Source organism: Durio zibethinus, chromosome 17 (assembly GCF_047325235.1).
Source record: "Durio zibethinus cultivar Kanyao isolate XHJ-2024 chromosome 17, ASM4732523v1, whole genome shotgun sequence".
Lineage (NCBI taxonomy): Eukaryota > Viridiplantae > Streptophyta > Magnoliopsida > Malvales > Malvaceae > Durio > Durio zibethinus.
Genome location: NC_143178.1, coordinates 10,143,455 through 10,215,543, shown reverse-complemented (window position 1 = coordinate 10,215,543; position 72,089 = coordinate 10,143,455). Strand labels below are relative to the sequence as shown.

The following is a 72,089-nucleotide window of genomic DNA, read 5'->3' as shown; positions in this document are numbered from 1 at the left end:
CGCATAAACAAAGTAGTAAGATACGAAAGATTATAGATGGATGGAGGGATCAAACCTGATAGTAAATTTTCTGCAACATTAAGAATGTTTAAGCTTTTAAGCTGGCCTATTGATTGTGGAATTCTTCCCCATAGCTCATTTGATTGTACTGATAGCAACTTGAGTAATGAAATGTTTCCAAAAGAATCTGGGATAGCACCCTTTAAATTGTTTCTGTCAGCATAAAATTCAACAAGATGTTGTAAGGAACCAAGCTCAGCAGGAATATGACCAGTGAAGTTGTTTCCACTCAATTCGAGAATTCTTAAGTTGAAACAACTGGATAGATTAACTGGAATTTGTCCTCTTAACGAGTTGTTTGCCAAAACTACCCGTTGCAACCTGAACAGATGACTGATTTCTGGAGGAACTAACCCTTGGAAACTATTGTTTGAGAGATCAAGAATGCGAAGAAAACTAAGGTTACCAATTGAAGGAGATATTAATCCTGCCAAACCTTGTGAGTTTAAATTCAAGATGGTGACTCTTTGATGTCGAAGACTGCATGAAACTCCTTTCCACTGGCAAAAGTGGAGAGATTTATTCCATGACCTTGTGACCTGCATAGGATCCTTAGTTATCTTATCCTTGATGGCAAGCAACGCGACATGATCTGTCTCATTACCACTCAAGTTGGTCATGGTGCCACATATTACAGATGGCAGATTAAGGTACACGATACTCATGGTGCAGCATAAGAGAAAAGCAACGTGGGAAACAAATGGTTTCAATGCATTCATTTCAAATGAATATCTCGGCTTTGGCATCAGGCAGAAATGATTAATGCTGAATCAATCAATAACTAAGGGGCGGTTCAAGAACTTTTTAGAGGATGATCAGTTAGCCGCAGGATTTTGCCCGGCGTTGACTTATGCCGTGGTAGACGCCCAAAGATCTCACATCTAACATTTTCTAAAGTCATCACCGCCCATTACAAGTTTCAAAGGAGCAATGGGACCAGTTTATTTGAATTTTAATGTTATCAATCAATCTTTGCTCATTTGATTTACAATGTGACTTCAGAGTTATGGACGTCTGAGCCAGGAGGAATTTTGAGAACTCATAAAATGGAAATAGAAGCGTGGCAAAGCAGCCCTCAAAAGTCATAGTCAATGTCAAAGTCAATGTCAAAGTCAACGTCAAAGTCAATGAAAGAATGAGATTATTCACCATAATTCTTTTTATTATAATCTTATAATTATCTAATAATATTAAAATTTTATATAAAAATCCACTACTTATAAATGTGAACTCTATATAAAATTTTAATAAATCTCACATAATTTTAAATTTTGAATATTAATTAATTATAACGGAATAATTATAAATGATATATTCATGATAAATGCTAATTTTGTAAATGCCCAAGAAAATGAAAGTATGACAATTAAAAAAGCAGCCCTTCAAAAATTATAGTCCTAATTTTAAATCCGTGCTATGATCCACAGGCAAAAAAATCGAGCATAATTTTTGTTACATACATTATTACTTAAAAATGAAATGATTATTTATCTTAAAAAATCAATATTTTTTATTTTAAAAAATATTATATTCATAATTTTGATAAAAAATTATATTTCATAATAATAGATGCTGCTAGAAATCTCATTTTAATATGGGTGGTATATATGTGTAATGATATAGTACTTAGGAAAACTTAATATATATAAACTTAATAATTTAATAAGTACACTTGCGTAATCTTTATCATAAAATTATAATTTAATAAATAAAATTGAATTATCTTACTTTTTATCTATAAAAATACAATACATACATTTTCAAAAGAAATTAAAGGGAAAATAATTAATATGCATTAAAACAAATACATATTTATTTGATCAATGAACTTTTAATCAAATTAGAATTTTAATTACTTAATTAAGAAAATAATTTAATTGCTTTAAGTAAAAAATTATTGGATATGAAAATCAATATTTATTGTAAGGTTTAATTGTTTTCTTCGAAATTAGAAAGATTATCCAAAATATTTTTTTCAAATGCAATTGTTTTATAGAATTTTTTTTTTTTTTGAGAAATTATAACATGAACATTTAACAAATTTTATAGAATTTCACTGGCAAAGAAAAATGAATATTTTGAAACCTATTTGGTAATGTATGTTTAGTACATGTAATTGTATGAATTAAAATTTCAAAATTAGAATGTCTATGAAATTATCAAAATTAAAAAGTGATAATGATAAAGAGTTTAGCTATGTTAGATGGATTAAAATTGTGATAGGTTTAAATTCTAGAATATGAGGAGAAATCAATTTATACCAATATAAAACGCTTTAATTTTACATCTTTTTTGATAATTTATTTTAATAGATTTAAAATATAAGAGACATATATAAGCCCAAACTAGAAAAAAATAGTTTAATCACTATCTCTTAAATTTATTGAAATCAATGATTAAAAAAAAAATATAAAACTAAAAAACTTTTATATTAATATAAATGAATCCTTTCTTCTAAAACATTATCCAATCATTAATAAATTCAAATCATTCCTCTAATAACAAAAAAATATATATGATCATTCACTTATCTTATATAAATATATAAAAGATAAAATTTTTTATAAAAAAAAGAACATATCCAATATGGATGGTCTGTATTATTGATATGTAGATAATTTTAAAATATTATCATGTATTTTTTAATAAGTTAATTACATTTATGTTTTATTATTTATCTTAAATCACTCTCAATTAATTTCATATTAAAGGTAATAAAACTTTAATTGTCATTATTATAAAATAATTTTGTGACCTTCTTTTCCAATTGTAAATATTCAACTCTTAAAATATATTTGAGTACAAAAAATTCGATTGCCAACATTTTAACCTATGACCTATTTATTTACTTCACCATTTAAGTTATGTTATATATATATATATATATATATATACACACACATACACATTCAATATGTATATATATTATTTTAAAATAATTAATAAACAATTAAATCAATTAAAATTAATTTTGGTGTATATAATATCAAATGAATTTCATTACTATTATCACACTAATTTCAAAATCTTTCCTTTTTCATTTCTCCCAAATAAGTTAATACACATTATGTTTGATTATTATAATTGTAAAGCATAAATTACTCTTAATTTAAAATACTATTATTGATCTTAATTTGGTTCTTAAACTCATTTTAATCAATTAGTCATTCAAAAATTATAAATCATTTCATAATTATTTTCAAGACGCCATCTTATAAGTAAGTGTGTTTTGGGATGCTTAAGAAAAAGATTATATCATTTCAATATTTTTTCTTATAGTCTTGATATTCCTTTTGTCATGGAGTAAAAATAGCTTAGGTTTTTTTTTCTTTGTGATGTTATATACGCAAGTGGATTAGATGCACAAAATTTAATATAATTAATTATTTCTTAAAGTTTTTTATTACTATATGTTTGGTTTTGTATTATTTTAGTTATTGCTCTATTTTTTTTTCTTTGAGTGAAACTCTTCTAAATTCATGCTTCATCATAATCATATAATAAGTTATTTTTTTGAAAAAAAAAAATCATTTGGAAAATATATTTCCTTTAAAATAATCTATTTGGGTTCCAAGAAAATTAAGCAAAATTTCTTGAAAATTTAATGATTTGGATTTTTTTTTAATGTTTTGACTATTGCTATTAGTTCTATTGCAATTTAAATTATAAATATATTTGTACATATTATTTTATACTTTTTGTTAGTTTTTATTACAGTATTGATTTGTATACCAAATCCCCATTATTCTTTTCTTTTTTGGATTATGAAACAAGAGAGCAAGTTAGGTGGTAGATTAAAAGAAAGTGATTGCCTATCACCTATCCTATCATATGTACTAAGCATTTTCTTTTTGTTTTTTTTGTATGAAATGATTTTTTTTGTTTTAATTATTAGATATGTTTATTGCTTTTACATTATCGTTTTCATGATTTACCTAGAAGTGGAGCTTATTATTGTCCAACGTAATAATTAATGAAAATTGTTAAAAGTTGCTTTTAAATTTTATTTTTTGATATATAACAAGAATTAAAATTGTTAAAAGTAGCTTTTAATTTTCCTTTTTTTTAATATATAACAAGATAAATGCTATTAGGTTTATGGTAAGTGATAGCTATTGTCATAACGTTTAGGTTGGGAGAACCTATCCATTAGACACAAAAATTATGGAGTCACCACCAATCTTTTTTTTCTAAGTGTGATTGGCTACCTATATGAATCTATGCTTTTTAAGGTTGTCTTAAGCCTAAACTAAGGATCCCTAAAAAGAATAGGTTAGTCTACATCAACAGAACTAAGGTTCAAAAGTCAGTTACATGCTGAAAAAGTATTAGCACCGTTTTACACCCAAAATTAGTACCAAATTATGTGTTATTTTACCTAAACCTTAATAAAAAATGATTTTATCATACAAATAAATCAATTCCAATCCTTTTATTTATTTACAAAACATGGTGATATAAAAAGTCTATCAAAATATCAAACAATCATGCAATAAATATTAAATCATACCATGCAATAAATCATGCAATAATATAAAATTATATCATGCAATAAATCATATAATAAATAAAATCATATCATACAATAAATCGTGCAATAATATAAAATCATACCATGCAATAAATCATGTAATAAATAAAATTATATCATGCAATAAATCATGCAATAATATAAAATCATACCATGCAATAAATCATGCAATAATATAAAATCATATCATGCAAAAGTTATCATGCAAAAATATAATACCATAAAAATCATTCATGCAAATATACATAATCACACAATCAAATATAATCACACAAATGTCCTTTACCTCTTGGTTTAGTGGCTAAGATAAAGGTCCTGACTTCGAGTCAAGATCTCTTTCCCTTTCCCCTTTGTAAAGGCTATGCCCTCTCTTAAACCCAATATATATATATATATATATATATATAATCACACAAATAAATATATTAATAATCATGTAATTAAATATATTAATAATCATGTAATAAAATATAATCATACAAATAAACATATTAATAATCATGCAAATATATTAATAAATCACACAAATAAATATATTAATCATGCAAATAAATATATTAATAACATGCAATCACACACATAAATATATTTGGCAAATAAATTATCATTCAAATATAATATTAATCATGCAAATACAATATTAGTCATGCCAATTCATGCAAAAATAAATATTATGTAATAAATATAAAAATAAGAGTAAGCAATTAAATATTATAAAAGTTATGAAAAAATTACAAAAAAAACATTACTTTAATGGATCACGGGTTCCAACAACTTTTCACCTTTCAAAAACTAATGCTTCCTACTATAAATTTTAGCCTTCATTCCAAAAAATCCAATCGAATCTTCTTGCAATTTTTTGCTTGAGTATTTTTTCATTGTTGATTCAAAACTTAGTCCAAATTTTCTCTCTTTTCAATGACCTTTGTTTGGTTTTAAAGTGAATTACTATAAGGCCCTCCTTTGATAACAGATTTAAGGTCCTTATATAGGGATTGAATTCCTTTTGATTGGAAAAAATTAATTCAATCGAATTAAGGATTTCTCTCCAAATTTTATTCTCTATGTAATCTTTCCTTTTGCAATAGATTAAGCTCTAAGTCTTTTCAAAATTATTCAACTATTAAAATTAAAATTAAAATATGAAAAAGAATTTAATAGTTGAATTGAATCCAAGATTTTTCATGCAAAATCCCATATTTTTTTACCCATGTTTTTATTTTTCCTTTTACTAATTGACTTTGACTCTTTTAACTAAAAAAACAAAAACTAAACCAAAAATTAAACTAAAAAAATTAAAATACAAATAAAATTTAGGACTTTTGGGTCCAAAATTCACTTTTCCACTTAAGGCTCAATTGCACAATCAAAATTCAAGAAAATCAATCTTAAAAGCTTCCCCACAAATGAGGCATTGAAACTTTTGGAAAATAAAATGCTCTTTCACAACTGAAGCTTCAAACCTTTTGGAAAATAAAATGCTATACCACAACTAAGGTTTTGGAATTTTTGAAAAATAAAATGCTTTCCCATAACTGAGGTTTAAAACTTTAAATAAAAGTACTTATCCACCGAGGCTTCAACTCTGAAAAAATAAAATACTCTTCCATCGAGGTTGTAACTTTGAAAAATAAAGTATTCCTCCACTAAGGCCTTAACTTTGAGAAAATAAAGTACTCTTTCATCGAGACTTCAACTTTGAAAAATAGAAAACTCCTCTACTAAGGCTTCAACTGTGAAAAATAAAGAACTCCTCCATCAAGGCTTTAACTTTTGAAAAATAAAGAACTCCTTTACTGAGACTTCAACTTGGAAAAATAAAGAACTTTTCCACTGAGGCTTCAACTTTGGAAAAATAAAAAACTTCTCCATTGATACTTCAACTTTTGAAAAATAACAAATTTATCCATTGAGGCTTCAACTTTGAAAAAATAAAATTATATCCAGGAAAGCTCATCCTCAATAAAGGCTTAAAACTTTAAAATTCTCATTCAGGAAAGCTCTTTCTCAATAAAGGCTTGAAACTTTAAAATTCTTACCTCAAAATGGTTTCTTTCATCATTGATCATCTCTTACTATTTCTTTTTAAAATCATCTCTATCATTTATTTTCTTCTTTCTACTTTCCAAATATATGCAATGAAAAGATTTTTTAGAATTTTCATATTCAATTTCAAGGTTCAAATTTGATTTTTTATTTTTTCAAACATGCATGATGCATGGAATGAATGCAATGTATGCATACAATGAATGCAATGCATGAGATTCAAGATTTGTAAAAGATTTAAGATTTGTAAAGTTTCCAAGATTTGCGAAGGTTCTAAGATTAGCAAATGTTCCAAGATTCACAAAATTTTCAATATTTGCAAAAATCTGAAAAGTCCTAAATGTTTCAAGATTCGCATAGGTCCCAAGATTCGCAAAGGTCCCGAATAATTCTAAAAGCCCATAAATGAAGCTTCTTTTAAAAATTTTTTCAAGATTCACATCTAAAGGTTGACATTTAAAAATCTTAGAAGTTCACATTCAATATTGATATTGAAAAATCTTAAAAATTAACATTCAAGATTCATATTGAAAAATCTTAAAGATTTATATTTAAGATTCACATTCAAAATTCTTAGATATTCACATTAAAAAATCTTAGAGATTCACATTAAAAATTTACATTTCAAAATCTTAGAAATTCACAATCAAGATCACATTTGAAAAGTCCAAAAATTTAAAAATTTTAGATATTCTCATAAAAAATTCAAAGATTTGCATTTGAAAAGATTTCACATCCAAAATTCAAAGATTCACATTTGAAAACTTTGAATATAAAATTCAATGTATCAAGGATGCACCTCTTTTTGTGATGAAACTTTAACATTTTTCTTTTTATGTGCCAACATAGTTAAGCTTAAATTCTTAATTGGTACAATGGGCTTAAGATTCAACTAGTGCCAACTAATCAAATTTCTTTGTTTCTTTCTTCACCTTAAAGTTTTGTAAAAGTCCATGTTAATGTATCTTACCAAGATGCAAATGCTTTCCACAAAAAAGGCAAATGCAAATACCTATCCCAATAAATTAGATGCAAATGTCCTTTTTCATCACTTTCTTAACACATTCAAAAATGTCAAAAATTTATACACTCACCAAATGATGTAAATACATGGTTCTAACTGTGATGCAAATGCAATATTCAAACAATGATTTATATACTCACCAAATGATGCAAATGCACTATTTAAAATAATGATTTAAATATTTACCAAATAATGCAGATGTGTAATCTAATCAATTATGCAATTTACAAATTTCTCAAGTGATGCAAACATATATCTAAACAATTATGCATATGCGATTATCAAAACAAAAATTTATATATTTACCCAATAAAGCATTTTTATTGCCTTAGAAAAGCCACTATTGTCATATTGATTTAGAAATCAACTTTCTCCTATCCATTAAAATTCATATATGCAACAATCCAAATTCAAAGATTTTCAAAGACAACATGAATTGCCCAAAAAGAATAATAATAAAAAAAAATTACCCCATATAACAGTTTTTCATAACCAAAATGTACCAACATATGATATTTACTATTTAAGTCTCTTAAAAACTAGCGATTAGTACCTAAAATAAATTAGGTGAATAGCTTCGTGGTCTTTTCAAAAGGATGAAATGGTTTGGCAAATCAAGATTTCAGTTATTAAAAAATACTTTGTCATTGAAGGGAAAGTCCATGGTCTTTCATTTAGGCTCACCAATGAAAGTTTAAATTTATTGAAAAATTATTTGTTTCAAAACATAATTCATTTTGGCACCCTCTAGATTTTTAATATGTGGCATTTTAACAAATGTCAAGACTAATTATAACAAGTTCAAAATTTTTGAAAAAGAAAGAAAGGCTTAAAATTTTTGGGAAAGAAAGACTCAAATTTCAAAACGCATATTCAGATTGTGGTTCATTTTCTTAGATTTCTCAAAGGTCTTCATTGTTCATTGGTTCATTCAAAATTGCCTAAGTTGCTTTCAAAATTTTAATCTTGCTCTACACTACCCTTTCGGGTTTGAACCCTAGAGCTTCATTCAATCTTTTTTTTTTCTTTTTTCTTTTTGAATATAACATAATGGATTTGAAAACTCAAAATTCATCCAAAATAAAAAAAAAGTGATGGCTTAATAGATTAATGCAAACATATAAAAAAAAGGTGCATATTAAATTAAAATAATCTAATAAATCAATTTAAACTAATAAAAAATAAAATAACATATTTTACTATTGTTGTAAACTAATAAAAAAGAATAAAAAAACTTGATTTGACTGTCTACTATTCTTTTCAAAAGTTAAAAGAGTGCTTTAACTGCTCAACACTAATCGAGATGAAAAAATTATTTTTACTAAAGCAAAGAGATGGCCAGATTGAGAATTGGATGAAGAATTTAGAAAAAACTTATTTTGATAAAAACTGTAAAGAGATGATGGCTAGATATGTTAATAAGGCACATAGACATAACGATAAAATAGTTTACTTAGATTTCAATTAGGTTTAAATAGTAAACTAGGCTATAATTTAACTTGAATTTTAAAATTGGATTGAATAAATAAATAAATAAAAACTAATAAAAGAATAAAAACAATAAAATAATATACAAAAAATCAAATTTACACATTTTATATACTTTTAAAAGGCCATGGCTCTTGCCATCTCACATTCCAAGCTGCATTTGCCTTAAAGTAACCTTGCCAGCCTTATTCTTACATGTAAATATTTTATTATCCAATTTTTAGGGGGGGGCATGGCCCCTACCGACCCATTTTTAGCTTCGCCTTTGGTTGTAACCCATTATGGGTGGTTTTAAACCCTCATGATCTCGAGAACATTTCTTCCATTCTTTACATCAAATTCATATAAGGAAATAAGCCATCCGACCAGCATACTTCGAAAGCTTAGTTGCTATATGATTCTCAGGTGCATATAGTAGCTCATAATCAGATCTAGTCACTTATATAATTGTTAAGTATGTATAGTAACTCTCAAGTACAAGTAGAGTAAGTATGCAATACCCTAGACCCATTCAGTCACATTTCAAGTCTCTCACGATCTTTCTTTCATTATATTGTATGATATATTTGTGTATTCATAATTATGTTTAACGTTTCAAATATAATTGGTCGACCTATGAATAAATCAAATGTGACACTAAAATGATCTTCTTTTCTTCTATAATCTCTCTATTTTAAATCAATTGTTATCTAGATATGACCCATTAGATCAAATCATCTATGACCATTGGCAACAATCTAAGATAGTTAACATTTAACTAAAACTTTAAAAAATAGTCAAAGTCATTGAGGGTACTAACTATGAGATCCTCTATCTTAAGGTCTCACACAATAAGAAGTAGATATCTATTCTTTTGTTATCCTTTTTGGTTGAACAATGCACATGTGGTATGAAACATATACTATGGTATTACTCTTCTTTTCTCAGGGAACGTATGTCTTTTATCACTTATATATTAATACCATACAAATGATAGCTTAGATATTCTTAGTATCTAACTTGAGTCTACAACTCTACTTAATTTCATTTAATCAATAGGACTTCCACATGGCATATTAAGATAGACAAAATGAACTATGGGTTTATTCATTTTTGATCACAAATCTCAATATTGAGTGACCTCATCTTGATCCTTTATCAAGATAATTTTATTTTAAGCTTGGGCTTTCAATCCATAGCTTAAAACTAATCTTATCTCTATGGTGCCAAACTATTAAGGCGATTGCCTATATTAAAAGGCCAATCATCTATCCGACATACATTTTGAATTATATCATATATGTATATATACATATACATGTATACATGTATCTAAAAATAAAGTACTAAACTTTAATAGCATTAATATAAGTCAACTCAAATGAAAAAAATATCATACATTATTTATATAAAATTATTCAATTAGTATATGTGCTTCAACATCTATGCAATCTTAGAGATCTTATGTGGTTATTAAACAAATCTTTAGGTATGGGCTTAGTAAATGGATTTGTAATCATCTTATGTGTAAAAATGTACTGCATATTGACTTTTTTTATGTAACCATGTCTCTCACGTAGTTATACTAAGTATCTATATGTTTGATCTTAGAATGATATTTGGAATCCTTTATGAATATGATTGTAGATTGACTATCGCAATTCATCAATACTGAGTTAGACTCATCATTCTCAAATCTTAAATGATTTAAGAATCTCTTAAGCCAAACAACATCTTGTACTACTATTGAAAATGCTACAAATTTTGTTTCCATTATGGATAGTGCTATACAACTTTGTTTCTTACTATTCCATGAAATAGCCTCACTATTCAGCAAGAAAACGTAGCTAAAAGTAGATTTTCTTTTATCTAAATCTCTTTCTTAATTATCGTTTATATAGCCAACCAAATACAAATCACATCATTGATAGCACAATGACTAATCCACAGTATCTTTTAGATATCTCAATATCTTTTTAACAGCTTTCTAATGAGGTTGATCTGGATTTGATTGATATCTACTTATTATGCCTATGGCATAGCAGATGTTCGATCTTGTACACATTATAGCATATATAAGGTTTTTAATAGCACTAAAGTAAAAAATTCTTACCATTTGTTTATTTTTTTTGTGGAGTCTTAGGACATATTCTCTAACTAAGGCCTTCACCTTTCGCCATATGAGCATTCATCATCTTACAGTCTTGCATATTAAATCATTCTAGAACTTTCTTAATGTATTACTTTTGTAAAAGAACTAATAACTTCTTAGAACAATTTCTCATAATTTTTACACCAAGTATGTTAGCTGCTTCACAATGTCTTTCACTTTAAAATTTGAGGACAACTAGATTTTCACCTTAATGATATACTCATTGTCATTGTTAGCCAATAGTATGTCATCTACATAAAGTGATAAAATCATAAATTTATCTTTAACTCTTTCGACATACACACAATGATCCTCATCAATAATGATAAAATCATATGAAATTATCACTTGATGAAATCTAATATGCTACTGTTTGAAAGATTGTTTAAGATCGTAAATCAATTTAAATAACCTGCACACTTTATGCTATTGACCTTTGTCAATGAAACCTATAGGTTGTTCTATATAGATTTTTTTTTCTAATGTTATGTTTAGAAAGGTAATTTTCACATCCATTTGATGTAACTCCAAATCTAGACTGGTTACAATAGCTAGAATCAAATGTATTGAGGTAAATCTCATAACATAAGAGAAAGTTTCTTCATAATCAATTCCATCTTATTGAGTATACCTCTTTGCTATCAGTCAGGCTTTATATCTTTCAATTACCCCATTTGACTTATGCTTAATCTTAAGAACCCATTTTTTCCTAACTAGTTTACATTCTTTAAGAAGATCAACTAATTTCCAAAAACATTTTGATATCATAGACTCTATGTTTTTTTCCATTATTTTCATCCACTTTTCTTTTACAAAAGATTAAAAAGCATCTTTAACATTTCTTAGCTCTTTTTCATCTTGTGGGGTAATAAAAAATGTTTCTCCTTCTATGTCAAACAATGTCGGGGAATATTTTCATAATTACTTCCCTTGACTTGTGATTTTTGGGAAACTAATTCACCATATTCATCATTTTTAGTCATTCTCTCACTTGGATAAGATACTATTAATTCTTGATCATGAACATGCATTAATTGATTTGGAACTAACAAATTATTTGTTTCTCCAATCTCATAAAAAGACATGTCCTGATCTATCTCATATCTTTTTAAAAATTCACTTTCCAAAAAAATAGCATCCCGAGATTCAAATTTAGTTATACTTCTACTCGACTGTTCACCTATGAACATGTATTTCTTTGAATGCCCAGAATATTTTAAAATATATTCTTTTTACCATGAGGACCTAGTTTGCCATGTGGATGAATAGTCTCATGTTCATAGATAGCATAACCCCAAGGTCTCAAATTACTGAGATCAGGTTTTCTTCAAGTCCATAATCATAATGGGTGGACATAATCGATTTAAAAGGTACTCTATTGAGTATATAAATAATAGTTAACAATGCAATACCCTAAAAAGAGATTGGTAAATTTGCTTGGGCCATCATAGACCTTACCATTTCTAAAAGAGTCTTGTTTCTTCTCTCCACAACACCATTTTGTTGTGAAGTCCTAAAAATGGTCAACTACCTATTAATACCTTTTTCATCACATAATTGTCTGAATTGATCAGACAAATACTCATGTCATCGGTTCGTTCTTAACATTTTAATGTTTCTATCTAATTGATTTTTACCAATGTCACATACTTTTTAAAGCACACTAATGCTTCAAACACATGAGAAATAAAATAGACAAATTCGAAATGTGTAAAATCATTAATAAATGTGATGAAATGTTGACCTACTTTCTGTGATCTAACATTCATTGAGGTATAAATGTTGGAATGTATTAACTGCAATGAAACTTTAGCTTTAGTTCCTTTACCAAATGGTTTTCTTATCATTTTTCCTACTAGCAAACTTTCACATAATGGTAAATTAACTTTCTTAATAGAGTTTAGTAATCCCTCTTTTGCTAATCTATCCAATCTTTATTGACCTATATGGCCAAGTCTAGCATGCCAAATATTCATATCAATATTTGCATCATAATTAATCATAAGTGGAAAACTAAGATTATTGTATGAAATAATATATAATATAATAAAACCATCTAATAAATATATAGATCCATAATAAGTTGTATCAAAATACAAAATTAAACCAGTACTATTGAAATTCAAAGCAAATCTTAAAGTAAGAAGAATAGTGACATAAACCAAATTTTGTCGAATATCAGGAGTAAAAGTACATCATGTAGGATAAGAGTTTTTTCACCATACATGCATAGCGTACAGGTACCAGTTCCTCTTGCTTTAATCTGAGAATTATTTCCTACATAGATCTATTTTATTCCATGTAAAATTCGATGAAAATCCACAAATGCATCCCTATCTCATGCTATATAGTTTATGGCCCCTAAGTTATAATCCACAAAAGATGTGATTTAGTCATTATAATAGTACTAAAAGAAACACAATACTTTTAACATTACATAAAAATGCTTGAAGGATTTGTACCTTTTTTAGCTTGTTACATTCACGAGTAAAGTGACCACTTTTTACCATGGTTAAAGCATTTAACTCTTAGTTTATTCTTTTTAGTATAAACTTTGGCACCTTATTCTTTACTAGTTTGGCCATTCTTTATCCTCTTAAGAGTTTTCTCTTTGTTCCCACCATGTGACGACCCTTGAAGCTCGAAGCATCTTTTAACCTAGATAATGCTATATAAGCATCGACATTAGGCTTAGATGCTTCTATATAATCTTCCTCTAGTTGAAGATGATAGGAAACATCATTAAGAGTCCTTTATATTCTTGTTGTAAGTAAGGTGCACTTTTATGTGTTCCCAGTTGTGCGACAAAGAACGTATAATAATTTGAACATGCTATTCATCTGTTAGAGTGTGGCTAACCTCATTTAGCTCGCTTATCAAGTTTTACATCTCTTTTACATGCTGTCTCATATTATGATTAGGTCACTTCTTGTATGTGTCAAACTTAATAGTGAGCTATCTTAGTTTGGTAACCAAAGTTATACTAAACTTTGTTTTTAGGGCACTCCATATCTCTTTGGCTATTCCATGAGATCAAAACTTGTGCATAATATCATTTTTCATATTGTTAAGCAACGTAATATCAATCTCGATCTTTCTTGTGTTGGGACATATTTTCTTTTTCGAGCTCATCAAAGACATTATTCAGAATACCAAGAACATTTTATTTTTCAAGTATATACTGGATTTTCATACTCCAAATCCTATAATTGCCCTTATTTAATTTCTCACCCTTGTTTAACTCAACAACAATATTTTTAAAAGTAGAAGCCGTTTCAAAGTACAATTTTACACTCAAGAGATATATGCACTAATTAATACCTAGCATTGCACACTTCTAATTTTCACCATAATGTCACAAATAAAAGAGTAAAAATCATTCACATAAAAATGAAACAAAAGGTCACTATGTTCACAATCAAATTTTATTTTTTAAATGTATTTGATTATCACTAATTTATTTCATTGCCCAAAATCAATCATTTTAAGATAGAATAAATCATTTATCTTAGAACTCCCACTAATCATAAAATTACCAACATATAATCAATAACATATATATATTGATTTCAATTAAGCAAGTCTTACAAAAACATAATTCAAATCCACAAATATGTTTACAATAAAAAATATATACATACCAAATATTAATAAAACATGTTCTTAATCATTTCGAATAACTTGCCTAAGAATAGAGATAGATTTTAAAAATTTCTTTGATAGTTTTACATTCATATTGCTTATCCATGGAGATCCAAGAATTTTATGTTTCCCATTATAGAAACTTAGGCAAATTGAGAGGGTCGCATTCCTCTTTGCTCCTATTTCACGTATTCCTTTACAAAATTCTTAATTAATGTTTCATATTTAGGATCGCTCTTCAAAGATATCTAGATATCTTGAAGAAGATTCTTTTGCTTAGGAGTCAAAAGTGTACCAATTAGCATTTCATATTTGATTTGATCATTACTAATATTTGTGCAGCCACATCAGATCAATTCTTAGATCATGCCATTGACCTTAATGATATATTTTTCAATATCATCATTTGGATCCATTTGATATTGTGTCAATTCTACTACCAATCTTATGCTTTCAGAACTTATGTCAGTGTCCTTGGAACTATGGGAGTCCTCATAAAAATAGTCATAATTTTCTATAACAATATATGGCAAAAAAATCATAAATTCACGAGTTCAAAAAAATGATTAAGACTTATCTCAATCATTTTTATGTGATCTGACATCCCAAAGTCAATAAGGACAATTTTTTTTTTGAAATTTTACATAAAATCGAAAAAAAAGATCTGAAATGGCAAAACATCAATGGCTTTTTTCTTATTCTAAGAATTATCATAACAACATTAATTGTATCAAGAACACAAAAAATGTCATATCTCATGGATATTTGCAAGCATGCAAGAACATATCATGTTCTCGATTATGAAGAACATACGAATGAACAGAATAAAAGCCAACCTGGCTCTGATACTAATATAAGATAAACTCACATTTAAGATATATATATATATACATAATCATATATACTTATTAAATGGAAGCAAAAGCGAAAACGAGGCTTGAATTACTAGTCATTGAACAAGATAACAATATGAAAAATTTTCGTTTCCATAGCATAATTTTTTCACACAGAATGCAAGAATTCTTTATTGAGAGTTATTCAATGTTTGCCCAATTGGTCTCTCTACTTTGTTAAAACCCTTTCGTTTTTTATATTGTGAAGAAAAGCAATCTTTCTTAAAACTTTTCTTGTCAATGGCCGAATGTCATTATAAGAGATATAGGCTTGATGGTTTTAAAACCAACATTAACTGTCGTTGGTAGTTTTTGTATTTTACACCAAAAAACTACTTAAAGACAGTTTTTCTTTTCATGGGTTGTAACCCATTATGGGTGGTTATGCCTACACTTTATTTATAATAATAAAATCACATTGGGATGACAAACTAGTTCTAACTGAAACACGATAAATAGATAAATTGAGAAGTAGGTGATTTAAAAGTCATAAGGCATATTCATAGTTTTAAAAAAAATCTTTTTAGGATAGTTTTAAAAAGTTATAAATAATGACCATCCTCACGTATCATAATTATTTTCAAACTTAACCCTCAATTATGTTTAATGTCAAAGTTAATTTGGCTTTTGTAGATACCTAATTTTGTCCGAATAAAAATTTGGTTATTTGTAAAGCAATCAAAATTCAACTCAGTCCAAGTCCAATATGTTTTCAATTTTTGATAAGTTTCTATCAAAATTTAAACAAATTTGACCTAAATGTTTTAAAGTCAACTCTGATCAAATTTGGTTAAACAAAGTTAAAATTAGTCAAACTTGATCAAATAAAATCAAACTTAGTCAAACTTAATCAAAATTGATCATACATGATAAAAACAAATAAATATAGGGTCAATCCTTAAAATTCACAATCAAATTAGAATCAATGTAGTTTAAGATTGAAATTGGTAATTTTTAAAGCATTAAAAAGTTCGATTGCACTTCAGAAAGTGTAAAATTATCAAAACACCTTTTAGGGGTATTTTTGTAATTTAACTTTTTCAAAGTCAAATTTTTGTGAAAGCTTTCAGATCATAAATGAATATTTTTTTGATGATTTTGATGCACTAAAAACCCAGATTGCACCTTAGGATGTGTAAAATTACCAAAATGCCCCTTAAGGGTATTTTTGTAATTTGACCTTTCCAAGGTAATAATTCCACGAAATCCTCCAAATCGTGATTTTTTAATATTTGATGATTTTTAGAATTTTGACACCTTGATTGTACCTCCGAAGATGTGAAATTACCGAAATGCCCTTTATGAGTAATTTCGTAATTTGACCTTCCTGAGGTTGGTTTTTCGCAAAACTTTTCAAATCATAATTTTATAATATTTTATGATTTTTGGTGCATTTAGAATCACAATAGTCCTTGAAGGTGTAAAATTACTAAAATAACCCATTTAGGGGTATTTTTGTAATTTGACATTTCTGAGGTTGGATTTTCGCAAAAATTTTTAAATCTTAATTTCATAATATTTTATGATTTTTGGTGCTTGAATATCCTTAAAAATGAGCATGTAAACATTGATTTCTAAGAAAATAGTCTAAATACTAAAAACTTTGTATTAAGGCAAAGCAGTTTTTTTATTGGTTTAAGGGTTTTAAAAATCGCATCTTTGCCGTAAACAATGTGGACCATTAGATCTCATATGAAATCTTGATTCAATGGCTAAAGATTGCTTCTTGGATTAAAAATCGAGTAGAAATTTTGCCTTTTGGATGAGATTTGATTTTATGGCTTTGATTCAATCTTGGGAGATATTTTCTTGGCTTTTTCTTCATTTAAGGGGGAGCTCTTTTTGTATAAAAAAAACCAGAGAAGAAACATGAAAAACAGATGAGCTCATGGGAATGAAAATTAGGAGAAAAGAAATTGTGAAAAAAAGGAAAAAAAAAATTCTTGGTGCTTGGTTTTGAAGGTATACTTTTATAACACCAATTTTTCAATCTTCATGCATTCTCCATCACATTTCATAACATTTTCCTGTTAATTTAATCTATTTTTCTATTGAAGCTTTTTGGTTTTTTTTTTACTAGAAACTTGAAACAACTTCATCTAATTAACTAATAGTTGGATTGAAGCCAAAATTCAAGTGAGAAAAAATCACAAATCTACCACAAAAAATGAGTTGAAGGTTCAGCCACTATGTGTTCTTGTTGACCAAACCTCCTATTGGCCTCCTTTATCTCTTGTTGCTTTAAATGTTAGCTTATGATGCTTAAATGATGATTATATACTTGTTTAACATGTTTTATGGTTGATTGAATATATATGTTATTGTTTGGCTACCATTTTTCATATAAATTCTTTGTCATTTTTGGATCATTAAATGTTTATTGAAGTTGTTTTAATGCCATAAATCTCTTCATGGAGTAAGTTTTAAGTGATCATTGCTTTGTATAGATGAACTGACACAAAAATGGAGGTAAGAAACTATCATAGAGGTTCGGCCATGGTGTGCATATTTTTGTCTAAACCTTGTTCCATGCTTTTATGATTTTTGGTCCTTTGATCCATGCTTTATGCTAGGTTTTTATGATGTTTGGCAAATTTCTAACATGTTTAAATAAGAAATTTCATTGAAAAAATGTTACTTGATGGTTGTTTTTGGTGGATTTTTGAAGTAGTTTTGATATGATGAATGATGAATAATGGTGGAACATTCAAACCAAAAGTTAAAGTTTTCCGTGTTTGATCCATTTTTGTTTTAAAATTTAATGCATTATATATTTGTGATATTAAGTTTGAAAATACCTTAATTTATAATTATGTTCTTAGGTCATGTATTTAACACATGCATTCATTAATAAAATTTTTATAATTTGCTTGCATTTCATATCTATTTCCATAGAACTAAAAAAAAAAAAAAAACAATTAAAACCCCAAACTTATCCCAAATCTAAAACCCTAAATCTAAACCCTAAACCCCTCAAATTTAAACTCTAAACCGTAGACCCCAAATCAACCCCAAAACTTAAATCATTCATGCATTTGCATTTCATATTATCTTATCATCACATGCTTTTTTTATATTACCATGCATTCACATTTTGTCATTCATATTATATTGTCATGCATGAATTTTTTTTTTACAATTTGGTTTTCAAAGTAAAAATATTTTTAAATAAAATAATACTTTAAGTAAATATAATCATTGAGAACTTGTCTAATTATGAGAAGGCTCTCAATAATTATTATTTATAAGAGGTATTATCTTGATTTTATGGGGTAATGTGAAAATTTTTAAATTATAAATATTTTTTAAGCTCTACTTAATTATAGGAAAGTAGAAAAAGTATTTCAATATTTAAAATTTTTTCATCTTAATCTAAAAAATAAAAAAAAAACTTGTCTTTAAATTTAATTAGTTTTTTTTTAAAAAGAAAAATGAAAGAAAAAAAAACAAGAATTAATTTTAAACATTAAGTAAAATATGATCATTTTAATTAAAATTAAAAATAACATATAATCAATTGATACCATTTTCGACAGGTGTTATTGGGGTGTTAATTCTTTTTCACGTATAATCAACTTTTAAACTCAACTCTGATTTCATAAACTGTAAATTTATTCTTTTTCTAAAATTTTTTAAATTTGTTAAAAAAATTTTTATTAAATTTTTTTTTAATAGTTAATCACAACCTAAAAAATATTGATAGTGACTTTTTAATTTTATTTTTATTGAAAATATATTTTTAACCTCTCACTTTCTAAAATTTTTTCTATTAGTCCGACTTTCGAGTTAGTTTGCTCTCGATTCCTGAGATGTCACAACATCTTTAAATTAAAAGATAAAAGATAACTTTAATATATTATATAAATAAAATATATTCATATATTAAATATAAATAATATTAATAAAAAAATAGTTTATTATATTAAATTTAAAAAACGTTACTAAACAAATTGTTATAATAAAATAGTGAAAGTGAGACATTTAAAATTAAAATAAAAATATTAATAAAATTTTCATATGTTGGTGACTAAATTACGAGTTTTTAAGATTGGATGATCAAAATAAAAATCATCAAAAAAATTAAGTGATTAAAAGTATAATTTTTTTTTCAAATTTTTAAAAATATTTTAATATTACATTAATTTACTGACATGTCAAATTACATTGAAAATGCCACGTGTTGAAAATAAGGTGACATTAAAAGCTATATTAGCTAACCATTTATTTTTAATAGTTGATTTATTGAAAATTAAATTTTTATAACGTAAATGATTAAATTTGAAATTTTTATAATTGAATGACAAAAATGAAAATTTTGAAAAATGTAGAGCTTATATGTGTAGTTCATTAAAAAAAGAATAAAATGTAATTTCAATTTCCTCTTGCCAAACTAAAAAACCTTTCGAACACCGTGGCCAAAAATAAAGTAATACAGAAATTGGAGCAGTAATATCTTAAATCTAATAAATCACCAAGGACTCTAAAGAAAGGATAACTCCTCGAAAATCCCCAAATAAAATATATATAAAAAATAGGAGTATTTCAGTCGCCACCATCTCTCCTCCGTCAAAATTTCCGAATTCACGTTGGGAGACAGTCGAGACCATTCATGGTTTGCCCTAGCAAGGTAAAAATGCAAATCTTTATTTTATTTTAATTTTCATCCTCTTTATGTTTTTCCTTTTAATTCGCACCTTCATTTTTTACTCAGTCTTTATTCTCCTACTATAGTTTTTTTTTTTTTTTTTTTTTTAAAATGAGCTGCATATATTTGTATGTTTATGCATGATAGAATTTTGTTGATGTAATCTCGCCTGGAGCCACGGTTCTAGCTGTAATGTAGCCTTAGAATTTGCATTTACGTTTGATTTATTCATTTATTTTAAAATTTTCTTATGAATTACTATGTGGGGTTTTGCCTTTTATTATTTTTTTGAAAAAAAATTTTGGTTATTTTTTGTTTGCTTGACATTTTAATTTTTTATTACTTTAATGAATATTTGTAGCTGAATTATTGTTATGTAGTCTCAGTTTCTATGTTCCAGTTGCAGAGTCACAATGTAGTTTTGAATTAAATCCTTTTCTTGGTTTTTGCTCTGCATCATTTCATTGAAAAATAAAATATTTTTTAGTGTGTGTGTGTATATATATATATATATATATACATACATACATACATACATACATGTATATATATGGAAGGGATCAACATCAACTCACACCAGTGGAAAACTAAAAAGTTTTACAATGGTGTAAGTTGATTCCTCTTCTCTCTCTCTCTATATATATATATATGCTTGACTTAAATAAGGGGTTTTCATTTTTTCTAGTTTTTTAAAAGTTCTGGATAGTTTTAGTTTGTTCATCGTTTCCCATTTGCTCTTTTTTTAATGGGTATTTGTAGGTTTAATATGATGTGAAGCTATAGCTTACTTATTTTCAGTTTTTATGTTCTTTGAAAAAATGTAGAATCTTGTCTTAATTGTTTGCCTTTTCTCTGCATGATATCTTTGAAAAGTGTTGTTTTCATTCCTTTTTCTACTGTTTATCTTGTCAAATATGAAAACTTTTATTTTTTTATTTTTAGAAATAATCCCCCATTTTAATTCTTGTTTTCAGGTTTCATATTTTACGCTCCTTTGCTGTCTTGTATACTTTGTATTAATTGAGTTTCTTCGGTGTTTCTTTTCATTTTTTTCCTTTATAAATATTATTGGCAGATGATATGGGTTTAAATAAAGAAATGATTCTGGCAAAATTCTCTATTTGAACTATGAAAACAGTATGATTTCTGAATCAGCTCAAGTGAGTTGTGTTATGAGTGGCGGGGCTAAGAACAATCAAGACTTTAAAAGAAAACATTTGAGATTTAATGAGCACAGAACAGCTTCTTGTCATGATTGAGTGTCTGATGACCAAGGGGACGTAGGAACATCTGGCCAAGATATGACTGCCAATATAAATGAAGACACAAAGCTTGATGGCATATCTGTAAGTAAAGCACATAAGGAATTCCTTTAATTTCAAGGAATATAGTTGTTATGAATGCTGGTTCTTTGCTATGTTGCTTCTAAAGTGTTGAATTTGCTCTGTGGCTTGTCTGCAGAAAAAGGTGAGGCTGCCAAAAAAATTGACTTTTCTGGATTTGTACAACAATCAAGATGCATTTGACGATGATGATGATGATGATGACAGTGACTGGGAGTCTGTACGAAAGCACAGAGATTTTGAAATGGTTTTGTACCAACCGCACAATGGTCAACCTTGATGATGTTGTTCGCTGTGATGCATGTTTGTTTATTCTTTTTCTTGATACTATTAATAATTCCAGCACCCCATTTTTGGTATGCTTTGTTTTTATAATCTTCTGACATGATCTGGAATCTTCAGTTCTCTTTACTCTTATTAAAGAAATTTTACTGGCTCTAGATGATTTAGCAATTTCATCTATGCAGATATGTGGGGAGCATAAAGAATCTGGCACCCTAAGGCATGGATTTTACGCGTCTCCTTGTTCGCCAGAGTTAGACTTTATTCAGGTTGAATCGGAAGCCAGAGGAGGAGACAAATGTAACCACATCATGCTAGGCCTATTCAATAATATTTTCATCTGTTGCCGTTTGTTTTCTTCTGGCCAAAAGGTTATGGAAGTGCCCAACATATTGATGCTTTCTTTTCTTTTCCCGCATTTTGATTTCTTCTATCAAACTACTAACAAAATTTTACTTCTAAAAAATTCCAATGTAGTACATTTGGTGTTGGGTTCTTGAATCTAGTGTCATTTTGGTGTTTGTTGGCTTTATGTTTTCATGATAGTTTTATGTGGTGCATTGAAATGCATCAATGGCCAATCAGTTATAGTCATATGCTACATCATTGAAAAAGTTGTGGAGGATGTGCTATAATAACATATAATTATCTTATGTCAGAAATTATTTATTTATTTATATGTGTTACCTGGTTAACTTATTTATTTTCTAAAAGTGCCCTATATGACTTGTAGAAATAGGTCAATGCTTTGCATGGTTGTTATAGCTTGATATCCTGAGAGGAATAGCTATTAGTCATTACTCAATAATAACTGCTTTGTCATTGAATGTGACTGCCATATTATCACCTTATCAGTGATTGTGCCTCTTATCATTGCGTTATATGTGATGTAGGTTAACAAAAATATTATGTTGCTTTTTTATGTTGTTCGAGTTCTTAGTATGCATATAATGATATAATGCTATAATGTTGATGGTCAAAATCAAATTATCATGGACAAAAACAGGGTAAGATAGTCATAGAGTCTTGAGCAACTTTTATTGCCTTTTTTATTTTTATATAAAAATGGATTTCAGATTTCAGTCAAGTTTCTGAAGAATTTGAAGAGTTGCCTAAAATTTAAAATTTAATTAGCTGTATTTAGTTGATGTAACAATATATGGTTTCATTTCTAACCTTCTTAATTAAGTATATGCTGACATCTGAGTCTCTTTTTTGAATGGTGTTGATAGGGTTCTTTTCTACTTTATCATTTGCTTATTTATTAATGTATTTAAGTATTTCCTTTTACTGTGAAGTTGCTTGTTGCCATTGTCTTACGTTGCTGCCACTTGCCACTTGTTATCACACTTTTAATTGGTAGCTATGAAGCAGGGACATGCCATGTACCTCCGGTGTACCCATGTCAGACATGCCTGGACACAGTTCCGACACGGGACATGCCAGGACACCCAAAAAACAAAAAAATTACAAAAGAAAAGACATGTTCTTTTCTTCTTTTCTGAACATGGTCAAAACATGGCCAAGACACATTCGGATTCTGCTGGACATGAGATAAAAGTTTTTCTTTTTGCATTTTTTCCCCAAATCTTAAATCAACAATGAGCAAAACCCAAATCCTACGGAAGTTAGATGCTTAAAATCCAAAAATAAAGAAAAGAAGATAATGAAGAGAGGGAAGGTATAAGATAAGGAAGATGGGTGGATGACTTAAAGAAAAAGAAGCCAAAAGAGATTTTAATACATTAATAATTATATATTATTATACAAAGAAAGATTTTTTATTGTCGTGTCCTGCCATACTCTATCCTCATTTTTTAGAAATTATTGTGTCACCGTGTCCGTGTCATGTCATACTCGTATCATGTGTCCGTGTCAGTATTTCATGGACTGGTAGAAATGTTCTGAGTCATTTTTAGTTTAGGTATTTATGTTGAATTTGCTTCTATTTTGTGTTTTTGACCTGCATCCTAAATTGCATTTGCCTCGTTAAATAAGCAGCCCTAGCAAGAACACCATAACTCTTGTAGAATATTTTGTTTGGATGAAACCCCATTTCTGTTGAGATCCTAGACTTGGAAATCTTGTTCTGACATGTAAATCATATTAAGTAATCTTTGCAAGAATCTAATAACTCCTATCCCAATTTTTGCTTGGGTCCTCTCTAATATGATCCCAGCTGCAGAAATCTCCTGAAATGTAAATTATATTTTCTTTAAAGTGCTTGCCAGGTGTCAGGCAGATTTGTCCTGATGAAAATCGAAATTTAATATCTATGAGATTTCCAGTTTTTATATATATATATATATATATGCTGCATTTGCCTTGTTAAATAAGCAGCCATAGCAAGAACCCCATAACTCTTGTTGAATATTTTGCTTGGATGAAACCCCATTTCTGATGAGATCCTAGACTTGGAAATCTTGTTCTGACATGTAAATCATATTAAGTGATATTTGCAAGAATCTAATAAGTCCTATCCCAATTTTTGCTTGGGTCCTCTCTAATAAACCTCCTGAAATGTAAATAATATTTTCTTTAAAGAGCTTGCCAGGTGTTAGGCAGATTTGTCCCAATGAAAATTGAAATTTAATATCTATGAGATTTCCAGTTTATATATATATATATATATATATATGCTGCATTTGCCTTGTTAAATAAGCAGCCCTAGCAAGAACACCATAACTCTTGTAGAATATTTTGCTTGGATGAAACCCCATTTCTGATGAGATCCTAGACTTGGAAATCTTGTTCTGACATGTAAATCATATTAAGTAATATTTGCAAGAATCTAATAAGTCCTATCCCAATTTTTGCTTGGGTCCTCGCTAATATGATCCCAGCTGCAGAAACCTCCTGAAATGTAAATTATATTTTCTTTAAAGTGCTTGCCAGGTGTTAGGCAGATTTGTCCCGATGAAAATTGAAATTTAACATCTATGAGATTTCCAGTTTATATATATATATATATATATATATATATATATGCTGCATTTGCCTTGTTAAATAAGCAGCCCTAGCAAGAACCCCGTAACTCTTGTAGAATATTTTGCTTGGATGAAACCCCATTTCTGATGAGATCCTAGACTTGGAAATCTTGTTCTGACATGTAAATCATATTAAGTAATATTTGCAAGAATCTAATAAGTCCTATCCCAATTTTTTCTTGGGTCCTCTCTAATATGATCCCAGCTGCAGATACCTCCTGAAATGTAAATAATATTTTCTTTAAAGTGCTTGCCAGGTGTTAGGCAGATTTGTCCCGATGAAAATTGAAATTTAATATCTATGAGATTTTCAGTTTTTATATATATATATATATATATGCTGCATTTGCCTTGTTAAATAAGCAGCCCTAGCAAGAACCCCATAACTCTTGTAAAATATTTTGCTTGGATGAAACCCCATTTCTGATGAGATCCTAGACTTGGAAATCTTGTTCTGACATGTAAATCATATTAAGTAATCTTTGCAAGAATCTAATAAGTCCTATCCCAATTTTTACTTGGGTCCTCTTTAATATGATCCCAGCTGCAGAAACCTCCTGAAATGTAAATAATATTTTCTTTAAAGTTGCTTGCCAGGTGTTAGGCAGATTTGTCACGATGAAAATTGAAATTTAATATCTATGAGATTTCCAGTTATATATATGTGCTTTTTTATCAGATTTTGAGCTCTATAGTTCACGTTTCTATTAATTATTCCCCTCTACAATCAGAAACTTATAATATTTCACTTAATGGGATTAGGAGAGCTATTATAGGCATAATATATTTGTGATCCTAATCTGTTTATGCTTATTGATGCAGATTTTCGCTCAGAGGCTTCAGCTTAAACTTTTCTATAGGAGTTGGTTTTGATGAGAGACTGTTGTTGCACTTAAGGGTACAACACTGCTATTCTATATGCTTCAGTAAAATTCTCCAATTGGATGAGGTTTTTATGGTGGTTTGACACCCTTTCAAGATAAGATTAATGTGTAGAAATTGAATATATTAATTGTGGTGGAAGATTTTGTAAGTTATATGTAATCTATCTCTTTGTGTGCTTGCAACTTTTTGTTGCACTGCTTACATTTGTCTCTTTAAGTGTAATAAAGTTTTGGCGAGGAGTTGAAACCTTTTTTACTCTCATTTTGTCAATTTGGGTTTTCTTTCAACATTTTTCTTTCCTCTCTTCCTTTTCTTTCTCTACCTGGGCTTGGGGGGTTCTAGTGGATTGCTGTCTTTCATCAAGTGTCATTACAATTATTTCATAAGTTGTAACCTCAAATAATGAAATCTGGATTCACTTTGTCGTTGGAATTATAATATAAATAATGAATCTATTATTTCTGCAAAATTAATTGTATGATGAGTCTGTGATTGCTGCTTATGTTTTGTTACTCTTGTGGGATTTGTGTCTAACGCTTTTTGCAACTCTTGCTTGCTTGGTAGTGTAGGTTGAAATAAAGTTGCATCCACATCCAGAAAGAACAGATCGTCTTTGAGCTATTGCTGTTAGCCTTGCTGCTGCTGGTATTTCAGTCTTGTGCTTTTATATTTTTTGGTATTAAATTAGTATTCAGGGCTTCTGATTTGTCTTTCACAATTTAATTGGCAAGTTTTAACCTGTGGAGGTATATTTCCTGGAAAGTGCTGCACAATTGCTGCGAGAGAAATCACTTAGGAGGAGTTTCAAGTGGTAAGGACCATTTTTTTTTTAATCTTGAAGGCATATGGCTCCATCAATAATTTCCTTTTACTTTATCAGGTATAATGAGCTATTTTGTTCAATTTGCTTTGTCCCATTGTTTTTACTGAAAGTGCTGTTTCTTAGGTTATAATGCAATCTCTGAAGCTTTATTGTTTTTTGTTTTGGAATCCTTAGTTCCATTCCCTGGAGCATGTTGAAGCTGTTGAACTTACAAGCCAAATTTCTAGGTATCTTGTTTCTCTTTTCCTACTCAAATGTATGCATGTTTAGAGTTTTGAAGGGCTCTTATTGTCTTTGCCAAAAGAATAGAGCTCTTTTCTTTGTTCTTTCATCAATTATCTATCTTTTATGGGTGGCTTGAGAGCATGTGCCTGAATAGGAGTGAGGAAGTGAGTGTGGTCAATGCATGTATTGTTTGTTAGAAAGGTCTTCTGTTGTTCCTTCTCTCACTTTTGGTGTGTGGGATATGTCTTCCCCATGGTAACTAGTGGGAAGGAATGACTCTTCCATTGATTTTGTGATTAGATTTGAAATTTTTTTTCAATGGGTCTTGCTTTTTTGTTAGCAAAGGTCAAGCCATTACTGTCTTCATGGTTTTCAATTCATTCCTATTTGTTGTATTTGCTGGTTATGATGTTTTTATGTTCATTTTCTATTATTATATGTACGCACATTTTGAGTATATTGTAGATGGATTTTTTTCTATATTTAGTAAAAGATAAGATTAATGGAAAACATTTCACAAGATTACTGTTGCTCAGTAAAATCATAAAAAATTTGGTATCACTTTATTATTGGTTCAGTGGCGATACACAAACATCACCATTTTGACCTTTATAGCCTTGATTCAAGGTCTGTTCATCCATGATTATAGACCATTTCTTGATTGATGTTAAGATGAAACAGAATCTGCATTGATGGGTTATTGTTTGCTGGCAGTTATTTACTCTTGATACATATGCTAATGAGCATTCAGCATATGCTGCTAGACTTGTAGCTGGTTTATGTGTTGTTCTTGCTTCAGCAATATTTTCTAGACGTGTGAGAAATGGGTTTGCTCTGGTATGTATGAGTTTTAGTATTCTGTTTAATATGTTTAAAGTTTATGACCAACCTGTACTGAACTCCCAATGCTTAATGACTTCTCATCTGTCGATATCTGCATATTACTTCTAAGTCAGGTTTGACCTCCTGGTCATCATGCTGGTGTCACACAAGCAATGGGATTCTGTCTCCACAATAATGCAGCCAGTTGCTGCATTAGCAGCTCAGGTTGCAGGGGCGAAGAGGGTGCTCATTTTTGATTGGATAAGTTCTTATTAACTTCTCTTGATGCTTAACTTCTTTGTTGCTGGAGATTTGGATTATTTTGAAGTAATGGCTAAATGATGGGTTTATTGCCATCAAAATTTTGAGTTAGTGGTTCTCTGTTGATTATTTCAGGATGTTCATCATGGAAATGGTACCCAGGAGATATTTGGCCAGAATACATTGGTGAGCTTTCTTGATCATAAAATTATGATTGCAATACATGGATCAACTTTTTAATGCACTACTGATTTCTGGTAAAATCATTTGCTGGAAGAGGTGGGATGGTATTGGCTTTGTTTCTCTTGTAATTGGAATTTAGGAAGTAAAAACTGCTTAAAATTGGGCTAGCAAACTTTAAAATGAAATTTGTTTATTTGACTTGAGGTACATCGTAAGAAGCATAGAGGAGGATGCACTAACTAACCTAATCCTTGCTTTTCGTCTTCTTCTTTACTTGTTGCATGAAGTTCTGAAATGGAATACTTCCTACATTTTTTATTTTGGATTTGGTTTAGCATGCATATCTTGTACCTTTTTTTTTTGTGCATTGGAGGGCTATGCCCTGACAATATCTTGTACCTCTTTGTAGGTGTTGTACATATCCTTTACATAGACATGAAGGGGGAAAGTTCTGTCTTGGTACTGGGGCAGTTTTTGAGGTACTTGATTATTTATTTATATAAAATTTTGTTCTTAGTTGATAAATTGATCTCAGGTAACTTATTCAGCTGAGTTTTGCCTTGCTACATGTTGATTTGGAATTTACCATTTCACCTTGTAATAGCCCAGAGAAGAAAGGGAGATATTGGCAGTAATAAAGATGGGTTTATATCATAATATTGACTGCTTATTATCCCTTTGGAATCTTGGTGGTTGGTTGATGTGATTTTGGCATTAATATTTTTAATGTTAGACTAATAGATAATTATGTAATTTTAATTCTTCAATTTATTTTGGTAATGTTTGTGAATATTGGAAATTTATCCAAATTGGGTAGACCACATGAAGGGATGGATGTTGGGTACTGTAGTTTTTTATCTGCATAAGGTGCTTAGGATACAATGAGATGAATGTTAGGTTATGGTTCTGCTGCTATCAAATAGATGTTAAATATGGATTAGAATCAAGTTATAAAACCTTTTCTTGATGTTGATAGGAAGAATCCTTATGCTTTTTATAAACTCTCCTTAATAAGCTGACCATACGTGATGAAATAAAAAAGCCTGCTTCTGGTTTTAGGGGAGGTCTCTAATGTGCCTGAGCGAGTGCATAGAGACAAAGAAGGTGGCATATTTTTCTTCTTTAGATCTCAGCCTTCTGGACTCAAACCAAATGATATGTACTTGCTGCTGTCAATGTATGTTTTACAGGCTCTTAGAAATAAAAAGAATTCTGTGAGGTCTGAGTACCATGCTTGGTTCATGCTTCATACTTTTGAATCTTCTTGATAACCTTGGCGCTTCTAGTTATTTTTTCTGCAGTCATTATGCATATGCCTTGCAGCATTACCCCAGCTAGATACATCTCAGACAATCAATTTGTCAGAAATTTGCCTGCATAACTTTTTCTTTTATTTTGGATATTTGACTTGTGTATGCAAGCATTGCTCCCATTAACATTTATGCAAATTTGGTCATTCTATCCATCTCTGTCTGTTCAAGTACCTTTTCCTACATCTCGTTATAATATCTTGTCAAATCTGTTTGTATGTTGAAGGCTGCAATTTTAAATGGTTTATTCATTCACAGTTAATTATACTTTTAGTACTTGAACTTTCGAAAAATGTACAACTTGGTACTTAGAAGAAAAAAATGTATAATTTATACCATAAACTTTCAAATAATGTATCATCTAAACCCAAATTCTAATACCATTAATCTTATTCATCTATATAGCATCTAACCTATATAATTGTGTCGTATGCATGTCATTTGTTAAAAAAACATTTTTAAAATTTTTGTGAAAATTTCACATGGATGCCATGTAGATGTCACATGGTAACCAATAATTGACCTATCTTAGATAGAATTTTTACCGTTTGGGTGAAAAAAAAATGCATTTTTTTAATTTGTATTGAAAAAGATAATGGTAGTCTTGTTTGGTGAACACATAACTTGATAATATTTAGCAAACATTACATATATAAGTTGATTGGATTATTAGTATTAGAGTTTGAGTTAACATAATACATTATGTGAAGGTCTACAATGCTAATTTTATATTTTTTTAGGTACCATTTTGTACATTTTCTTAAAGTTCAGGTACCATACATGTAATTAATTCATTTATTATCTATCTTGGGGCTCTAATTGATGCTCTTTTTTTATTTTTATTTTTGCATTCAACATGCTTCCAATAGGTTCTTATTTTGAGTATATCATTGCATTTCTCGGTCATCTGGAAGATGAATATGGGATATCATACTTTTAGTGCATTAATTACCTAGGAATGATGCATGTCATCATGTTATCATAGAGAATAGTGAATCAGGTTGTGCTTCAATGTCAGTGGTGGCCAACAACTTATACCAAGGAGACTTTTCAATTGACAGTGTGTAATAGATAATGCATACATAATATATAATGTATTATTGTTGTTGCTCTTAGGAAATATGATGGCCTTTGCTGAGGGTCTTAGCATATATCTAGAGGTGGCAAAAAAGAACAAATATTTGAAAACTTAAACCCAACCAAACCAGATCTGACAAAAAAAGTCAAAGGCTCAAATCCGGAATGGTTTGAACTCAGAAAACTTGAAAGTCCTAACTGCCAGAACCCGAAGAAACTCAAAACTTAAAATATTAGTATTTCATGTTCATTTTTAGTACAATTTTTCATATATTTTAGTTTGTTCCTTAAGATTTTTGATAAAATTACTCTTAAATGCACATTTATTTTATTTGTAAGTAGAAAATTATGAAAATGAGAAATTTTGGATAATTTTGATACAAATTTAGAGGATTTTTTGTGCAATTTGTGTAAATTACTTAAACTAGTTTTAATAGGTCACAATAGCATTAAGGGAGTTTTTATTGATTTTTCTTGCATATATTATTTTCATAGGTTTTTTTTTTTAGTGAATTGTATGATTAAAATGTTCATGAAATATTTGAAAAATTTTTTGCAGCAAAAAGAAAAGAAAAAATATACATGTATATGAAGAATGGGTGAAAGACGTGCATGGTGCATGGGAGGAGCACCAAAGTTGCAAGGTTCCACAAGCTGGATCAAGACCCAACTAGAGGATGTTGATGTGGCCTTTTCAAGTACTGTAATTGGTCTTTAGTTTGATTTCTTGAAGTAGCAAATACATGTTAAAGAGCAGCTTGCAAATTTGTGAAGTAGCAAAACAAACCAACGTGAACCAGACTAGGAGGTGCACTAGGCGTGAGCATCAGGGGAAGAAAAAGGCTCTGGAAGCCCAGCCTCCTGGAGACCTTTCTGAATTTCTTTTAGACTTAAAGCTTCTCCTATCTACTTATAAATAGAGGGAGAGGCTGACAATTAGGAGAGAGTTAGTTTAGGATTTAAATTTTTATTTCTTTACTTTTTTACACTTTTTTTTTTTGTACTTTATATTTTCTTAGTTACTAAACACTTTATTTTCAGCATTTTTCCTTTGATTTTCATTGCAATTTTATTGTTTTTTAAATATTTTTTAGTGCTATTTAGAACATTTCAATAAAATTTACATTTGGATTCGTTTTTCAATTCAAATATACTGATTTTTCATTGATGCTCAAATTTGTTCTAGAATCTGTCAGTTCTAACGAACTTGTGGTTTTGGATGATATTTCTATCAAATTTTATTTGTTTTGGTTCAATTTCTTTTCATAGTTTCTTAAGTCATAAAGCTACAACATAGTAAAAATGCAGCTTTAAACTTGTCTCACAGAGTTTCAGATCAAGTTTGGAAGTTTCGGCTGGATGCAAGTGATAATGCAGTTACAATTTTGAGCAAGCAATTTGGCATGGACCTCTTTCAACTTTGACGATTTGTTTGCATTCTTTTCTTTTTTGGGTCTTTAGTTCTATTAGTTATCTTGCTTGGTTTAATTTTATGCAATTTATTTCATATTTTTAAGTGTTATTTGGTTAATTTTTGTTGAACATGTTTTGTTTTTCTAAATTCTGCATTGTTTTTGAATTTGAGTTTATTGATATGATTTCTTTGTTAATTCTTTTTTTTTTTATTGATTTAGGTAGTTAACTCATAAATCTAAACTGTTTTAACTTAGTTTTAGTTTATTCCTTTTAGAGAATTGTAGATTTAATTTTCCTTCTATGAATTGTTAGTTTCCAACTTCTAAATGCAGTTTCTAGTTTCATGTTTTTTAATTTAGATCTTGCATTTATTCATTAATTTTTAGTCTTCAATTTGAAATCTTATGATGTTCATTGAGTGTTCTTTCAATTTACAGCTTGTATCCATTTAGTTTTATATGATTTAGTTCCATTTTCCATCAATCAATTTGAATTTTCAATTTTTGGCTTTAACTCTCGATTTGCATTTCTTATGTTAGATCTTGCATTTTTTTTTTTACTATTTGAATTTCATCTTTTTCTTTATTATAGTCCTTGATTTTGTAATTTTTGAGCTTTAGTTCATTACTTTGTTGCCATTTAGATTCCATATTATGTTGCAAGTTATGGTTTATTCTAGGTTAGTGAGAATTTTCAGTTTTGCAATGTTATTTGTATCTTACATATTTATTACTTAAATTTTACTTTAAATTTATTTTTTTACTTGATTTAGCTACTGTGTTTTACATTTTATACCATGCATTTACTTTTTGTTCTTGTTCATTTTCTCATTTATGTAGCTCTATATTTTTTATGCTTTATTCACTTTCATTTTCGTAGTTAGAAAGGTACGAGGATAAAAGGTACTTAAGTTATGGTTCTCTTTAATTAATCTTCATGGGATCGACATCTAAATTTTTATAGTCTTTATTATTACTTGTACGATCTGGGCACTTGCAAGATTTTTTTCATTACCCAAACCTGAAAAGCATGTTGAAATGGTTGTATCTTACATAAAATTTAAAAATGAATTGAACTAGCCCAAAACCAAAGGGACTCGAATAAAAAATTACCTGAACCTAAAACAACTTGAACCTGACATTACCCATACCCTAAATGGCCAAACTCGAACTTGCCTCCTTTAAATGTTCAATTAAAAAAATGTCATGGATTTTGTTTGAATGGTCACATTTAATTTCATTTGTATGACTTTCTATTCATCTATCTCAAAGTATAGTGTTCAAATCATCTTGATGGAACTTGCTAGAGTTGTTAATTGTGGTTTCCAGAGTTTGGGTATTTAAGAATGAGAATAATTATAGGATTTGTGAATGTGAGAGCAATGTATTGTGTTAGGAAAGAATCCCTAAAGTTATAGAAGAACTAATGGTTATCTTGAAATGAATTTTGGATAGTTATATAACTTTATGAACTGTAAAAGGTTTCTACAACTACTTAGTACAGCTTGTTGATGTGTTTTTTTAAGTGAAAATGTATAACTCTTATTTCTAAGGTGGATTTCTTTTTGCTTGAATGATCAGCAAAGTGTCTTTATTGTTGCATGCTATTACAATGCTGTTGAGGATTTTGTGTGTTTCTTGCATTTGTATTTTTAATGTTTTTTACAAATTATGATAGCATGTTATTTTTACATCTGTATATCTGCATTCCTGGCCATTATTTCTTAATCTCACAAATTATATTAGTTGATATATGATTTATTGCTTAAATCCAACTAATTGTTTTTCAAACACCTAACTGTAGCTTCCAAGTTTGCTCCTCATTTCATTATCATATCAACAGGATTTGATGTTGCTCATAGTGATCCTTTTGGATGTTGTGATGTAACTTTATTTTCATAATGTATAAATGTGTTTTTAGTTTGTGACTTAATCTAGAGAACTTTACTGACAAAAAGAAAAAAAATCAACCTTTTAGAAAACTATGTAATTACCTCAAATCTTCAATGGTATATTTTTATGTAAATGTATGATTAGCTACAATAGAGGATGCATCTGCTCATGCATTGGGTTTCAATTTAGTTATCTTATGCATTACATTGATTATTTAAACTTAATTGCCTAAATGTTATTAACTCATCAAATGGAGTAAATAAATGTTTTGGTTCATTTCATGAGTATTTTAGAATTTTTTTAATTTTGTAAAATATGTTTGTCCTTTTTGTTCCTTGCACTATATAATGATAGTAGTTTTGTAATTGTAGGTGATTCCTATTGTTTACGAACAAATGACACACATGTCAAGTATCCTTTCTGGTGGAAAGTTGCAAGTTATACTTAAAAGAGGGTTTGTGGTTTACTCCTTGCTGTTTGATACAGTCAAGATTATCATTTAATTTAGCTTTTCATTATTGATTTTTTCATTTTGGTAGTTACAAACTCCGTTTAATATCATCTTCTGCTAGTGCAGTGATTAAGGTAAATACAAACAAAGGAATGGAGATCAAGTTATGCTGGCTGTTGTTGGTTTTGTAAGAATGAACTTCATAAAAAAATTACCAAGATGTGTATTTTATTTGTCTTTGCTTGTGTTAACTTTGTATATTGGATGTATGCATATATAGTAACACACTTATATATTGCATTGATATTGATGTGTTAACATCTTATTTGAATTTTTAATGCAATGTGTTCTTTGTTTTGGGTATAAGAGCAAGCATGGTGGCTCAAATTTAGAGTCTCTACCCAAATTTCACTTGACCATTTTTCAATAGAGCTAAAGCTCGGTTTAATTGTAATGTTATATGTTCTTATATGGCTTCATTTTCTTTTTCGATAAAGAAGGTACTATTGGGTGAAAGTTTTAGGAGTGAACCAGAGAATATTGTTCTTTCTAAAGTTGGTTTGCTTATAGTGTTGGAAGTCCTAAAGATTTAGATGAAGTATTGGCCTACTCTAAGTTCAAGCTTTGAAAACTTGTAGTCATAGTGGGGGATATATTATATGGAGAGGAAAAGTAAGGAACTATTTGCTGACTTCTGATATAGTTTGTTCTTTTATTTTTTATTAATTCACTAAAAGAGAAGGTTATTCAATGTTCAGAACTTAAAGCTTGCATGCAAGAAGTTTTATCTGTGTTTGTTTGCATTGTCATTAACATGGGAGTTTGAACTTATTAGGTGGTGTTAAGAATGATTTCTGTTCGTGTTGAGCTTGACAAAGAAGACAAAAACTTGAAATCATAAAAATGAGATCGATCAAAAGCAAAGATCAAAGGTTTTTCAAGTCGATATTTGAAAGAGAGTGAGTTAAAGAGAAAATTGAGAAAAATTAAGATCCTCTACATGGAATGAAAGAAGATATTTATACTTGAAAGGTGAGGTGTCCAAATTTGGGTGATCTAAGTTATGAGAGTCGAGCCTAGGGCAAACAGCATCAACTTGACTTGACATTGTAGGAGATGATCCAACAAGTGAACGACAAGTTAGTATATTCACATGTTGTTAGGTGGAATGTCATTTTTGTAACCTTACATAAAGTGTTGGTTTTGTTTTCAATTTTTTAATTACCTAAGTAGTTCGAGGTACTGAAATAGCATTTGTGATTTGATCAAAGTGGGTATTTATTTTAATTCCAACAGTTTATGCTTTGCTAAAAAATTTTTACCTTAGTCGAGGTCAACTAGATGTCCAATTTGGTTGTTTTTTGTTCATCTAGTCAATATTGTGTCTAAGGTAATACTTTGGGATTTTTTTGGTGTAAGGTTCTAAATTCATCTGAATCAATATTTAAAGAGGAAAGAAAGTTTTAATTGTATTTTGGTGGTTATTATGAATATGAGCAATTCTTTGAATTTGAAAGAGGAAGTTGAAAGGTCGTCTTTGGTTTTTGCAACATAAAGTATCTCAATTTAAGTCACTTGTTCATTTTGAGCTTTGCCTATATAAACCCCCTTTAAGGTTATATTTTTCACTTTTACTTTCACCTCCAAACTTTCTTGCTTTGCATTCGACCTAGTTCTCATTGTTTTTTGCTAGTTTCGAGCTTCTTTATCTATCCTTCCTTTTCTCCTTAGAACATCTCGATATGTTTTATTCCTTTATTTAATGTTTTACTCTAACTTAGACTTGTCTAACTTTAAGGTAGAGGTTAGGGATGCCCAGGTCAATTAGGATAGGATAGGAATTCTTTTAGATGATGAAGTTTCCTTTATTATTGTAGGAAAAAACTATAGTTGCTTTTTGGCAAAATCCAATGTTTGAGTTTGCAAAGAAACAAGTTAAGGATAGCTTGCAAACTCAAGGTAAGAGGGTTAACCATGGGATAAATCAGCCTCTGGTTACTCTAGATGCGTACATCAATAACCCTATAGCTCCAGTTGACCAAAATAACCCAATTCATCCACCCAACCTTTCTTTTACCTCAACCTCTTCCTCATCAACCCTTTTCTAGCTAAATTCCCATTTTTGCCAAACCATTGATGATATTTTTTAGTGCCCTTACCGTCATAGGTCCAGTCTTAAATTTCATTTTAGGGTCTAGGTCAATGTTAGATTTTGAATCTGAGTCATTATTATTATTTTTTTTTTTTAGGTTAAAGAGGTTTTTTATCTTAAATAGGTAGAGGAACCTGAATAGGATGTGAAGTGCAAGTAAGTTGAAGAAAAGGAGAGAGAAGACTCAAAGCTTGCAGCTTCTGAGGTTGTCGTAATAGTTGTTAACATTCCCTTTCTTTCTATACTTTATGAGCTGCGGGTTTCCTTAACAGAGATTTTGAAAAACCTTAAGGGTTTTTGAATGATGCCTTAACCTTTATTCTTTCCACAATATACTCATCCTAGAAAATAGGTATAGTCTTCTCAATGACTTTAAAGTGGACAAACTAAGCTTTAGTGATTAGGTAACCAATCTAAAAGAGTTTGGGTTTATTGGGACTTTATCTTAGCTGGCCTTATGATCTTTTTACATTTTTTATTGTTGAGTTTTTGTTTGCATACAATTTAAATATCATTAAACTCATTTTCAATTTTTTTTTAGGTACATATTAGGTTTCATAATTTTTTGTTAAGAGTTTAGTTTTCTTTGCTCCATAAGATTATTTAGAGAATTTTTTGCCATTAAAAAAATACCTTCACAAAAAGACATGGTATTCTATAGTAGATCATCCTTCCAAAAAATTTTTTACCAATCGTCTAAGTTTTATAAAAGCTTGAAAGGTTTTCTTTCTCTGTATAAAAAATGGTAATGGAGCATGGTAGATGAATAATTCCCTGAGCATTTTTTAAGAGGCCAATATAGGGCCATTAACTAATGTTGAGCTCGAGATTTGTGGCATAATAAATGATTTTCTATAGCATAAAGCTTTAGTTGTAGAAGTTCTTGGGCTAACCTTCTTTAATGTTCTTAAAGAGATTGGATTAGAGGTAACTAGTTTGGTTAATTCTAACCCATTATTTGTTTTTTAACAAATTATTTTTATCTCTTAGTTCGGTTTTCAAAGATGATAGGTTCTACTAGTTTTTTTGTTTCAAAAAAGTTCTCTAGCTTTAGAATGTAGTTAGATTTACCAAGTTTGCCACCAAAGGCAAATGGAAAGGGAAGGCTCCATATCATAATTGTTAATTTTATTTTGGTATCAATTAGTATACTTCAGTTAATCAAAATACGATATACCTAAAGATGATTTTTCATATCAGATTTGGTATAGAGTAATACCAGTTGTTTTTGTTAGCTTCGATCAGTTTTAGTGAATTTTGGTTGATTAGCATATTTTGATCAATATGTAAATGTGAAATATATTTTACAATTTTTAACTTGTCTTTTGTTATCTAACTATTTTTAACTTAATAAAAACAAAATTAATTAACAAAATAATCCTTGAAAGTTGAGTTTTTTTTTTTTTTGTAATTGTAACTTTTTTTATATTTTATTTTTTCAAACCAAAGTTTATAAATATTTCAATTTCTTTCAATAAAGCAATTATGCTCCCTTTATAAAGTTTAACAATTATAAACTCTTAGTTAATTTTTTTGTCTCTTTTTTTTTTTATCTTAATATTTACATAAAAAAAACTTATTTAAATATCATATGATCAGATTAAGTACTTAAAAATATCATGAAAAATTTATGATATTATTTCTTATACTTTTAAACTTATTTATTTGATTTTTAAAGATATTACATATTTATTTTGTAAATTATATATAGTATTATAATGTACAAGTTCATGCATGTTTATAAATATATTTGTACCAAATTAAAAAATCCGAAATAATATGCCAAAATAACTAGTATCGTATATATCATATTTTTATAGAAAATTTAAACGTTATCCGGTATAATATTAACAATCTTGTTCTATATTCAAGAGCTTAGCTTTTTAGCCTAAGTATGTTAGCAATTTCAAATCGGTAGTAAAAATGCAACAGCTTAAAGAAAAAATGGTAGCTGTAGAGAAATCTCAAAAAAGGTCTAGGGTTAAATCTTTATCAATTGATGTTCAACTTGAGGTCCATCCTACTAAGGGTAAGTATTCCCTAGTTATGGAGCTTGAGGTTGAGGACACCTTTACCAATCCTAAGGTGGCCAAGAAGATTGGTCAGTATACATGATCAAGAATAGTAAGTTTTAGTTCGATTTTTGTAATTTTAAGTGACATACTTATTGTTTTTATCATCATTTATTATATATTTTTTCTAGGTTTGAGCTTGATTTTGCTTGTAGATTTTGATCGATTTTCTAAGTCTATATCTCATAATATAAGTCAAACGATCCCACACTCTTATAAAGCCTTTGCTCATCTCATTAAGGTTGAGCAAGATATGAAAAGTTACAATGAAAAGATCACCTCATTCATGGATAACAACGGGAAGCTTAAGGATTTTAATATCAAGCTTAAGAGTACTAATGATGTGGCCAACATGGTCCTTGCATGGTATGACCTACATAATGCTCATTGCTTATACACAACGTGTTCGATGTGACATTACTGTATGGTTAACGTGACATTGGTGGTATGTGTAGTACATTTGATGCAATGTTCATATACTATGGTTGGTCTAGTGTTTGTACAGCATGATCGACATAACACTTATGAATTTTGGATGCATTTGTTGTAGATTTAGATGAATTTGCATTTATTGAGGAGAGAAATTTTGGTAATTCTTTGAATTTGGACTAAGATGTTAAAAGGTTATCCTCGGTATTTGTATAATGATGTGGCTCAATCTGGAGCATTTATTTGATCTAGGCCTTGGTTGTATAAAGGCCTTTTAAGGCCCTAATTCCTCATTACCCAATAATCTTTTACTTTATACCTGACTTTTTTTCATTGATTTCTAACTTTTTAGTTTTCTATGGTCTGAGCTTTTTTATGTTCCCTTTTTTCTTAAACAATTTTGGTACGTCTCTTTTATTTTATTATATAATCTGATTCAAGTTTGTCTAACTTTAAAGTAGAAATTAAGGGGTAGCTTAGCCAAATAGGTTTATTTCAGATTATGAGATCTTTTCTGTTATTGTAGGAGGAAATTATAGTCAAGTTACCTATTTGCTAAATCCAATGTCTGTAGAGGGCCAAAAACAAGTTGAAGATAATGTTCGAGTTAGGGATGAAAGGGTTTATCATAGTATGGATGAACGTTTAATGACAATTAATTTTGACCTTTAAAACCCTCTTGTTCTAATAATTTTGGTAAGTTTGGTCTCATCTTTTGACCTTTATTCTTTTTCTTTTTCAGCTCCACCACCAAACATTTCTAACCAGCCATCCACCCAACCTTCTAATAGCTTAAGCTTAGAGTTTGGTTTTGGATTCTCATCTAACTTTGATAAGTATTTTGATTGAGTGTTATCTTCTTATTTCTTTGAAGTCATAGTGGTCCTCGCTCTTTCTCAAACTCCAAAAGCCAAGCAAACCAGCGAGAAAGTTTTTAGGGTCAAGCAAGTTAAACTGTCAGGCTAAGGTGACGAAGAAAATAAAGATGAAAAAGGAGCATAAGGTTTCGATAAGATGATGACTCCCCCATTCCTTTCTACATTTTTAGTTCATTAGGCATAACCTTAAAAGATGTTATGAGGAGCTTAAAAGGTCGACCTAAGCTTGAAGATTGCTCTAACCTATGTTTCATTCATGTTTTTGCTATAAAATTTAAGTTTGATTTTCCTAGTGAGGGGTATAAAGTAATTATGTTGACTTCCCAAGATAGGATCAACAACCTATTAGAGTTTGACAAAATATAACTGTATTGCAATTCTATTGTGGCTTTCTTAGCTTTTTTAGTTTACAATTTAACAATCATTCGGCTCACCTCTAATTCTTTTAAGTACATAGTATGTTTTATCATTATTTGTAGAGAATTAGGTCTTATTCCTACTATCCTACTTTTCAAAAAATTTTGTCATTAAAAAAATCCCTATGATAAGAGTTGGTTCTATGTCATAGCTTAACCCTCGAAAAAAATGTTGGCTAACTGTTCAAGCTTCATAAAAATGTGGAAAGTCCTTTTCTTTTGTATTGAAAAGGTCAATGAGCGTGGGAAATTAATAATGGGCCAAACTTGTTTGAAAAGACCAGGATTGGCCTTTTGACCAACAATGAGTTCGGGGCATGAGATACAATAATGACTTTTTAAAAAAGGGAAAGTTAGTAGTAGATACAAATGAGCTGACCTTCTTTAGTGTTATCAAGGAGGTCAAAGATTGGAAAAACTTTTTTATTAACTTTTCATAGCTATTTTTTCTTTTACACCAATGTTTTCTAACTTTTAGTTTGGTTTTTGTTTCTGTTGCAAACATTGTTGGTTAGAGAACTGCAAGTTTTGACATGACCAGTTTTGTCTAGCCTTTTTAGGGAAAAGAGAGGGGTAAAGCTCTTCCTTTGCTTGATGGCCTTCCCAAAGAGTCAAGATTATTGATCCATTACCATTGTAGGAAGGCCAGATTGGTGGTAAAAGCCTGATAATAATGCATAAGCTTAAACAAAAAGCCATGGCTTAAAAGTCCCAAACGTAGTTGAGGATGGAGTCTTCATCTGTCGAGCTCATTGCCAAGCTCTAACCTTTTTATGAAAGGGTCTTTGTCACCATAGAGTTTGATTCCTAGAAAAATGCATACGAGGATCTTGAGCTAATGAAAAAGATTATGCGAGCCACTATGTCCAAAAAGAAAAGGTTTGTCACAATATTTAAGTTCAGTCTAAAAAGTAATGTTTAATTTTTTATCTCTAACCTTGGTTCTTATACATGTAGTTTTTGATCGACTCCCACACTTGCCCAAAATTTAAGACAAGGCTTGTTGTTTTCCTACCAAGCTCTTGCTCATTGTTTCAAGATCGAGCAAGACATGAAAAGTTATGCTAGGGAGTTCAACTTTCTTGACGAGGCAGTTAGGAAGTTTAAGGTTTTCAACATTGAATACAAGAAATTCAACAGTGAGCTCGATAAAAAGTCAAGGATTTAAGCCAAATGCTTAAGGATATGTCAATCCAAAAAGCCACAATAGAGTTCTTGTAGTGACAATCTGACCTAAAACTAAGTGCAGCATTGGTTGAGGCTGAGTGTTTGAAGAGTGAGCTCCATGTTACTAAAAGAGATTGAGCAACGCGTGGTTGAAAATTTTATTAAGTTCGATGAGTTCTACAACATGCATACCGACTTTGCTCAGGATCAAGTGTTCGACTCATTCAATTAAGCTTTAAAAGAGATGAATTGCCTTTATGTTGATCTTCATCTATTAATGATCAACATAAACAATCTTCGATTGCATCAAGTCATGATCGAAGAAAAAGACCAAGATGATGAGGACATAAAGTTCAAAGTCGTAGTGGTTATTATTTTTAGGGCTGAATAAGAGGGAGCAAGTGGGAATACAGATGAAAAGGCTTAAGTTGTTGAGCTTGAGATATCAATTGTAGAGGTGCAGCCTAACGAGGGGCTTGATGTATTTTTTTTTTTATTTTTACATAACAATTTATTATTATTATTATTATTATTATTATATTATTATTATTATTATTATTATTATTATTATTTTCCTTTGAGTTTGGTATTCTTCTTTATGAATCTCAGTTTAGCATATATTATTTATAGCAACTAGCTTGAACATTGTAATCGTGAAAACCAAATTCATATTCATAAGTTTGAGGTTGGTACCAATGTAAAAACCTCTACAAAACATGATCAATTAGCTTAGAGTTAAATGTTTCGAGGAATAAATTGTTACTTCCAACTTTGGATAAATAAGTTATATAAATGTACTTGAACTTTAAACTTTTATTTAGCTCAAAATTCATCAATACAAGCAGGTTATATAATTATATATTTCCTCAACTTTAAAGATTCTACTAATAATAAATTTTTAATTATTTGCTTTCTACATTCTTAAGATTGAATTTACATTTATGTCTTGTAATTTACAAGTCCTAGATCAAATCATTTATTTTACTTTGTAAAAGTCCTCATAGTTCAAGGCTAATTTCCTTCCTCGCTCTTGACTCGATAGGTGTTCACTTTTCTAAGTACTAGGTTGCCTTTGATGATATTTTTTTGTTGCACCCTCTTGTTATAATAATCAGAGATTTTCTATTGAAAAGCTGTTATCCTTGTCAAAGCAATGTCTTTTTGCTCCCCAATCAAATTTAAATTACCCTTAAAGCCTTCTCATTCCTTTTTATGTTTTTATATACAAAATTTTCAACTTAAGATTTTGTTGTAGTGGCTAATACCTCAGCTTCTAGCAAGTTGATGAAATAGCCAATAGCCACTAGCATAAATATCCTCTACCTAAAGGTCGGGGCAAGTGGTCTGAACACATCCATACCCCTTGCATAAATGGCCATGAGCTTATTATAGGAGTTACCTTAATTGAAGTCAAATGCTAGACATTAGCAAAGTTCTAACACTTGTTGCACTTCTTAACTAGGTTGGTCACATTTTTCTTGATTGTCGGCCAGTATTATCCTTATCTTAAGACTTTATATGCCAATGGTTGAGGTCCAATGTGGTTTTCACAGATTCTTTCATGAATTTTTCTAAATGTGTAGTTTGCTTTATCCTCATGTGCACACCTCAAATATGGTAAATCGAATGATCTTCTATACAACTTTCCATTAATGATGGTGTATTGAGGGGCTTTTCTAATTAGAGCTTTTGCTTGGATTTTGTCCTCAAGTAATTTTGCTATTACCAGATATGTTTTGATCATGGTCATCCATGACTCTTTCTTCAAATTGGCTTACTTGTTTCTCATTAATGCTTTTCTTTAACAATTCTTCAACTAGAATGCATGTTGAGCTGCCAGTTGTGATCCTAGATGCTAACTTAGATAGTGAGTCAGCTAATGTATTGTTTGATTTCGGTATTTTCCTTACTTCGACCTTTGAGAACATTGCTATGTATTCTTGTGCTTTGTCCAAGTATTTCTTTATTCCTCATTCTTTGGCCTCAAATTCTATTCACCTATCCGACCATTAATTAGGAGTCACTGTACACAAGAAGGCTTTTCACATTTAGGTTGGTAGCTAATCTTAGGCCTACAACTAGTGCATTATATTTTGCTTCATTATTCGAAATGTTAAACCCAAACTTCAGCACATACTAAAATTGCATATTTTCTAGGTTGATTGGAATTAGACTAGTCCCACTTCTTTTAGTAGTGGCAGGCCCATCTACAAAAGTTTCACATGTCCTTTTTATTTAAACCATCAATCATGATGGATAGACTTTTTGGCTCAGTTGAGGTACACTCGACAATAAAATAAGTTAATACTTATGACTTTAAGGTCGATCTGGGTAATATGTATAAGTCATATTTACTAAACTCGACTATAAACTTGATCAACTTGCCTAACAACTTAAGCTTCTGTAAGATTTGCCTAAGTAATTGGTTGGTCAAGCATTCATTGTGTGGGATTGAAAATATGGTTTGAGCTTTCTAGCCTAGGTTACAACAGCATAGGCTAGTTTCTTTATTCTTTGATAATTGAGCTTTGCCCTAGTCAATAATTATAAAATATATTGGCCTTTTTTTTTTCTTTTTCTCAAACTAGTATTAAGCTAATAGTCTAATTTATAGTTGTGATATATAGATATAATACCTTGTCGGGCCTCGATTTTGATAGTATATAGGTAAGGAGAGGAACTCTTTTAACTCTTCAAAAGCTCATTGGCATTGGGGTGTCCACTTAAAATTAGAGATATTTATAAATAGCTTGAAAAATGGTAGGCATCGATTTGCCGACCTTGACATAAACCTACTTAATACGGTAACTCTTCTAATTAGCTTTTGTATATCTTTTACTGAGGTCGATGTCTTTATATCCAAAATGACCTAAATTTTTTTTTGGTTAGCTTTTATTTTCCTTTGGTTGATCATGTATCCCAGGAACTTGCTCGATGTAACTTCAAAGGCACATTTGCTTAGGTTGAGTTTCATATCATAACTTTTGAGTGTATTGACAATTTCCTCCAAGTCTCCCAAATGCTTAACCAAGCTTTTACTTTTCATAATCATATCATTAATATACACTTTGACATTGCAGCCCTATCTGATCTTTGAACATTTTGCTAACCAACCTCTGATAAGTCATCCCTGTATTTTTTTAACCCAAACAACATGAACTTATAGCAATACAAGTCTGTCTTGATCACAAAGGTTATTTTCTTCTTATTTTTTTTAACATCTTAATCTAATTGTATCCCGAATATACATCCATGAAGCTAAGTAGACCATATTCAGCATTGTCATCCACCAATTGATTTATACTCGATAAGAGGAAATTGTTTTTTAGGCATGCCCTATTGAGTTCGGTGAAGTCAAAACGTTTTTCATTTCATGCTGTGTTTTTCTCACCATTACAATGTTGGCTATCCACTCATGGTAATACCTTTCTTGATAAAGCCAGCCTTTAACAATTTACTAACCTCATCTTCTATGGCTTTTTGCCTTTCAAGGGCAAAACATCTTTTCTTTTATGGAACTAACTTCATTTTTGAGTCAATATACAATATATGGATCATTACTAAATGATTGATCCCATGTATATCTAAAAGGGTCCATGCAAATAGGTTAGCATTATCTCTTAATAGTTGTATCAAAGTTTCTTTTTGGTCAAGCTTGACTCTTATTTGTATGCATTTATCTTTATTATTTTCAAAAAATAGTAAAAGTATCAGGTCTTTTGTAAGCTTTTTTCGGTTGATATCAATTTCAATGATTTTTTTTTAGTGTGCTTAGGTCAAGACCTTTTTTGTAAGAAGAACAAATCCAGACATTAATGCTAATGTGTTTAGTTTATTTAATCATAAAGATTTATGCATTTATGTGAAAGTATGAGCTTCATAGCTTGGTAAATGTAGTCATCCATATATTTATGGAACTAGCTTAAAAACTTGGTTTGAAATGATATTAGTGTCAGCTTGAAAGCTCGACATCAAAAAGTTTTTGAAAGATATCTACAAATTATGAGCTTAAGAGCTTGTTATTAGCTTTTAGGAGAGCATTTCTCATTTTTCCTCAATTTGGCCAGTCTCAAGCTTCTTACCCTAAAAGTCTTCTTTTTTTCCTTTCATTATCTTGACTTTAACATTTATTTCATATTTGACTTAAGTCTTCTTAGCTTCGGTTGAGCTTCTAGTTTACTTTCTAGTCTTTCCCTTCATAGTTGTAACATAGCATTATCTTATTATAGATTGGTCTCCTTGAACCTCTTTAACCCCATTAAGAGTAAGAAATTTGCTCTTAAAGTGAGAAACTGAACCAATAATCCTCATAACAAACTGGATTGATTGACCTAAAATCATGTTACATGCTAAGAGGATGTTTACTACTATGAATTTAATGATTAATGTTAAACTCCTTGGATCGATCCCTAGTGTGATTAGTAGCCTGATTGTACATTTTATTGGTATTTACTCATTCTTAAATCAGATCACGATGGCAGTGAATGGCTTAAAAATTTCCTCAATGATCCTTATTCTCATCATAATTGAATAATAAAAGACGTTGGTCAAGCTCCCATTATCAAATAAGTTTTTTTTTATCACATGATTATACACTACGGCTTGTATAATAATGGCGTCATCTTGCGAGAATTGGATTCCTTCCAAATCCTTCGAGTTGAAAGAGATCGATTCAACCTTCCAACTTTTTTACTTTTTAACTGTGGACCCAATAGCCATAACTATGTCCTAGTCAAACACTTTTTTTGTTAAGCCAAGGTTTTGTCAGTTATTACATTAATGATTCCCGCACTGGGTCTATTATCCATATCATTGCTCTCTTTATTCCTTTGGTTGGCATTACAGTCGATATTACCTCAATCATCTCCTCTTTTTTTTTTCTTCTCGATTCTTTTTTAATTATTCTTTTTTATCCCTATTTTTAAAATTTCTTCTCCTTTATTCTTGTCCTTTTTGGTCCACACACCTGTTTAACCGATCTCTTCTAATCAAGTTCTCTATTTCATTCATTAGGTCAATACAGTTTTTAGTATTACGGCCATAATCTTTATGGAAAGCAAAACTTTTGGTCAATTTTTTTTTGTACCTCAATGGCTTAGGTCATTTGAGTTTGAAATCCCTTTTTATTTGTATAAGATCCTCTTTCGAGAGATATTCAATGCTGTATAGTCATTATATCTTTTACTCGGGCATCTTGCCCTAAGGTACCTTTCAATTTTTTTTCTTTTTGGGGATTTGTTGATTTCTTTTGCTCTACTAGAGTCGAAGTGAGTGGATGTGCCTTTCTCACCTCAGTTATTTTTTATTCTAATTTTAACATTGATGTACTTTATAGTAATTAAGAGCACATCAGCTAAAGTCTTTGGTGGCTCTAAAGATAGCATGAGCTTGAAGTGATATTCCTTGTCATTTAGCTTACTTGTTAGGGTGGGCACAATTGTAGCTTGTTTTAGATCATTGACTTGAAGAGTTTTAATGTTAAAACACATGACATACTTTTTCAAGGATTCATTTCTCCCTTGGTAGGTAGACATTAGGCTCAATGTAGTCTTCTTTTTGTTGGTTGGTGATGAAGTGGGATAAGAAAGAGTGATCAAGTTGTTTGAAGGAAGAGATAAACTTTGGCTTGAGATTGGTGTACCATGACCAAGCTACCCCTTTGAGCGTTGTGGCAAGCCCTTTGCACATTAAAGGCTTGTTAGCTCCTTATATCAATAATTAGTTTTGTAAATATTAAAGTGATCAAAGGAATTAAAGGTACTATTAGAGGTCTCTAAAGTTGGTATTTTAAATCCTTTTGGGGGCAAGGCTTGGTTGATGTCTTTGCTAAATGGAGAAGTTTCCAAGTACTTTAGCTCATTTTCAAAGGTGAAGGCTTTATTCTTCATATCTTTTTTTATTGCCTTCATCCGAGCTTCCAGGTTTTCATTAAGCTGGGGTTTCAAAGTGACTTATTTGGATTTTTGGGTGGTGGTGTGTTCGAGTGTTTGTAATGTATCTTCCGCAGGCGCTGACAAGGCAACACTATCATTGTGTTGGTGGGTTCTTCAAGGTTGTAGAGCTTGATGCTTTAAAGGTTTATGGTGGAGTCAAGTTTTGTGTCATCTTTTTCAAGGATCATAATTTTTAGGTGAGTGCTTCGAATTACTCCATTGTTGGGGCTATTTGTGCAGGCTAGTCAGGGTTTTGCTAATTAAGTTAAGTATTAGTACCAGGTGCAACATTATCTCTTTTTTCAACAACTTTCTTCCTAGGTGCCATGTTAGCTTGGTTAAACTAAAGTGCCCCTACCTGACGCACCAAAATATTAGTGTTAAACTGTCTTGACAAGAGCATAAACCTAAAATCACATGGTGGGAGGTCAGTTAATAGCAAAAGCAAAAGGTTTCTTCAATGTGTTTGTTCTGACGCTCAAATCAATGCTCGAAAAGAAAGTGAGAATGAGAGAAAACTTGAAAGTAGAATTAAAAGTTGAAGTTTTTATACTTGAAAGGGTGGAATTATTTATACCTGTACAGTAAGAGTACCAAGCCTAAGAGGCTTAAGCTCAAAGTGACAGAGTTAGGGCTGGCATTATTGGCCCTAGTTGAGTTGGTACTCAACAACTTAATTAGGAAGTGACAAGTCAACAATTTCACATAATATCAAGTGATCAGCTGAGGTGATCAAGTTGATGTGAGTTTGAGAGTTTAGGTGGGCTCAGGTCAAATTGACAAAATTGTCCTTGTCTGGTTGATGACTCACACTTTTGAAGTAAAATGTCTATTTTGCCTTTTGGATCACAAAATGCCCTTAATGGAGAAAAGTAAATATGAGTAAAAAAATTATATTTGGGAAATTTTAAGTGATTTAAATGAAATTTTAAGAGGTATGTTAGGTCTTAATTAGTGAAATTAATTTGTAATAATTTAATACATGTACAATCATTTAATTTAAAAGAATTAATTTTATTATATAATTTTGATATTATTAATGTTATTGTTAATTGAATTTTTTGTAAGTTTGAGTATGGTTATGTTGCTAACTATTACATTATTCTTGTTAATTAATTGTTTAAAATGTTGCACTCATTTATTTGATTTAATGGTAAAATACAAGTCCTATGTTCAAAGAATTAGATTTTAATCTCTTACCCCAATAATCGTATCTTATAAAATAAAATTTTAATGTTCATCATCATTCTTCCTAATAAGATTAAATATGTATTTATAATGTTCATGTCCACAAAATTCATGAATATATTAACAAACATGTTAGATATACATACTAATTTATGAATTGTAACTAAAAATGTTATTTTAATATATAAATGAAAGAAATCAAAGTATCATAAATTATTTTAGATTGCATAAATAAATGTTATTATAATTACAATAATTGTTTAGTACATTTTATAATAACTTGTATAAAAAAAAAAAATCACAATCGCGATGAGTGTAGCTATTGTTATTTTATCTATTACATTTGCAATCACAATAAACGCAACGCAACTGAAAATGTCACTACAACCAAAATTTAAATCCTTAGATCCAACGTGTGAATGATAAGTCAACATATTCAAATATTGCAAGTGAGGCTTGCTGGTCGAGTTGGCGTGGACTGAAAAATCAAGTTAACTGCTATGTCAGCTCAAACGTAATGACCAATGACTCTAGCTTGAAGATGAATTGCTCTCGTGTTGAAAAAAATCCACTATGCCCTCCTGGATCATAAAATACCTCTTACAGTTTCTCATTATTTCGTTTAATTTACTTGTTTGGTTTCACTTTTGTTTGTAGAAAAACATGTTAAAAATATACGGTAATTTGAGCCACAATTATGGTGGAGGAGGAGAAGAGAAACAATTATTGTATCATATCCTTACAGGACATTTTCATCTAAAATGAAAGGGGTGATGCAAATTTTGAGATTTAATATCCTTATCCATTTTTATCGAGTAATTGCCCATCCTAGTAGACAAGTTATATTTCGGATAGGTTTCATCATGACTGATGTTTTAACTTTTAATGTGGTTGATGATATGTTCCTCTTTAACTGATTTTTTTTTTTTCAAAATATGATCTATGAGAATTGTTTTATTGAATCTATAGGAAGGAAAGAAATATGAAGACAATACTTTAATGGTGCAGTAAATTGACTATATTTACTAACAGCATTAAGATTTCACTCTAGTGTATATTAGAGATACAGATGCCAGTTTCAGAGCCAGTTTCCTTGTTTCACCTGTATAGAAGAATGAATTCGCGCAGGCAGAAGGCGCTGATGGGTTACGATAGAAAAAAAAATAGTTCTTTGTTCTGATCTATCTGCTTTATTTATAAAATTGCGTCAGGAAATCTTCCGTCAGCATATTTCAAGTTCAACAAAACAGAATTCATTTTGTTGCCTTCATGATTGAATTTGAAGCTATTGGTGCATCGGTGGCGGTGCCATGGGGTAAGCAACAGGGACAATATAAGGAGGGGGGTGGTGACCAGGAGGAAGCATAAGAGGAGTTCCTACAGCAGATCCCAAATGCCCTGGAGCAGCTACTGGACTCCGAACAGGTGCTCCATACATTCCTAAACCAGGGAAATGTGGCTGAGCCCTTTGCTTCACTGATTGCCCCATGGATGCTGCTCCTGATGAGTTTGTGTTAGCTTGTTGGCCAGTGATAGGAGCTTGATGAGACGTATCCCCATTGTTAACGCTAGTGATGTCATGGATGCTGGACCTCCGCCGGTCTCTATTCATCGAATTTAAGCGGATGAAGTACTTTTGTGCATGGCTAGCCACCTGCGTTGGAGTTCTTGATATCACGAAGTTTCTTGAAATGCTTCTCCAATCTCCTTTACCAAACTTGTCTAACCCAAGTAGAAATAACCTGGATAACAAATTAAAGGTAAGGTTGGTTACACCATTCTTTTCTATAAGATGGCAAATCCTATTTCAAATTAAAGAATTTTTATCTGCTTCCCTTTAAAGAAAAAATTGTCATATTCGTATCCAATGAATTAGTTCCTCTTGAAGTTAGTATATGTCCAACAATTTAAAATATGATATAATGAGATGATATAAAAATGATACGAAAAATAAAAATAAAAGTGATGCAAGTTAAAATTAAAAAAAAAAAAATCATGAGTCTAACAAAAATTAAAAAAATGCATTTCATGTTTGTCACGAATCAAATTATAATATATAATTTTCGCATAAAATATGATATGAATATATAAATTATCAATATTTTATACAAACAAGTCTAAATAGTATAACTATAAATTCCAATTTTGAAATCTTGGTTTTCATTTTCAATCGTCTAACTTAGTACTTTTAGTTAATAAACCACCCTTGTGAATAACTGCTACAAATTCAGTTGCTAAAGTTAGATAACAGGAGCAATAACAGACAGAAAGTTGTAGAGAGAATACCTGTGCTCTTCTTCTGTCCAAGGAATTCCTTTCCTTCTTTCTTGGTCCGACTTGGAACTTCCTTTCCCTCCATGTCCACTCGAATCATGGCTTAACCCTGAAAATCCGTTTCCATAACCTGAATTCGATCTCTTATCCGAAGCAGCAGTAGCAGCTGCAGCTCCCGATAATCCATGAACATCCTTGGGAGAAGGTGTAGCTTCCTCTCCTGTATAACAAGGAAGTGGCACCTTACCAGCCTCTATTGCACTAACATCCTCCACTAGTTTTTGATAGTGTTGCTTCAATTCCTCAAGACTTTTACTAGGAACCATTGAAGCCATCTTCTCCCATTGCTCTTCAGAGTCCTCTATCCAATGCATCGCAAGCGCGTTTTCGAAAGCCTTCTCTTCTTCTCTGCTCCAAGTTACACTTCCTGCCATATTAAAATAGCCTCTGCAATTTTCAAATTTACCCTAAAAATGGTCTTGTGAAATGGTGAATGACTGAATTTCCTAGTTTGAAGCTCAATTTTCTTCTATGTTGAATAACTTGGTTGCATAGGAAAGGGAAAGAAAAAAAAGAAAAAAAGGAAATGAGATGAGTGTAGGATAAGGAGCATGGGAGGGTATCAAACTACGAAATGAAATGGATAGGGACCACTTTGTAACTGATTCATAACATGTCAAAAATATATACACAAAAACAAAAGCTTGGAAAAGTACATATTTCATAAAATCCTTTCTCTCCCATGCATAATGGTATGGTATTTCTTCTCCCTCTAATCATGGAGGAAGCAAAATCGAGGGAGATGTGGCCCAAGAATCTTTTTAAAACTCTATCACCACGCGCACTTTCACAATTTTTTTTCTCGCTCTTGAAAAATTTAACTGTTACTTTAAATTACAAATTAGTTCTAAATTAAATCGTAGTAATTACAAGAAATTATCTATGATGTGGATTAGAATAGAAATACTATCGAAATTCAGTCTCACCAATATTTCAAAAAAGGGACTTTAAAGTAAATTATATTCAACATATATTAAAGTTAGACCACAAATGAATAAAAATATAAAAATAAAAATTATTTTCACTAAACAATTCAGAACGAAAATAAAAACTTAACACCACCTATGTTTATTTCTACTCTACTTTCTAAATTTTCTTATATGATATAAAAATTGATTTATAAATTACGGTATCACATGTTTAAAAATTATCATTTTAAAATTTATGATTTAATTTAATTATTTTGTGAACCACATTTAAAAAATTAAATTCAAATCTTAACGTTTATAATTTTTTCAAAAATAAATTATTATTTCAATAAATATCTATTCATAAATAGATAATAATTAGAACACAACTCCTATAGTAAAAATATTTAACCTTTATTTGATTCCAAGTATTTTTAATAGTTGAAAATTTTATTTTTAATATAATGTATTTTTGGACTCTCACATTAAAAAGTATAAAATAAAATTTTATCATTTTTGGAGGGTGCTTTGCACGCTCTTATGAAGGGCGTGGTGCGAGAGAGAATTGTTCCAATTTCCAAAACTCTTCGATGTCCTTCTAAAACGTGGCCAATTCTACATTTCTCGTTGCAGATAAATCACCATCATTATGCCTCTGGTAGTCTTTCTTTATTTTCTTTTTATTTTACTTTCTGTTTATTAAATATTTTTCTTTTTTTTTTTTTTAAATTGTTTGTTTTCTTCCGGCGCTATTATTGTTAGTATGCCTTACACTGTTTGAGAAAACTTTGTCACAATATAACAATATCATATTATCTTATTCATCTTTATTATGGCTAAACAAATAAAAAAAGATTAAAACAGTTGTTTTGAAGAAAAAAAATTAACCTCCTAAGAAAATTAACCTTTTCTAGGAAAGCATGTATTATTTTGAAATATTCCAATAAAATAAGATAAACGTACACTTTTTCATTAAAAAAAAGAGTCCACAACTCAAAGTCGTACTATTGCAATTTTATGGTAAAATTTATATTTACACTAATTATTCCATAAAATAATCCATCAGGCAAGCCAGGCTGAGGCACTCAAAACAGTGCCTAAGGGCTTGAACTGTCAGAAGTGACTATACGAGTTTGAATCTTTAAATTTTGGTTCGAATGATATTTTGTTAGATTTTTTGTATTAAAAACAAAAAGAAAAAGATAAGTAACAATCAAAACTAAATGAATATCATCTCAAGAACAACAATCAAGATTCTGCATGATATTGAGATTTTATCAGTCAATCCCATGAAAAAGATTCAAGGAGCCACAACTTTGAACACAGCATGCTCCAAGAAGTCAGACCAAACACTGAAGAATTACAAACTTTTGTAAGTGTCATCATCAGCCATCAATTCTTCTTCAGCATTATAATAATTTACAGTGGCGGGGGGGATAAAACTGCTAAATGGTTGTGGTCCACTCCACAACTTGCCTGTCAATAGTCATTGAAATTTAATAAACGATTGACAGTAACTTACCATAAAATCTGAATGCAATCCACTAGCATTTTGCATTTTGGTTCCATCAGACATAACAATCAAGTAGAAATTAGAATATTGATTTGTGCAAAAACTTCATACTCTACTTTCAAATATCTTTGACACAATACCGATTACAAGCCAAAGAGTAATGACCATAAGCAGAGGAAAAAGTTTACTATCGCTGTCAGTCTTGCAAGGGACCCTAATAGCAAATGAAAAGGTATGAAACTGCAGAGTAATATATAAGAATCCGTTTAAGAAGCTTTAAAAACTACCAAGATGAAGCATTGTTGCACCTCCTTATAAAGCAAGCCAGCTATCAAGAATCATTTCAGCGGCAACATTTCCAGTACTACATTATAAAAGATGCTTCATGGGATCATGAATTATCAAACAAATCATATAGGCTCACAAAATTCTTCCAGGGATTTTGCCACATGTGTCAATAGCTTTTTGAAACCCTACATCTTCTGATTATATTGAATATAGGTTTTTCAGATCAATGATTCCTTACAAAAAAATAATAATAATGGAAGCTCATCTCTCTAGAACAAAAAAGAATGAACTGCAACCATAAAGATTGCAAAAAGAAAATGCTGAGATGGGAGTTGTCTTAGTAACCTGCCAAAAGATACAGTAGCTTACGCATAGTGCCTTAAGAAAGAAAGCAACACGAATCTTCAACTTCCCACCAGAAAAAGGAAAAAAAAAATAGTAATATCCACGAGCTTTTCAAATTCTTTTGTAAGTTTTGCAAATAAATTATCTCAGATATGCTTAAGGACAGAGTGGATTCAAGACAAGTTTCTCATTCTCACACATATGGAAAAATGCAAAGTCAAAATAAAGAAAATTCTAAGAAATTGCATGACACATGATTGCACAGAAAACAGAGTTGCAAGGGTATTTAGTCTCACCTATATGAACAATTACTCCAAAAGTTGGGGGATTCTCCATCCAAAGAAGCAGAGGAAGCTACAAGAGAATCACAGGTCGTGCCTTTTTCTAGAAGCATATGAAGACCTTTGATACCAGAGCCAACCTGATTCCTGATTATACTTAATGTTATCTTGGCAAATAGGAGGATAGAACCCCAACTTGTATTGAAGGGCGGCCAGGAAGTTTTGTCAATTCTGGACTTGAACCTCCCTGTAGAAGAGCTGCCCTCTGGGGGTTTAAAAGCAGACGCTGATGCATGTCCTTTGGAAGTACATTGAACACTGCCTGTAGATCACCCTTGAGTTTCTGGCACATTGCTGCAGAGTCTGCTACAGCCCTTCCAGATTGCTGCAACTGAAGATTACATTTAGCGAATAGGTAAAAAATTCACACTGTGCCCCTGAGTAGTCATATGCATAACATTAATCAGGAAAGCATTAAATATGTAGTTTGAGCAAAACAATACCTATGCAGTGTCATACAGAACATCAATGATGCAAATACAGATCATGCATCAGCATCTTTTTAGGCTCTTGCCTTTTGGGGACAGAAATGAGACTTTTTCATTATCATGTATTTCTTTTTCTTTCCTTTTTCTTTTTTTTTTGGGGGGGGTGGGGGGAGGGGAGTGGGATTGGAGGTAATGACTTCATTAACGTGGAAGACTCAGGCTTTAGTTACAACATGACTAAAGAATTTAAAAATGGAAAAAGATTTTCAAACTTAATGTACAGTACTTTTATCAAACATAACTAAATATTAACTTATATTAGTATTATAAAACAAGGCTTGGATGCTATTTCATATAATATTGCAATAAATTAAATATGATAAGCAGCTAGAAGTTTCCAATTGCATATTTTATGATCCTATTTTAACTAAAAGATAACTTAAAGAACACTATGATTTCACACAACAAATTTGTTCTATAACTTGTAGAATCCAGATCAAGCGAAATTGTTATGATGACTGTGGAGAAACATAAATAGAATTACTGCAATGGTCCATTTTGCCTATTTACCACTTTCACTAGAAACTCCGTTTTTTATGGTCATTCGTAAACAAATACTTATACAACATTTATAAAAAAAAATACTCATGTGACATAAGGCAGTAACAATGAAATTTAGTACTTTCACATAGGCAAATCATCTCTCGCACAGGTGGTTTTTTCAGCGTGTGCACGTGATGCGCATGGGTGGTGGGACGCTCATTAATTAAGATGGTAGACATGAAGGTAACTAACATGGTGTCTGACATTACAAGATAGATGACAACTTATAAATGGTTGACAAATATCTAGGCAAAGAATTTGTCATGATAACTTCCACCAGATACATGATAAATTCTTTGTATTCCTTTTACTGGCAAACTTTTAAAAAATGGATTTTGTTGGCAAAACTTCAAACTGTTTTCTTAATACAAGAATAGGGTGCTAGAAAGATATGCATTTGCAGACATTCTAACGAAGCCAGACACAAATTGAGCACGTTAAATATAGTACGTAGACAAAAGGATGAAAAGGATGTCATCTTATAGCTGAATAAGGAGGAAGAAATGAGGGATGACAAGCACATGTTTGTTTGAATGATTGATGGTAAGTATAGTAGAGTTGGTGCAAGGCATATTGACACATTTAGGGCACGAGAAAGGGTGAAATGAATCATTCAAGACCCAAGAGGTGCTACATTATAGCTGATTAGTGAGGAACAAAAGACAAAAAAAATGCTTGTTCGCAAAATTGATGGTCAGTAAACTAGAGCTGGTGGGTGGCAGACACATTTAAGGCAAGATGCTGGTGGGTGGCAGACACATTTAAGGCAAGATAAAGGGTGATATGAATCATTCATGACCCGAGTAGAACAGGAAAAATTCATCAAAAAGTTAAGCATAGGTTTCGTCAACCGAAGCATCAAGTGTAGTAACAATTTACACTTTTTTGGTTGTTACTTTCATTACTTGCTTTATGCTCTTGCTGACTTTTATGCTTCCAAAAGGAAAAAGCATGTGATTTTAATTGCACAAACAACCATTTTATATGAATCAGAGGTTTCCTTAAACTATTTGCTCATTTTTGGCCAAACATTGTTTGTTCTCTTCCTACTTGCTTTTGCTTTATAGCAAATAGGAAGTAGAAAGAAATAATAAAAGTAACACCAAACAAAACCTAATTTGCCCTTATTTCTCTCAAATGAAAAGTTGAAACAACAGCAAAATTAGACTGCTCTAGTTAAAATATTTTTAAAAAATGCATTCTATTCACGTTTGTGTTGTTAGGCCCATTTAGGCTCAAAACCAGAATGGTGGACAAACAATTGACAGCCTAGTTTATATGGGCAGCTAACTCTACTCCACCTTTAACAAATGTCATACTACGTAGTCCAACGCCATTTAATTACTCACTCCAATTATTCATTGAAAGATTGACATGTTCTCCACTTTCTTTTCTGTTCTTTTTATCTTGTCCTACTTTTAACTATTACTAGTATAGACTCAAGAATATCTCTTTCTGTATTCTTCAATTTTCTTGTATTTCTAATATTTCACTCTGCTTAATTGTATAAAATGATGAGAGAAAAAAAAAGTCAAATATATTCATAGTAAAAGTCACCATTGGTTTTATTTATTCTTTGAATTCTACTGATTTTCCACTTCAGCAATCAACATATTAAAGATCTAAAATGAAGCTAAATATTTAGGCCCAAAATTTCTTTTCCCTCTAGTTATATAATTTCTTATTCAATGAGACTCCTAATTTTATAATTTTCATGTCAGTAGTTTTTGGCACTACAGATCAGAAGGTATGAGAATTATAAAGTTAGAGTGAAGAAGATAGGGAAAGAGAATGAACAAGGTTAACATAGAGACAAAAACTTCAAAAAAAAAAAAAAATTCACGAAGAGCTGAGAGCAAAAGTTTTGGAAACTGGAAAGAAGAACAAGGTGGGAATAACAAAAAGGCAGCAAAGATTAAAAAAGGAAAGAAAGAGTGAAAAAAAGGGGAAAATATCTACATGTCAACATGTGATCAGGCACATGCAATCCATAAACTGGTTCTCTCAGACTAATTAGTATTTCTCCAAGTAGATGACTCTCAACAGCATTGAAGCAGTCAACATCAGTCAGAAGCATCTATATAATCCTGCAAAAAGGCAACATTACCTGTGTTTCTCCAAGAAGATGTCACTCAATAGCATTAAAGCAGTCAACAACTTCCAATGCAGGCATTTTAGCTATAAGGTGATGTATGTCGGTCTTCATTCTTGCCTATCTCCACAATCTATGTTGCTCATTTTCTGCAACAGCATGTCGTCTTTGAAACCATGGCATAAAGTTGGGTCCTTCAAGAAAACGCCTGAATGCAAAGAGAGGCATCTCTAGCTCAAATGAACAATTAATAGACTGCAATAACCAAAGATTGCATGCAAAAGATGGATGACAAAATTAGCATGCACAAACCCTACACATACAAAAGAAACCAACTAATAAAGCTAAGAAGTAGAAGTAAACATTCACATTACCTATACAGATCCAGCCAGTTTGATCTCATACGCTTCGAGAGAAACTTGCCCAACCCCCTTGCTGATAAGCTCGTAAGAAATTCATCAGCACTAAATGGAGGGAGAGGAAGGGGATCAACAAATGGCGAAGATCCTTCAGAGGGAGAGGTAGTCCTAAAATATGGTCCAAAAGGAGCCAAAAAGTTGGTGGTGAGCTCTAAGAAGTGTCAATGTAATATCTTATTATTAATGACAGACATAGATTCCTCAACCCTTGGTGACATCCCAGCATCAATAAGCCTATTCAAGATAGAAGTGTCTGGTTTAGTAGTTGCCGCATAAGTGCTCCAAATGGCCTCCCTATGTTCTGTCATGAGACAAAGAGGGCCATCTCTCCTCAGCTTCACAGCATTCAACAAACTAGAAGGAGAGAACTTCTTCAAGGAAAGCTGTTGAAGACCAAATCCTTCTGGTTTACTAGGAATTCTTCCAGTGGACCTGCTTGCGAGGGCAACCCGACTTGAATTTGGTGCAAGGCTTCCAACTGACTCAATGTGGGGGATATTACGAAGAGCTTTAAGGAAAAAAAGATTTGTGACACCGAAAACCACAGGTGGATATTTGTCCCCTTCTTGAAGTGAGTTCAATCGAGCAAATTCAGGATCATGGATGGTAAAATATGGCTAAAGTCAACACTACAAAGTAGAGGTGCAACTAAGCTGATGAGACTTGCAACAGCCTCAGAGCATTGTGGAGGTGTTGGTGCTATGATAAGAATTGGCTCAGCAATAAGTAACAACTCCCACAATAACCAAAGTTGTAATAAAAGCCCTCTGAATGTTCCGAAAAGATATGAATCATGAAATAGACCTTGTGGCACTGATTGATTATTGGGAAGAAAAGGAGCCATAGATGAAGCAGATTCTTCATACGGTATTCCACTGTCCAAAGGCAAACTGGGAGCAGGTGGCAAGTTAACTTTCAGCATTGCATTCCCAATCGGAAGCTCCATCAACTTACCAGGTACAGGAGTAGGCCACAAGGAAACATAACCAGCAATATGCTCAATAGCATTTTTTTTCCTATATCAAAGTACAGCGGACCCATGATTTGTAACAAAGGTCTAAACACGCTAAAGTAAGGTCCATGCGACAAAATTACTACAGATTTTTGTTCACCACCACGTTTTAGCCTCTCATCATGCCTTTGCCTATTTAACATGTAACCATACAAGTATTTTGAACCTTTACTAATGCCACTACTTCTTGATCTCCTAATCACTTTCTCTTCTTTGGGTGTTGATGTTGTTTCTTTATCATCAATTTCTCTTATTTCCGATGAAGTCACATTACCCTGTTTAGAATGTTTCTGCCTCGGAAAACGAAAAAAGAAGATGCAATCGTGGATGCTGGAGCGGTTCTGGTGCTGGGAAACAACGTCCGGAAACGAACTAAGAGCAACCTCAAGTTCCTCTTCTTGTGTAAGACAACCAGGTGGATAACACTCTTCCATGAGCTGACCTTGTTCGAGATCAAATCTAATGACACAAAAGGCAACGACCCATCGTTGCAAAGAATCCGGGTCGGCTTTCAAACTAAGCTCCGGCTTCACAGAAAACGAAGGGGATCGACTCATTTCCTAGTGTTGGTTCAACAACCTCTCTCATCTACCAAAAAGGCCAATTCTCACCATCTTCAGTCACTATGTCCATTATAATTTCCATGAAAGTTAACTCATTAAAGACGAAATTACTCAATTGAAAACAGCTCTCTTATTAGAACTCCAGGAAAAATAAGAAGTACAGTAAATATTTATTTCGTCACTAAACAAAATGTTAAAAAAGTAAAGCAGCTAAATTAGGCTAGTTTCAATATCACAAATTTCGTTCTTTCTTTTTCTCCAGTTTCCACAGTATCTAAACAAATAATTGAACTAAAAACAAAGTAAAAAGAACGCAACAAGCGCAAAAAAAAAAAAAAAAAATCTAAAAATGGGTGAATGAAACTTACCAAAACAGAAGAACCAATAAACACTAGTCAATTTGGATCAGACGAGAATGAGTTCCCCATTGGCCGAAAACAAATGGGTACTTGTAAATTTTTTTGAAATTTTTTAGAAAAATGAGGCTTTTTCTTTTCTTTTCTTTTTTTTTTTTTTTGAGATTTCTTTGTTTTGTTTCGTAAACCATACCAAAATTTCTCAATTTGAAAGAGCTTTTTTTTTTAATATTGATATTTAGTAATCATTTTAAATCTCGATTATACATTAATTAAAAATTAAATAAATTTAATTTATAAAAAAATAATTTTTTTAAATTTATTTTTTTATTTATAAATTTTAAATTTTAAATTAAAATTTTATTAAAAAAAATCAAATTCTTTATCACTAAAATAATTTTAAAAGAGTATTATATCAACCGATCTCAAGTAACTTACTACAACATTGCATTGCTGGCTTAATCCTTGAAAATTTAGACCGAAATTTCGTCTTTTTTCTTCAATACAGATTTTTTGCTGCCTCTCACACTGGTAACTGAGAAAGGCAATGATAAGGTAATCTTATAAATTTCTCATCTTCTAAAGACCTCTAAAATTTTCTTTTTCTTTTCGGTGAAAAATGAAATTATTATTATTACTATTGTACTGATGTACGGCATTTTCTTTTTTTTAATTGTCTTATTTATTTTTTATTGTTTTTTCTTTTTTAAATTTTTTAGTTTTTTCCCATTTTTTTCAATTTTTTAAAAAATTATAAATAATTTTAAAGATTTCATAATGATCCACTTTATCAAAGTTTTTTTATTTATATATATTTAAAAACTTACCCATTATATAAAATTTGTTGTCGTAACGAGTTCTCAATTAACACTTTTCAATTTTTTTAAGAAAATTTTAATTTTTAAAATATTTTTTTTTCAAATTTTTTATATTGATAATTTTTTTTTAATTTTAATTTTTTAAAAGTGAGATCTATCTTATATCAATTTTTTTTGCCCTTTTTTCATTTGCTTTTTCTTTTTTCTTTTTACATTTTTTATAAATAATTTTCATAAGATTTTAAACTTCTTTTTATGAAATCTAATTAACACCAAGAGTATGCCATATATTTGTCTTTTTTTCTATTATTTTCTTTCTATATATTTAATAAATATTTTAAACATTTTAAATTCTTTTGTGAAACTCACATAATATTTTAAATATATCACATGTTAAGTTATTTGCTTCTCTTTCTTTTTGTTGTCATGTGGCGCCAGCTATTGCTTTTTTTGCTTTTTATGATTTTTTATTTTTAAATTTTTAAAGTCTTTTCTTAGTTTTTCTTTTAAATTTTTTAAAAATTTATAAATATTTTTAAAGATTTCAATATTTTAAAAGCGATTTACTTTACTAAGCATTTTTTTTTTATTTTTTAAAATCCATTGGCTAAATAAATTTCGTTCTTGTATTGAGCTTAACTTGGGTGTCATGTAACACTCCTCAAATTTTTTATATTTTTTTAAAAATATTGTTTTGCAAAAGCTTTTTATTGTTTTTTTCAAATTTTTTTATATTGAATAATTTTTCCCATTTTTATTTTTTTAAAATTGGGATCTACTTTATACCAATATTTCTTTTTTTACTTTTTTTTCTTTTCTTATATTTTTTATAAGTATTTTTCTTAAGATTTTGAATTTTTTATGAAACTCACTTCATACCAAGATTATGCCACATTTTTTTATTTTTCTATTATTTTTTCTTTTTTATATATTTAATAAATATTTTAAAGATTTTAAATTTTTTTTGTGAAACTTACTTGATACTTAAAGTATGTCACGTGCTAAGTTATTTATTTATTTTTTAATTTATTTTTTCCTTTTTTTAATATTTGATAAATATATTTTGATATTGTAAAACTGTTTTAGTGATAATCATTTGATATTATTAATTAAAAAGTTTTTTTTATTTTTTTATTTTATCACCTATTTAATTTTATATTTATATATGTATTATATTAATTAAGTTATTATTTTATAGCTTAATTTAAAATATTAATATTTTAAACTCAATTTGAATGTTTATATGATAGTATGATGATGTCACTTTTCCCTTTTTTATTTTTCTTTTTTTCTTTTTTTCTTAATTATTTTTTCAGATTTTTAGTTAATCAAGTTATTATTTAATATCTTAATTTAATATATTAATATTAATGTTCAATTTGAATGTCAGGTGTGTCCTAATAAGCTTCATTTTGTTTTCTTTTTTTTTTTTTCATTTTGCTTTTATGTTATTTTAATGGTTTTTTAAGTTAACTTAATTTTGTGAAAAAAAAAAAAAAAAGAAGCCAATGGAAATGTCCACATGGCATTCCCAATTAGTTTTTAATCTATCACATTTTTATTTTTTTAATTGGATAAATTTTAAAATAAAATGTGCTAATTGATAGTGATGCTAAAAGAATTTGTATTTGACAGGTTTCGATTCGTTTCGATTCAATAGAAGACAATTTTTAAAAATTTAAAATCGAGTTGGGACATGATTGAGTTTTCTTTGGGAAAATGAAATCGAGATGCAACATATTTAAGGTGTTCTATCCGAACTCATATATAAATATATTATTTTAAATTTATTATATGCATTATATTAATAAAGTTATAATTTGATGTCTTAATTTTAGAAATTAACATTTTAAGTTCAATAGGAGTGTCCATGTAGTACCATCTATAAATTTTTTTTATTTTTGTTTTTTTTTCTTGTCCCTTTCATTTTTGTTTGATTTTTTTTGTGAGAAAACAAGACCAATTGAAATATCTATATGTTATCTCAATTTGACTCTTTTTTATTTTTATAATTAAATAAATTTTATAATAAAAAATTGATAAATAAAAGTAACAGAAAAAAATGGCCTGCGGCATCACACATGGGTATTATGTTAGTTATTATTAAAGTAGAAAATAACTTATGTTTTTAACCTATAGACTCTAAAAGTACTTTTATTTACTAAATGCTATAGAATGTAAGATGAGTGATTGAGTTGGTATTTTGATTGTCTTAGTTTTTAACAAATTTTAATTTTAGATTACAAATCAAAATGTATTCTTACTTAGTTTTAAATTTTATTATTTCTTTTAATTTGAAATTTGAATAAAATATACTTACCTTCTAAGATTTGAGAGAAAAATATACTTACCTTTTAGTCAAAAAATACTCTCTTATAGTCATGAGGTTTGATTAAAAAAAAAACCACTAATCCTCTTGAGATTTATTTACTATGTTTTTAGAAGATTTATTTAAAAATATATTTTTTTTTGTTAATTATTGTTTATTTTTTTATTTCTTTCTTTTACCCAAGACTTTATCTAACTACAAAATAATGAGAATTTAATTAGTTTTAAAATTATCTTTTATTATTATCAAATTAAGTTTTTACAAAAATCTAATTAAGTTATATTTTAAAGCAAGTATATGTTAAATATTTTAAATTTATTTTTAATTCAATTATGTTATTTTTATTTTAAATTAATTAATTAAAATTATTTTAAAAAGTTTAAAGATAAAAGAATTAATTAAAACTAAAAAATAAAAAATAATTTTAGTTTAGTTGAAACTTAGTTTTCTAAGGATGAAGATTTTGTTTGTAATATGTATGAAATGTGTAATGGAAATTGGCTTTTTCTTCATGTACAAAAACATATTCTCTTACATAAGTACAAAAAAAATTAGTGTAACAACCACTTTATATAACATAAGCAAGTTTATTTCATCCATTAATTTCAAATGGAAGCATCACTACGAATTTACAATATAAGTTTTCTTTGCATTTTCAATAGAGAAACAAAAAGAATTGCTTTTAACCTACCTAAAAAGAGAATATACTTGTCTACCTTTTCAATGGCAATAAAACTAAGTTCTTAACTTGTCAATTGCCTATATCTGGAAGTAACAAAATCAATCACATTTGTCTAAAAAGAAGTACATTTCTTTTAATCTAATCGGGACATAATAGTCTTTAGTTAGGTCTTATTAAGTCATTTGTTTGAAATGGATTTCTTTTTAATCACTTGTTTTCTGGACAACATGATATCTTATTGGAAGATTCGTATATCTTAAAGCAACAACCTCCCTTTGTTGTCTTGTTGTTTTTGGACTAGGCAAGTATTTGGTTTTGGCCTCATTCCACTGTTACTTTTGCACTTTGATTAATTTACTTTAGTTGAAATATCTTACATTTGACTGTCAATTTTCTTTGAAAATAAGAACATAAAAGCTATTGTCATAAATAATTATCAATTTAAATTCACTTACTTCAATTGAAATGGGGTTATGATTAGGGGTAGGAGTGGGGTTGAAAAGTCCATTTTACAAGTTACTTTAGGAATTTTATGTACAGGGAGTTGTGTTGTGATGTATTGTTTGACTTAAACTCTTATATAAAAAAAAATTATTAATCAATTTAAATACTTAAATTAGGTGTAAACACTTTAATTGGTCCAGGCTCAAGTCCATTGGGTCTAGTCCAACAGAATCTAGGCCTCAACCATTGGACTTGGCTCAATGGGATATAGGTGTCAGGCCTAATTGTTTATTGCTTTATTTTATTTCTTTTATTTTATTTATTTTTGTTTTCATTTTAGTTAATGATAGGATAATAAAAAAATAAAAATTCTGACATGTTTGGGGGTGAGGGCAGAGTTACAATTGGTCTTAATTTTCTTAAGTTCAGGGATAATGCAGAAATCCAATCAAATGTGGGATTTAGAGTTAATTAGAAACTCTCCTAATTCAATCTATAAATACCCCTACTGATCAGAGGCATGAAGACATGAAAAATACAAAAAATAGAAGCTAAAAAAGGTGTTTATGATAGCAAAAGCAATTTAGAAATTTTAGGAATTTTTTTGAATTTTTGGCAAATTTTTTTTCTGAAAATTTTTTAAAAAATTTTCAGATTCCGGTGAAATTTTTTTGTGTTGATTGAATTTTTTGACAAATTTTTCGACGTCGATTGAATTTCCCAATGAGGTTTCTCAGAATCTGGTGAAGCTTCTGGCATCGGTTGAATTTTTAGACGATCGTCTGGTGAACCAACCTAGATTCCAGTGATGTTTTCTAGAATCCGACGGAGATTCAATCGGAGTTCATTGGTTCTAGAGAAAGAAGGAGAGAAAATAAGAGGGAAGAGAGAGAAGAGGAAGAAGAATCTAAGACAAAGGGCTAAAACTCGGGCTTTTACAACCTACTCAAAATAACATCGTTTTGGCATTTAAAAGAGTCCAGGATCCACGTGTTTCCACTTGGGGTGACCCGACCCGTAGCGCGATCCGCTTTATAGACCTTATTGCTGAGTCGAGCAAAGTCGAGCTGATTTTCACTTAAGCTGAGCCTTCGAGCGATTTTTTATGTTTGGAGTTGAGCCGCCCCAACCCTCCAGCTGAGCTGTTTCGATTTTTTTTTATACTTTTTTATATTTATTATTTTTATGTGTTTATTTTTAAGAGTATTTTTGCATGAATAAATTTTAAAAAATAAAGAATAATATAAAATAAAAATTTTCAAAAAATTATTTTTAAGAAAAAGTTGAAAGTATCAATTTTCCTTGAAAATAAAAAAAAAAAAGATTTCAAGAAAGGATTTTTAAGGAAAAGTTAAAAGTATCAATTTTCCTTGTATAAAAGCATGGGTTTTTTTTTCTTATAAAACAAAAAAAAAAGTTATATCAAAAATCGAATCATCATTTTTTTCTCTTTTTGAAAAATTTTTAATGTTAAATAATCCGACAATGGAGCCTTTGCAAGAAATACAATAGTTTTCTTATATACTCTTGAGTTGAGATAATTTTTCTTAATTTTTTGTCAAAAGTATTTGGTTAATTAAGAATAATTTTCAATAATTAATTACTTGATAAAATTTTTTAGGCTTATCGAATAACATGAAATTGAGCTGGTATCATCTTTCGATGGGCGTTATAAGGGTACTATAACATTTCTCACACATAACCGTACTCTTGAACCTAGTTCTAGTTTCACAGACATTGAATCTACTTTTTAAAGATACCTAAGCCAAACTTAGGATTTTTCTTTAAAAAGAGGTAGATTCGGTTAGGTGGCCAATCGCACCTAAACAAAAAATATTGGTGACGACTCTTCAAGTTAATGTATAACTATAGATTTTTTGATCTATATGTTATGACATTAGATATCCATCTGACTATTATTTCATACAATAAAGATAATGGTTTATTATGGTCTATTGCCCTAAATCATAAACCATGTACATTGCATAAATAACTGACAAACACAAAACACATAAAAAATAGAAGTTGAACACTTACTACATTTGATTGTCTTCCTGCACTATTTTCACATGTTCCACTATTCTTGTAAGACATTTTATTATCATTTTTTTTGTCTATAATTTGAACATGTCATTGTGATTTTGGTTCTCTTTATTTTGGTTAAGCTCTCACTTATTTGATTAACTTCATCATGTTCTTTCTTTCTTTTAATTTTAGGTCTTTCAAGTTGTTTTCTTTTCACTTGAAAAGGTATTGGCTTTTAGTTAAATGGTGGCCAACAAATTTTCACCCCTAATTGGGTTGATAATTGCTTGTAAATTTTCTTTTATGTTTCCACACTATAATATTAATGCATATAAGCTTTTACATGTTCTTTGTTGAACCAAATTGGAAAAAATGCATGTGGGCAAGTAATACCAAACACCTATTTTCTATAACTACATGATTGCCCATCTAGGTTAATTGTGTACTAATTATCAAGCCATTTTACTTAAATTTTTTTTTATGTTAATGGTTGAAGTTAATGTTTCCCTGACAATTCATTGTTCTTGTTAAGCTTTTTTTGAATCTTTGGATAAATCACCCTAGAATATTTTTCCAAAGTAGTTCTTTTTACATAGAACCTATTCATAAGTTTGAATTTGATTATGTCTAGCATTATTAGCATTAGTTTGTCTCTAGCACCCCAAAAATACTAGTTAAAGTACTTATAAAAGTTGTTTAAAAGCATGCCAAACTATGGGTTTGTACTAAAATAAGACTTACACCATTCTTGTGCTAGCTTTTTTGAAACCTATTGATATGTTACTAGACTTTTTTTCTTTCAACTCATATATGCATTTGTTGAAGTCTAAAATGTGGCTTGCTCTTGCTATATCCATAAACCATTCCTTAATCCATTCTCTTGATGACCATAATTTTTGACGTTGTTATGCAAATGGCTGACACAAGATCTATGCTCTAATTCAAGAAATAAGCTTTTAAATGGTCTTCAAACCCTACCATTAAAAGACAAGTAGTTAAGGAAGCTCAAATTATATCAAATTGATAAGCATATAAGTATATAAGAAAAAAAAATTTACATTTGTTTGTTTTTTAGACATCCAAGGCCATTTATATGGATTTATACTCTTTCAATCCAACAATGAACCAACCTATGTTTTTGTGTTTCTAATTTTTACATAACAAATATAATAAGAAATATGAATTCATTAGCATCAATCTTAATAACAACAATTAGTTGGCCTTTATATTTTCCTTTCAAATGGCAACTATACACACTTATCAATGGCCTACAATGCTTAAGTTTTGTGTATATGCCTTTAAACACATATACATCATTTAGAAGATATCATTATTTAACTTACACATCATACTAGATCCATGGTTAATGCTTCTAATTTCTACCACATAGCTTCTTATCTTAGAATATTGATCAAAATAATTCTCATGAAGTATTTTCAAAGCTAATTGTTTTGCCTTCTATAACTTCATCATTAGCACAATTAATACATATTTTTTGTACACCAGACTCTTAATAAAAGCAAAAACAATTAGGATTGATAAGAAAACAATTTATGTACTTGTTTGCCAACCACTTGTAATCCATATTTTCTATTCACATAATTCTTGCAACCTGAATGCTTAGAATTGTAAATTCTAATATTAAAGGCAGGATCATCTAAATCATGTTTGAACTTTTTCCCATATAATGCTTATTCAAATTTCATTACAAACAATTCTAAGTCTAATTTTATCATTTTTTTTCTTAATTAAAATGTTAAACCTATCTGTAATGCTAGAATTCATCATAACATCTGTTAACTACTTATTAGCAAACAACATTTCAACATATAAATTTATACTATTATTTTTAGGCTTGACTTTTTCAAGCTCACTACCAAATCCATTAAGACTAAATAAATCATTAAACGAATTTACTTCCATTTATTCAATCTTTTCATGTTCAATACAATCTTAAACAATATCTTCCACTATACTACCATACTTTAAACCTCTCATTGGAGTTTTATCTTTATTTTTAATGTTAAAACCTATCTCTCAACCATCTTTTAAACATTATGATTTACGCTTTTTTCATTTATTATATCATCTTCATCATCATCCATCTCACAATCACTATCCTTAAAATCAAAATCATTATTATTAAATCCATTTCCATTTTCATCTACTTTATCTTCATCCATATTCTTGTCATCACTTTGGTTTATTTGAGGTTGTTCATTTACTTCTTCAATCACAACACCAAACTCTTACGTATTACTACTAAACTATTGTGCATCACAATTAAGTTGGACCATATAAATCATGTAAGTAGATAAATACCTATTTTGAGGTAAATGCTTATGCAACTTTATAACATCATCTTCATTATCATTAATTTTTATTAAAACTTTTTCTAATTATGATTAACGTATTTTTCTAAAAATGCCCTTACTTTTCACATATATTACCATTTATTTCATTTCAAAAGGTTCACATTATAACATCCGATCAATTTTACATAAGACAAAATAATCAATATAGCTTTTCATATATTGTTTGTCTAAAAAATATCCCCATGATGCATAACAATTGAGAAGTTACTACCAAATTCCTTTTATAATGCATAAAAAATAGATGCACCTTATTTAAAATATTAAAATAAATAGGCATGTTCAAAATGGCACAAACAAAAATGCAAAATAGCGTATCTTACATGTTCAAAATAGCATGCATGCTCATTGTAAATAAAACAAAGCCAAATGATGGCATGAAATATTTTATGTTATAATAATGATGTAAAAAATCATGTTCAATACATAAAAAAAAAAATCCACCAATTTGAATACATGTAAATAATAAAATCAAACTAAAAATAATTTCAACTAATTATAATTTTTATACATTTGCAAAAACACATAAAAAAAATCATACTCCCCTTGCCTATTTTTCTTAATTTGTCCATTTTTCTTTTTGAGAACTCCTAATTTATTTGTCCCTTGCAAAAAATAAAACAACAAATGTACTTGAATTTTCAAATATATCTTTACTTTATTTATTGTAAGTTAACATTATTTTACAAAATCCAAAATGAATAACAATAAAAATAACCTTTAGAAGTGCAAGACTATTTTTTAAAGCAAATAAATAAAATGCAAACAACTTTTTTCTCTAATGCTTTTATTTTCGATGCAAACTGATTTTCAATTAAACTATTTATGAAACGACAAAATTTGTAGAAGTCAAGAATTTCTGCTAAACCTGACAAACTTGCCCATGTGTCTAAAACAACCCTTGAATAGAAGCAGTACTCAATAATAAACAACAATAAGATCGCCCAATTCTTTTATTATAAAAATGTGGTTTTGGGTTTTTATCAAAAAAAAAAATTTTGGCTCATGATAAAGGTGATAATTAAAATTAATTAATAATGGCAAAATAGAGAGGTTTTTTTTGTTTTGTTTAGAGGATAATATGACACCTAAAAGTTGGAAAGAATTGTGAAGTTTACATACGGAAGTAAGTGGCATCAGACTTGATAATTTAAAACATGCATAATGACACAATGCAAAATTTATACAAAATAAATATGAATGTGACATAAGTGAAAATTTTAGAAAAAATCATATAAGGTTTAACAAAAACTAAAAAATATATTTTGTGTTTTTTATATTGATATGAATTATGATATGAAATTTTTGTATAAAATGTGATACAAATACATAAATTGCTAGATTTATGCCAAACTAATGGCTAGATGTTTCATAAGGTACCAAAAACAGAGCATAAAGGGGTATAATGGAAACTTTTTTATGGCACGTTTGCTTTTTAGAATATAATAAAAAAAGATGAAGAATAGAATAAAATAGTTATTATTATGTTTAGTTCATTGGAATGGAATTTAGTAGGAATTAGTATTAATATTTTGGTTACTTTAAAGAATATTGTTGGAATAAACTTAAAAGATTATTTTACCCTTTTTATTAAATTAATCATAATTAATTAATAAAAAGTAATTATTATTAACTCATTTCTCTCTTCTTATTAATTATTAATTAATAAAAATTACTTTACAAAAATTAAATAAAAATTATTAATTAATAAAAAACTAATAAAAATTTTAATTTTTCTTTTTTTTTTCTCTTTCCTATTTTATTCCTCTATTTTCTCTCATTCTTTCCTATTATTCCCTATTTTTATTACTCTCTTTGAACACTAGAGCCTTTCTCTACAATCTCCCCAATAAAAATCAGACGTCGATTTTCATCAAATTTCATCCACATGCTCATCTCAAACCTTTTTTTCACCTTTATTTACTTGATTTTTTCAAAAACACCTAAAAAAACCAAGATTTAGTCTTTAAGCCCACAACTTTCATCCTAAAAACATCATCCATATTCTTCAAACCGCTTGAAAAAGAGATGTCTTTCATTTCACCCCACACTTTTTAAACATAACACTTCTACCATCATTGGCCTTTTCTGTTCTCCTTATCTCTCTTTCACTTCATTTTATGTTTTTTGCTTTTGTGTTGATTCTTTCTTAGGATGATGCTAATTGTTATGTATGGTGATTTTTTTGCCATCAATGGTAGTTAGTGTATTGACATTGGTTAAAGTGTTGTTGCTGTCAAAGCCTCTAGTTTTGTGTTAAGGTAAAGTGGGATTTAGAGTTTTTTTGTTCTACAGCATTGCAAATAATAAAGGGTGGATGGAATTTACAATTTTGATCATATCTAAAATTGATCAAGGCCTTAGAATTGTCATTCTTTCCCATTTTTAAACCAAACAAATGAATAGAGAATGAGAACTGAAAAATAATCAAAATGAAATCTTATTTCTATTTAGCCACACACGCTATCAAAATTTATGAAAATTAATGGTAGACAATTGTAATATTGAACCATCAAAAAAATAACCATAAAGAAGAAATTTATAATTGTGTAGTCAACTCATTGATTTTAAATATGAAAATCGAACTTTTTTATTTGTTTAAGATGAAAATCAAACTTTAAGTGAGAAATTTTCACACTTTGAAACCACTAAAAATATCATATTTTGGTTCAAGTTAAAAGGGCTCATTTTCTCTTTTTAACCTTAAACCCTTTTGTTCTCCTCTTAAAGCTTTTAATTTTTTTTTTGTTTTGCCTTTCAATTTTTTTTTTTTATATTTTCCTAATCTGCAGGATTTTTTTTGCCAAATGCTTTTTCAAGAGAAATGGTTTTTTAAATGGAAGAGAAAAATGTTCTTTAAATAGATTGTTTTTAAAAAATTGTCATTTTATTCGCATGAATCATCTGATTTTACATATGTAACATGTGACATCCAATAACACTTTCTTTTTAAAAATAAAATTAAAGATTTTATTCATGACAAAATGGGGTTATTACAATCAAGCTACCAAATCACAAGATCTATACACTTTCATCTTAGCTAGAGAGTCCACAAAATGATTAACTTCTCTAAAAACATGAACAAAAGTAATGTTTTTAATCCTAGCAAAAAGATTGTACAATCCATTTAGTAAATCATTGTACTTCTAAGGGCAATTACTGACTTTGTTGAGCCAAACTATAACAACTTTAGAGTCACTTTCGATAATTATATCTGTCATAACGTCTAGATCCGGGGATCTATCGCTAGACATTGATTTTTAGGAGTCGCCACCAATCTTTTTTATCTAGGTGCGATTGATCACCTAAGGAATTTGTCCTTTCAGAGAACACCTAAGTTTAAGGGTCCCTAAAAGAATAGGTTCAGGTCTATTAACCAGAACAGGGTTCGGGAGTTCGGTTACGTATGAGGAAGGTTATAACACCCTCACAACGCCCATCAAAAGATGGTATCAGCTTAAATTTGTGTTATCCAATGAGCCTTAAAATTTTACCAAGTAATTAATTATTGAAAATTATTCTCAATTGACTCTAATACTTTTAGCAAAAAATTGAGAAAATTCTC

The 72,089-nt window shown here is 29.6% G+C and overlaps 2 protein-coding genes and 2 pseudogenes across 4 annotated transcripts in view; 1 reads left to right on the top strand and 3 right to left on the bottom strand.

Annotated features, from left to right (window-relative positions):
• The window catches only part of LOC111274554 (receptor kinase-like protein Xa21), a 3,715-nt gene extending 2,592 nt beyond the window's left edge, over positions 1-1,123 (bottom strand). The window contains exon 1 of the mRNA XM_022859284.2: positions 1-1,123. This exon is cut by the window's left edge and continues 1,943 nt beyond it. Within this exon, the coding sequence (XP_022715019.2) occupies positions 1-806 (806 nt within the window). The 5' untranslated portion in view covers positions 807-1,123.
• Positions 1,124-20,243: 19,120 nt separating this feature from the next.
• On the top strand, positions 20,244-31,719 carry LOC111281669 (histone deacetylase 15-like; annotated as a pseudogene). Its single transcript, XR_016329204.1, has 12 exons — positions 20,244-20,442; positions 21,536-21,806; positions 21,922-22,159; positions 22,271-22,385; positions 25,895-25,970; positions 26,527-26,602; positions 26,704-26,768; positions 26,955-27,007; positions 27,720-27,842; positions 27,962-28,274; positions 28,681-28,750; positions 31,218-31,719. The product of XR_016329204.1 is annotated as a histone deacetylase 15-like (transcript).
• Positions 31,720-49,806: 18,087 nt separating this feature from the next.
• On the bottom strand, positions 49,807-51,497 carry LOC111288538 (transcription factor MYBS1-like). Its single transcript, XM_022879462.2, has 2 exons — positions 50,939-51,497; positions 49,807-50,394 (listed from the first exon to the last, which is right to left on the bottom strand). Exons 1-2 carry the CDS (start codon positions 51,358-51,360, stop codon positions 49,938-49,940), a joined length of 879 nt encoding a protein of 292 aa, XP_022735197.2. The 5' UTR covers positions 51,361-51,497; the 3' UTR covers positions 49,807-49,937.
• A 2,845-nt stretch (positions 51,498-54,342) lies between these two features.
• Positions 54,343-59,634, bottom strand: LOC111288529 (uncharacterized; annotated as a pseudogene). The gene is made up of 3 exons (XR_016329203.1): positions 57,879-59,634; positions 57,520-57,712; positions 54,343-54,712 (listed from the first exon to the last, which is right to left on the bottom strand). The product of XR_016329203.1 is annotated as an uncharacterized LOC111288529 (transcript).
• Between the last annotated feature and the right edge of the window lie 12,455 nt (positions 59,635-72,089).

Bases quoted from the DNA above. Each gene is read 5' to 3' on its own strand.
- LOC111288538 (XM_022879462.2), bottom strand. From the start codon at position 51,360: ATGGCAGGAAGTGTAACTTGGAGCAGAGAAGAAGAGAAGGCTTTCGAA. The intron at 50,395-50,938 runs GTATTCTCTCTA...TTTGTTATCCAG, and splicing joins TGGACAGAAGAAGAGCACAG to GTTATTTCTACTTGGGTTAG.